The sequence below is a fragment of the Canis lupus genome, chromosome 29 (genome assembly GCF_011100685.1).
Source record: "Canis lupus familiaris isolate Mischka breed German Shepherd chromosome 29, alternate assembly UU_Cfam_GSD_1.0, whole genome shotgun sequence".
NCBI classification, from domain to species: Eukaryota; Metazoa; Chordata; class Mammalia; order Carnivora; family Canidae; genus Canis; species Canis lupus.
The window spans coordinates 39,464,317-39,535,315 of record NC_049250.1 but is presented as its reverse complement, the minus strand read 5'-3'; the positions used below and the strand labels follow the sequence as shown (position 1 = coordinate 39,535,315).

Genomic DNA, 70,999 nt, shown 5'->3' with positions numbered 1-70,999 from the left:
GAGGGCGGATGGAGCTCCTGGATGGGAGCCCGGGCAAGCAGGGTGCCTGATCGCCGACCCACACCATCGCGGTCACCTCTCACGGAAAGCCTGGGTTCTTTGTGCCAGGGCTCTTCTCAACCTCAATCCCCAGGTGAGAAGGCGATGGCCAGGTTTCAATCAATCTCCACAAACCTCCAGGATCTGCCGTCACCGCCTCGCGCTGTCCCCAAGACTGGTCAGCACTTGTTAGGTTGGCTGTCCTCAAGGTCGGCGCTCTTCCCTCTTGCCACAGGACCTTTGCACATGCTGTTTGCATTATCTGGAACGCTCCTGGTGACTCCTCACCCTCCAGCCTTTTAAGTCACTCAGTATTTAGATCTGTGCTCACATCATCCGCACCAGAAGAGCCTTATGTTACTCTGAGGCGTAGATCACGTCTTTTAGTTTCGGGTGGCATTTCTTCTCTTCACACCACAGTTTGTGATCACATGTTCATTGGTGGTAAGTAGGTAGTTAATGTAGTGTTTTATCCCTAACATTAGCCTAGTTCCTGGCTCATAGCTGAACTGCTAGGACTGATTTTTTTTAATTAATTATTTATTTATAGTAGTCAGAGAGAGAGAGAGAGAGAGAGAGAGAGGCAGAGACACAGGCAGAGGGAGAAGCAGGCTCCATACACCGGGAGCCCGATGTGGGATTCGATCCCGGGTCTCCAGGATCGCGCCCTGGGCCAAAGGCAGGCGCTAAACCACTGCGCCACCCAGGCATCCCCTGATTATTTTTTTAAAGGTTTTATTTATTTATTCATGGGAGATGCAGAGACACAGGTAGAGACACAGCAGGCTCCATGTGGGGAGCCCCATGTGGGGCTCGATCCTAGGACCCCGGGGTCACAACCTGGGCCAAAGGCAGACACTCAACTGCTGAGCCAGCCAGGGATCCCTGAACTACTAGGATTTAAGCCCTACCTGGAGCACCTACCACCGCATGACCCGGTGAATCACCGCATCCCTGTAAGCCTGCGTCTGCAAAGCAAGTGTTGGGCTGGTACCAGTGCCAGAGCTGTCGGGGTGATTAAGGAACCCTTAGGAGGGGTTCCTGCCATTGCTTCTCCTCGCTGCTGGCCCTTGCGTGGATCCCCGCGTCCCCAGTGGGGCCGGGGCCTCGGCTTTAACTGCTGCTGACTTCCTGCTGTGAGCAACTGACTTGCCGCCAGTTGCTTCACGGTGGCCTGGTCAGCCCACGATGTTTTTATTTTCCACCCCTGACCCCGTTTCCAGTCCCAAAGCTCAAGTGAGCTAGCCCTGGCCCGAGTCCAGATTGTGAGCACTGCTCCAGAGGAAAGGGGGGGGAGGGAGGTGATGGTCAGGCCGCCTGGACTGACTCAAGCTAAGACCCGAGACTCACCCGCCGTGGGCTGCAGTCAGTGCAGGCCGGACAGCTGACAGGCAGGTCACCACGTGGAGGCCCCCCAACCCTGCCCTCCTGGCATCGCCCACCTTTTCTCTCACTGCCCTCCCCGCCCCCCACAAGGCAGTGTTCCTCGCTGCTCTTGGTCGATGGCGTGAGCCCTTTGGACCTGAAAACAGCACCCACAAGAATTATGCTAGTGGAGGGTTTTCTGCTGGGATCATTCTTCTACTACCATGTGATGGTTACATATTTACATGAGATGATTATTTCACTTTCAATTAGTTTTTGATTATAAGAGCGACATAAACATACATGATCTAAAGTTCACACTGATCAGATGCACAGAAAAGTTATTGAAAAACTCTCCTCCAACTTACGAATATATGCATAGCCTGTCCTTCCGGGGAGCTGACCATGTTCTATTGTGTGTCCTTCTAGAGAAAAGTTTGCCGAACATGCAATTTATGCAAAAATATGTATTATACATCCCTTTTTACACGTATTACCCTGCATAAGGGCAATTCTTTTTCTTTCTTTCTTTCTTTCTTTCTTTCTTTCTTTCTTTCTTTCTTTCTTTCTTTCTTTTCTTTCTTTCTTTCTTTCTTTCTCTTTTTCTTTCTTCTTTCTCTTCTTAGAGCAATTGAGGAAGCGAGAGCATGAGGCAGGGGGTGGGAGGCGAGGAGGGAGAGGGAGAACCCCAAGCAGACTCCACACCTAGCTCAGAGCCTGCCACGGGGCTTGATCTCACGACCCTTGAGCCAAAATTAAGAGTCAGACGCTTAACAGACTGAGCTACCCAGGTCCCCCAAAGGCACTTTTTAAAATGAGGTTGTAACTTTGTTTCATTTTATTTTATTTTTTTTTTGTTTCATTTTAGAAGATGAATGCAGATTGAAGGAGAAACAGACATTCAAAATACCACTTGTCAACCTGTGCTGATTCCTGAAATATTATTGATATATAACTCACTCTTCACAAGGTGATAAAATTCTGTCCAGCAAATTCAGAAGAAGTCATCACTTTAAAACCAAAGGAAGTTTTGGTCTTCAATAGATATTCGGTGGAACCTGTACAAGGGTAGGCATTTACCAAATGTTAGGCATTGCCACTGCCACTGTTGTTATCGTTGTTAGTGTATTTGAGAAGGGAAAGCTGCCTGAGACAGGCGGATTACTCCTTCCTTTGTGCAACTACTAATCCTTGTATATATACTGTAGTTACATCAGCAGTTCTCAATTTATCATTGTGTGTTTGTATTTATTTCCTTTTGGGGTTTTATTGCCCTTTCAAGCCCCACAGGCTCCATAGCTCCTGGGATAAGATACATGATCAGTCTTTTCACTGTCAATCCTTTTGTAAACATTCGGCTTCTACTCTTGAATATAAATAGGCAGCCAAGGATCATCAGACTAGAGGAGAGCTAAGTCATGGGCTCCAGGCTTTCCTCCAACACAGGAAAGAAATGAAGGAAATAGCCAGCATGATGGTAGCAGTTAGTTCCAGGACAACAGCTCTGCCTAAAAGAAACTGGAGGAGATGCAGCAAAAGAACAGGGCTCATCTCCAAAGGAAAAGTGTAATTAATAGGTCAAGATGTGTTTGGCCATATCGAGGGGATTTTACAGTTTTGTTAGTGGATCTGGTTATAAATGAATGATAAGTACTTTTTTAAAAGATTTTATTTATTTATTCATGAGAGACACAGAGAGAGAGGCAGAGACACAGGCAGAGGGGAAGCAGGCTCCATGCAGGGAGCTCGATGTGGGACTTGATCCTAGATTCCTGGGATCACGACCTGAGCTGAAGGCAGGCGCCCAACCGCTGAGCCGCGCAGGCATCCCTGATAAGTACTTTTAAAAAAGCCCTAAGGGAATAAAAAAATAGCACGATTGTCAACTCCAGGAAAAACAAGAAGTTCTATAAGAAATTAAATAAACAACGCTTGCATAGTCATAAAAAGTATAAACACAAAATAATAACTTAACCAAAACGTAGGATATAAATATACTTGGAAGACAGTAGTTAAGGGAAATTGAGATGGGAGAGAAGTATAATAAAGTTTATTTTCCAGAGTATGAAGTCAGTAGATAAGGTCTATAAAATTGGAAGAAGAAAAAATAAGAAATATTTGTAAAAGCATGTTATTTGACATTATGAAGGTTCCTCAAAAATAAAAATAGAGTTAGCATATGACCCAGCAAATCCATTTCTGGGTATATATTCAAAAGAATTGAAAGCAGGATCTCGAAAAGATATTTGCACACCCACGTTCACTGCAGCGTTATTCACAATAGCCAAGACATGGAAACAAACCGAATGTCTCTCAATGAATGGATGGATAAAGGAAAGGTGGCGTGTACATACAGTGGAATGTGACGTGGCCTTAAAAAAGGAAGGAAATTGCCATTTGCATCAACACGGATGAGCCTGGAGGACATTATGCTAAGTGAGATAAACCGGTTACAAAAAGACAAATCTTTATGATTCTACTTTTTAAGATATTAGTCAAAGTCATAGAAACAGAAGTAGAATTGTGGTTGCCAGGGGCTGATGGGGGAGAGGGAGAGATGGAGGCTTATTCAAGGGGTACACAGTTAAAGTTTTGCAAGATGAAAAAGTTCTAGAGATCCGTCGCACAGCATGTAAATGTAGTTAACACCACTGAACTGTGCTTAAAAATGGTTAAGAAGGTGATGCCTGGGGGGTTCAGCGGTTGAGTGTCTGCATTTGGCTCAGGGCGTGACCCCGGGGTCCTGGGATCGAGTCCCCCGCACCCGGCTCCCTGCATGGAGCCTGCTTCTCCCTCTGCCTGTGTCTCTGCCTCTCTCTGTGTGTATCTCATGAATAAATAAATAACATCTTTTAAAAAAAATGGTTAAGATGGTAAATTTTATATATTTTTTTGCTCCAGTAAAAAAACCTCATTGAACAGTTAAAATTTAACAGTACAGTTAAAATATATGCATTTTATTGTGTTTAAATTATAGCTTTATGAATTTGAAAGAGGCAGAAAAAAAGCATGGTACTTAGAGAAAACTAGAAGAAATGGCTCTTTAAAGAAATCTCTTAAAGAGGCATTCTGTGGTTATGATTGGGGGGGTGGGCAGGAAGTAGGAGTTCATATTACAATCAACTATTAAATGTTAATTTATGGTTATATATTACCCAGAAAAAATAAACTAAATTTAAAATATTCATTCAAAAATAAAATAAAATAAAATATTCATTCAAGAACATGAGTCAACATTAAGCTTTCCTTTTTTTTTAACATTAAGCTTTCAATGGAAAAAGAGGTCAAGGTTATGATTCAAGAAAGAACTACAAAAAGCTAACTCACCAAAGAAATCCAACGAGATGCTGTTTTTTTTCTATGAAAATAGTAGATGTTAATAAAAATTCATATAATTTGAGGATGGCATGAATAGTTTCACGCATTGTTGGTGCAACCCTCCAAGATGGCAGCTTGAGAATGTGTCGTGGGTCCTTAAAGATATTTACGACTTTGGATCCAATGGCTTGATTTTAAAAACTCATCGGAAACACAAAAAATCAAAGGATTAGATCAGAGAAATGCTCAAAAAGAAAATCACATATGAGAGTTTTCATCACCGCACTATTGTTGACAATGTTTTCTTATGAAAAATTCCAAACACAGAAAAGTTGAAAGAAAAGTACAACGCACTCCCATACGCCGTCTACCTGGACTCAACTACTGGTAGCATTTTGCCCTGTTTGGAAGTGAGTTGCCGACATCCTGACACATCACCCTCCATGTCTTATGCCAGCGATATGTGTAATAGCAAAGTTTTAGAAAGAACCAAAAGTACAGCAGCAAAGGATTGCTGTAGAGGTCATAGGATATTATTAGACGTGAAAATGGTTTTCGCGACGCATTTGCAATTACCCTGCAGATGGTTATGGCGCGTTGCTACACAAGTAAAGCAGAAGTCAGATCGTACGACCTCAATGATAAAACACCAACAGGTAACGGTAGGTATGTCTGGGTATTGGGATCATAGGTCATTTTGACTTTTTCGATTATCTTTTTTTTTTTTAAGTTTTTAGCAAAAATGAACAACAAAAATTCCCAAATGACATTTTAGCAAAAAAAAAAAAAAAAAAAAAAAAAAGGAATTCTGGAGAAGTGATTTGTCTGTTCAATGAACATGACGTGGTGAGATCTTCCCTACAGGTAGTGCTATGTGAACTGCGCGGCCATCCTCACCAAGGACCCTGTTTCTGAAATCAGAACACAGTCTGCAGAAGCTGGAGTTCCGTCTGCGGTGAGTTCCTCTAGCCTTTGGTGGTCGGCTCACTCTGAGAGAAGCGTGTAGGCTTGCACACCCTGTATCAGAAGCTAAGAGTAGGTTCCTATCTGGGCCAATCCAAGACTGTGTTTATTACTCTTTTTCCAATTTCCGATGACCTTGGAAATTGTCCGGAATTCCAACTGGTTGCGTGTCTTTGCTGGTCTGAATTGCTCTCCCCTCCTCCTGCCTGTCCAGCTCACACAGGCCCCCTGGAAGCTGCTGCCTGAATCCAGAGCACCTGATGCCCTTGGGGAATAAGAAAGGTGCCTTCCCCCCGGGGGCCCCGAAGTGCTGTGCGTGTTCTCCCAGGCAGAGTGTCACCGTCTCCTTTCTTGCCTCCCACACTAGACTCAGCTCTTTCTTCATTTTTTTTTAATGAGTTTATTTATTTATTTGAGAGTGACAGCAAGAGAGAGAGAGAAAGAGCAAGAGGAGGGGCAAAGGGAGAGGGAGAAGCAGACTCCCTGCTGAGCAGGGAACTGGAAGGCAGGGGGCTCGATCCCAAGACCCTGGATCATGACCTGAGCCGAAGGCAGATGCCTAACCAACTGAGCCACCCAGACACCCCTAGACTAGACTCTTTGCTTTTAAGAATAGGGCCTGCTTAAAAAAAATAAATAAAATAAATAAAAAATAAAATAAAATAAAATAAAATAAAATAAAATAAAAAAGAATAGGGCCTGCTTGACCTCACCTTCCCCAGGACTTAGAAGGGAGTGGGTTCACCAGGACATCGAATTCCTACTCTGTGGCTTACAAGGTCATTCCTTTTTCCTGGAAACTGACTCCAGAACATCCCCTGGCCTATTGGGGTCTCTTAGCCTCACTGAGAGAAATTTGGGGAAAAGTTGTGGATTCCCATCTGACCGTCGAGCGAGTGCTGGGGACTTTTGTCCTGGCCACGTGCCTCGGTAGAAGCAACTTTATCTCTTCCAGAGGGAAACAGGCTGAGATGACATGAAAGGTCTTCTAGAAGCTTCTGGGGGAGGGACGCAGCAGGAGAGACATCTGAGCTAGAAGTTCCTTCTGAGCCAACAGTCAGCTGAATCTACTGTCAGCAGGTTCTCCTCCTCTCTGGGCTTGTCTTCATCTGTGAAATGTTCAGTCTGCACTTGGTGACCTCTCAGGTCCCTTCAGCGTGAGTCAGAGCTGGCGACCATCACTGGAGCCCAGTGGGAGGATGCCTCTGCCCAAATACCCAGGGAACTCGAGCTGATCCAGAATGCCTGCGTGGGACGGCTCAGGGCTAGGCCTCTGTTAGTGGGACTTCCTGCTCTCTGGCCTTTGTCCCCAGAGCCCGTGGCACCTGCCAGGGGCCTTCATCACTGGTGAGACTAGTGTGAGGGTTGGTGCTTTGGATTCCTTTCTAAAAACAGAAAATGGGGGTGCCTGGGTGGCTCCGTGGGTGCAGTGTCTGCCTCAGGCCCAGGCCGTGATCTCGGGGTCCTGGGATCAAGTCCTGCCTCCGGGCTCCCGGCTCAGCACGGAGCCTGCTTCTCCCTCTGCCTCTGCTGCTCCCCCTGTGTGCTCAATCTCTCTCTCTCTCTCTCTGTTAAATAAGTAAATAAATAAATAAATAAATAAATAAATAAATAAATAAACAAACAAACAAAATCCTAAAAAAAAAAAAAGGCCCCAAACCAGAAGGCAGACACTGCCCCGCCCCGCTCCAGCCCGGCACGTTCCTGGGGCTCAGCCCCCCTCACTGAGCCACCACGAGCCAGTGGGCGTCAAATCCAGCAGGAAGATGGGGCATGATTTACAAGAAGCACATGTTCTTAAAGGTCCCTCAAAATGTAGCTAGTTTGCAGCACTCAGGCTGCCGCGGGGTTGGAGGACGTCGTGTAGGAACAGGCACGTCCTGTGACAAAACGGGGGGGCTCCCGGCCTGCGGTTCCCTGGCCCAGGGCCCTGTGTGGCCTCTCACTAATGCCGCCTGCATTTTAAAGGGCAGAGTTTTGCTCCCCTCACCCCCCTCAAAACGACACGAATAATATTCACCGCTCTCTTAGACGACGCAGGTGGCTTTCGGCTCGTGCACTCACGATGGCTTTGCCTACGGAGGCGCAGGGCGCAGGGCCTCCGGCCACTGGGGAGACAGAGCTAAATATCCCAAACCTGGGATATTCCCGGTTTGTGAAAGAAAATGAGGGCCGGGGAAAGAACATGAGACAGGGAGGGTCCTTACTGGTGGATTTTCCAAAAATCTGGGGGTGCAGGCCCCCAGCGCGGCCTGTACCACTGCTGGAGGCCCGGGCGCCAGGCCAGCCCCGACCTGCCTGTGCTGCTGCCTCCGAACTGTCCTCCACCCGGTTTCCTCCGACCTCTAGAGTAATCTGAAAACAGATGAAGCTTTGCTCTGGAAAGTTCTGCTCTTGGAAATACACCCAAGGGGCGCCTGGGGGGCTCAGCAGTTGAGCATCTGCCTTCAGCCCAGGGTGTGACCCTGGGGTCCTGGGATCGAGTCCGCATCAGGTCCCCCCAAAGAGCCTGCTCCTCCCTCTGCCTGTGTCTCTGTGTTTCTCATGAAAGAAATAAAATCTCTAAAAAAAATACACCCAAGTTTTGATATGGAAAAATGTTTACATCTATGGGTCAGGAGTTCCCAGCACACATCATACCCAGCCCCCCACACAACTTAGGGTGCTTCAGTTCACCCTACCAAAAATAAATAAACTAACTAAAAACAACCAATGGACTTGGTAAAGTGACAGGGGGAGAAAGCAGCGAGCGCTGGTTCCCCGGAAGGGCAGGGCCGGGTGGCGCATCCTGCCCCGTTGGGGAAGCCCTTCCATTGGCTCCCCCTCCCTCGCTCCCTGGGAGGTGCTCCTCAGGCTGCTCAGGTCCCAGGACACGGACCATGGGGTCACCCAGAGACGAGGGTGCAGGGAGTCAGTGTCCCCCTCCCCGTGTGAAGCAGTCGGCCTGCCCATCCGTCCTTGGGGCAGAGAGCCCTGGGGTCGTGGCCAGCTCAGGGGGGACTGGGCACCTCTCTCCCCCGCCCTCCCCTAGGGGCCGTGGGGGCGTGCAGCCAGCTAGGAGGAGGGGAGACCTGAGATGTGGGCTTGCACTTCCGAGGAAACGAAGGGACTCCCCCAGGACTCGGGTGTTGGCCGCTCTCTCCAAGCCTTTCTCTGTCACCCTGCACACGGTGCTTCCCTCCCTCCAACGGCATCAGAATCGCCAAGGGCCTTGTCGAAACACAGATTGTGTGCTTGGGGCGGTGGGGGGGGGGGAACAGAGTGATTCAATGGGTCGGGAGGAGGGGGACCTGAGAATCTGCATTTCTGGGCCCCTGGGGACTCAGCGGTTGAGCACGTGCCTTTGGCTCAAGGCGTGACCCCGGGGTCCCGGGATCGAGTCCCGCATCCGGCTCCCTGCATGGAGCCTGCTTCTCCCTCTGCCTGGGTCTCTGTCCCTCTCGCTGTGTCCCTCATGGATAAATAAATAAAATGTTAAAAAAAAAAGAATCTGCATTTCTAATGAGTTCCCAGGGGATGCTGACACTGCTGGGCCTGCAACCCTGTATCACTGGAAATCACTGGCCTAGCGTTTCACAGACAGAAGCCCAGCTTGTGATGCAGCCGTATTTTGCTTTCTTTTACAAATTGTGTGTTTTGGGGACGCCTGGGGGGCTCAGTCGGTGAAGTGTCTGCCTTCGACTCAGGTCATGATCCCGGGGTCCTGGGGTGGAGCCTCCCTGGGCCCCTGCTCAGCGGGGAGCCTGCTTCTCCCTCTTCCTCTGCTGCTCCCCCCACTTGTGCTTGTGCTCTCCCTCCCTCCCTCCCTCTCTCTCTCCCTCTCTCTCCCTCCCTCCCTCCCTCCCTCCCTCCCTCTCTCTCTCCCTCTCTCTCTCCTTCCCTCTCTCCCTTTCTCTCTCCCTTTCTGTCTCTCAAATGAATACATAAAATCCTAAAAAACAAACGAAAGAACCAAATTGTGTGTTTCCGAGCACCCAGCTGAGTACCTCCGAAGCCTTACTGTGACTCCTCAAAAGAGAAATTACTAAATAATCACAGAAATAGATGAGGGGTCTCACGGTATAACCATAAGGAGCTCGAAGCTTCTTACCTGCAGAGGACGAGGTCAAAGAATCGCCAAGATGAAGCCGACCACGTGTCCTCACGGCTGATGGCCGAGGCCCGGTGGCCCCGGAGCAGGCTCTGTGGGCAGAAGGAAACGTGTGCAAGCTCACAGCGTGGGAGCCCGTGGAAATCGCATCCCCGCAGGTCTCGAAAAGAAGGATCCACGACCAGCTCCCCCGGACGGCTTGCACCTGGATGAAAATACAGCTTTCTGGAAGCAATGCTAGTGATTTGACCTTCACTCTCCTCCAGGAACTGCGCTAAATGCTATGTTCTATCTTGATTTATTTATTTATTTATTTATTTATTTATGATTTTATTTATTTATGATTTATTTATTTATGATTTATTTATTCATGAGAGACGCACAGAGAGAGAGGCAGACCCAGGCAGAGGGAGAGCAGGCCCTGCAGGGAGCCTGAGGCAGGACTCGATCCCGGGACCCGGGGTCACGCCCTGGGCTGATGGCAGCCGCTCCACCGCTGAGCCCCCGGGCGCCCCTATCTTATTTTATGCTTACAAGCATCCTGGGAAAGCCAGTGCGAGGTCTGTTGCCATCTGATGAATGGGGCTGAGGCCAGGAGGTCGCACCCAGGCAATAGCATCCCCCACCACCCCCGTTCAGCCGCCGCCTGACTCGTCCTCGGGCTGTAGCTCCCCGATGGAGGTGGAATTAGCCATTGGCATTTCGGGGTTGCGGTTAAGGTCCTCCGGCCCCGGAGGCTGGGAGGCAGGAAGGCCGGGGGTGCGGGTGATCACGGCCGGCCTCGGTGAGGGGGTGACGGGGCCGGGGACAGGGGCCGGGGACCCGGGCCAAGCTACAGGCAACCGGGGGGCACTGGGGGGATCCTGGCGACCCCGGGGCCGGGTCTCACCATTGTGGGGGTGGGAGAGGGAGAGGCAGCTCCCGGGTTGTCCCTGTCGCGGCCGGGGGGGGCTGACGGGTCTGCTGCAGGAGTCAGGGGGACCAGGCTGCTCGGATGGCCCTCACCACCCCCTGCGCCAAGCCCGAGCCGAGGGCCTCGTCCCCGGTGGAGCTGTCCCGCCCAGGCCCTGCCCCGGGCCCTGCCCGCTGTCGCTCTTGGGACCAGCCCCAGAGTGGCACCTGTCGTTCGCACCTGTCGCTCGCACCTACACACCTCTGGCTGGAACCTGCTCAAGGAGCCACAGCCGGCGTCCAGGCGAGTCTGGACCCTCCCTAGTGTCCTCTGCTGCTTCTCGGGGCAGCGGTGCCGGCTGAGGGGCAGAGGGCCTGCTCTTCTGGGAGAATGGGGAATCGGGCCCCGGGGGCCCTCCCAAGGTAGCTCGCGAGCCTTCCCTTTAGTAAAAGCACAACACTGTCCTTAAAAATGTGTTTCACAAATGTATTTCCTCTTCCCTTGTTCCCCACAACGACAAGACGTCACCGCCGGCCACCCGGGCTCCTGCCTGGGGAAGCGGGGTGCCACCTTTGCCGCCCCCCCCACCTGCCCCCTCTCCGATAGAAGGCGAGCTCCGTGGGGGTGAAAGCGCTCTGGGTGCTTGGTCGTCCAGCCAGGGCCTAGCAGGTTGCTGGGGTGTCGCCCTCTGCTTACACCCGCTCAGGTCCCCGTGGTTCTCAGAAGGAAGCCAGGGCTCCTCTGGCAGCACCCAGGTCCTCTGTGGCTGCCTGCCTGCTCTCCCCAGCCTCCCGTTGGGCTCCCCGAAGCCACGCCTGCTGCTCTGAGTGCTCCCATCGAGGGGCTCCCCCACCTGCAGCCTGCATCTGCCTGTGCCCGCCTCACCCAAGCCCTCTCCTCAACCGGCCCTTGTCTCAGGACTCAGCTTTGATGTTGCATCCTCTGGGAAGTGTCTTGGAGCCTCATCTGGTTGTGAACCTCGAGGGTCTTGGAGCCTCGTCTAGTTGTGAACCTCGAGGGTCTTGGGGCCTCGTCTAGTTGTGAACCTCGAGGGTCTTGGGGCCTTGTCTCGTTGTGAACCTCGAGGGTCTTGGAGCTTCATCTTATTGTGAACCTCAAGAGTCTTGGAGCCTCGTCTAGTTGTGAACCTTGAGGGTCTTGGGGCCTTGTCTCGTTGTGAACCTCGAGGGTCTTGGGGCCTCGTCTAGTTGTGAACCTCGAGGGTCTTGGGGCCTCGTCTAGTTGTGAACCTCAAGGGTCTTGGGGCCTCGTCTTGTTGTGAACCTTGAGGGTCTTGGATCCTTGTCTAGTTGTGAACCTCTAGGGCTCTAGGCCCCCCTTCTGTCCTCCTCTATCTCCTCAGCTGTCCTCCCTTACGACACTCACCATTTCTCTTGTTTGCTTGAAGCCAGAGACTATCCTCATGCTGATTCTACCTCTGGGCCTGGACCATAACACAGCGCCTAAGACGTAGATGTTGCATCCACTTAAAACTCCCAGAATTCAATTGTACTCAACATTTCTATTGTGATGCACCTCACAGACTAGGACTGAACAGACTATAGTCAGGTCAAGGCCAGAGTCAATCCCCAAGGGTTTATGGAGCACCTGCTTTGAGACTGGGGATGACTCAGGTACGGGAGAGCAGGCCACATGGCAAGCTAAGAATTCTCACCAACACGTGTGCTCTGACCACCTCCTCCCCCCTGCAGGGAGTCCTTCCCCTGCTGAGGCCCTGGAAGGAGAGCTTGTGCAAACCTAATGCCCGCATTTCTCCGCGCTCCCTCCTAGGTCCGTGTGGAGGACAGAAGGTGGACCGGGGAGCTGGCTTTGGAGAACACTCAGGTCTCTGCACTTCTCACCCCTGGTTCAGATTTTCACCCCCATCTCCTGAGACCAGCGTTTGGGTTCTGCCTCCGGGCCCCGTGCCTTTACTTCTCTTGAGTCCTTCATGAGGGCGTTCAAGGGCAGCCAAGCCCAGCCCCACCCCGCCATCCGCAGGTGAAGACGATGTCCTGAGCCATTTAGATTGAAGTCTGAGGACAGCAGAGGTGATTTCTATGCATGTATGTATGTATGTATTTATTCACCCTTTAGTATTTTTCAGGCACAGAATGAAAAGGAATCTCTGTTCTGGTGGGAGATCCAAATCTGAGTCCCTGCACATCTGGGTTCCAAAAAAAGGGTCACATTATTAGCTCTATGTCATGTGTCTAATCCAAGAACCAGGCCTCCTTGGTTGGGAAAGAGCCGTGGAGAGAAGACCCTCCCACCCCCCACCGGAGGGGACAAAGGGCGGGCCGTGGCTCATCCAGAGGGGCAGCGGTCCCCTGAGCACTGGTTCCAGCGGGGTCCCAGGGGGGGCGGGCCACAGCCCAGGCGTGACTCGGGCACCCGGAGGTGGGCTGCGGCCCAGCTCCCGTAGGAAGGGTGGTAGACGACTCAGGTGTGCATCGCCATTGAGCCCCTTGGGTAAATCCTGTGGAGCGTCAGGCAGCTATTGAAGAGAATGTGCCAACACACAGCGGTCTCCGTGTTCCGGGGAGAGCAGAGGGTACAGCCCAGTGTCCATGGCTTCGATCAGCTCGGAGACGAGGACGGATCTCTGGGCCTACCTGTGTCCCCGTGCATGCCCGGGACCAGCGATCCTTCGTCTTAGATCTTCCTACAGAGGGATGGATCTTGATAGGACAATAGGTTGACTCACTATTACTATCATCATCACCATTATTAGTGCTGCTGCTCCCAGTCTCCTGCACCCTGGCCCCTCAGCAGCTTGTCGCCATAGACAGGATCCATACGTTGGTGCTACCACGTTCCTAGGGACCACCAGGCAGGAAAGTAGCCACGTGGGTATTTCCTAACAACTAGAGAGGGAAGGCTGTTGATAAGTGTAAGAATTGGCCCCAAGTTCCCGAACGGTCTCTGGGCCTCCGATCAGCCAACAGACAGGCCAGAGCGAGGCTCTGAAGCCAGCTCCAAAAGGGACAGAAAAATGGCTTTTAATTAGCTAACCAGGAGGCCAGTGATAGGTAGCACAGTGGTAGAGGGCTTGGGTTTAGGGGGCCAGGAAGATTGGATATGAATTTTCGCTCCTCTACTTGCTAGCTATGTAACTGTGGGTATGTTATCTTTTTTCTTTCCATTTTTTTTGGGGGGGAAGGGGGGTTCAAAATGAGGATAATAATAAATCCTTCTCCTTTCCATATAATGTTGTTGAGAGGATTAAATAAGACAAATACGGAAACTGTGTGGCTCATGGTCAGGCACCAAGTAGTCTGAAGACGGGCATTTATTCTCACAGCCATTTTCTTTATATGGCATCTGACCACGTACAACCCATATGTTATCCCTCCCTGCAGACAGACATATCCTTGCTCTCAGGGCACGAAGCACAGCATGACTATCCCCGACAAGTTCTTAGAAATTCCTCTCCTAATCACTGCCCATGAGCAACCGAGAAAAATACACGTTAAGTTCGAATTAAACGTAGAATGCGTCACATGGGCTCAGGGAACTAATTCATCAGTTGAAATAGGCTGACAGGAGATGAGATAAGAAGCTCTTGAGAGAAAAGACAAAGGATACTATAAAAATAGGCAGCGTGGTTTATTGCCGTGGGGTGGTTTTGTAGTGAGCTGGCTGGCAAGGCAATACTCGTGCAAGCAAGAAGAAATGAGCTCCAATTCTTGGATAAGTAGAACACTTGTCTTCATTACCTTCAGCAGCTCAGACACCATTCCCGAGGCTGAAGCAATGAAGTATTGTTCTAGAATGTGAGCGAGGCGGTTAAAGAATGAAATAGTCCCCGACGGGCTGGCAGAACGGAGTGCTCTTTCACTCCCTTGGACTCCATTCCTCTCCCCACGAGCAACTGGACTGAGCCAATGTCTTCTGACTCTTTTTGGTGGCATTCTCCATGGAATCAAGCAAAAAAACTTTTACCCATTTTTTTTATTATTATTTTTCAAATGGTAACAGACCAGATGCCTTGTTCTTCGCTCTGGCATTGCATTCAGCGCCGTGGCCTGGTGATCACGGTGGCACCAGCGCGGGAGGGGGTCCTCGTCCCCTTCCTGGTTGTACAGCCACCTGTCACCCGCATACACCATAACTCGCTTAGGGCATGGCCTACTGGTGGGGGTTCGGGTTGTTTCTAGTCTTTCACTATCCTGAAGAGTGCTGCAGGGAATAACTTCAGACCCCTAGCACCTCTTACCTGTAGAGAGAGCATTGAAAAAAGTATATCAGCATTTCTTTTTTCTTATCTTTTCTTTTTTCTTTTTTCTTTTTCTTTTCTTTTTTTTTTGGAGGCGGGAGTTACAGACACTGAGAGTCTTGAGGAAACGATGCTTCTACACGGGTGCCCTCTGCGATCCCCTCCACCAGAGCCAGTGCCCCAAGCCTCCAGCTACGTGAACGTGGGCTGCTGATGGCTCATGGTGGCCCTTTTTCCAGAGTGCCACCCTACCCAGAAGGCTTGACATTCCCCCCTACCCCCAGCAGCCCTGGCTGACACGGGGTACAAGACAAAGACCAACTCTGTGGTGCTGTTGAGTGTCCACAAGGCCAGCAGAAAGCTGGACCTCAGCTGAGACCACTGCTTCTCTTGGGTCTTTCCTGTGCTCTATCCTGCTTTCCTTAGTCCTTTTTTCCTGGAGATAATTCCCTCATACACTCGAATCTCTGTTTTAGGTTCTACTTCGAAGGAAGTCAACCTAAGGCAGCTTTTCTCCCCAGAAAAACGTCTGCACAGACACCAAAGAAAACTTTCCAGACAATTTCAGGGAATTTTATCATCTGAGTTCCAGCTTGAAAAACTTTGTGTGGAATAACACAGGACTTTACTTCCAAAATCCTAAAATGCCCCTGGCCTCACAAAGAGACATAGCCCCTCGCATGTGGGATGACATCATATCCAAACAACTCTTCGGCACTTTAATTTCTCTATTTCCTTTTCAGTGGAAGATGTCAACTTGATTAATTTCCTTCAGAGCATCAAAAATCTTGATCAATAATTGGACTGTTCACAATCTGTGGGTTAAGAAGTGGAAATTTTTACTCCAAAATAGGCTCCAGTTTGCAAACGCACGTCCAGGGCAAAAGCGTTTTTACCTCTGGGAAACTGGTGGAAATAAGAAATCTTCCAAGTTGTTCAAATACCTGATATCTTTTTTGGGGGGAGGAGGGAGGTAGTTAGCTGCATCTTTGGAAGACAGATCTCCAGTTTCCTTAGAGGACCATAGAATTACAGGGGACGCATTCTTCTGGAATTCATCAGTTTCTGTTACCCAGTTTTCCAAAGTTATAGGAAGCTCTCTTCCTTAATCATTGGTAAACCCAAATGGCACAGATTCTTCCAGCTGGCTTAATGAATCCAATAGATAGGTTATGAAAAATGACTTTTTTAAAAAAATATTTTATTTATTTGACACAGAAAGAGAGCATAAGCAGGGGGAGTGGCAAGCAGAAGGAGAGGGAGAAGCAGACTCCCCACTGAGCAGGGAGCCCGATGCGGGGCTCGATCCAGGACCTGAGCTGAAGGCAGACACTTAACCGACTGAGCCACCCAGGCCCCCCATGAAGAATGACTTTAACTAAAAATATGGCACCTAAATTCAGCAGTCTAAGTCTCCACAGACAATGATCAGAGCCTTGGTTTTTTAGTGCTGCTACCTATGGAGAAAGGCGACAGATAGGAGGCTAACTAATAATAATAACAACAATAACAGCAGCAACATGAATAGCAGCTATTAATCACTGAGCATCCGCTGCTAGCACTGTGCTAGGTCATCATTGTGCCAGTCAGCTTGCATGCGATATCTGATTTCAATCTCATGACCATCCCATAAGATGTGGCTTCCATGTGACAAGAATGAGGTACCCAGAGGTGCTCTTTTTCAACCTCAGGAAGACATATTTATATTAAACAAGGAATCTCCAAGAATTTCCTGATAAAAAGCCAGCTGAATCCTTGGGATTGCCTACCATAAGGATGGGGTAGAAAAGAACAGAAATAAGAAGATATGGGGTAGTAAGGACCCCAGCTAAAAATTAAAGCTGCCCATAAGTGTGCCACTGACTATGGAGAGGGCCTTGTGGTGGTGGCCAACAGAGGACCATCCAGGTCTGTTGAATGGGATTTCTGAGGTTTGAATTCACCACAGCCTTCTCTCTTCTGCCCTCCAGATTCTGAATCCATTAAGAAGTAGATAGGAGTTCTAGAGAGAGCAAGATATCCGGTTATTGATGGCCACGCTGGGTGAAAAGATGATCTGGACCCTCAGACAACCTAGTGATTAAATCTGGGCAGGGGTGGGGGGCGGCGGGGGGTTGGGATGGGAAAGCCGCATGGAGGACCAGGCCTGGCCTCACAGATTGTGAGTCTAAGAGATTGAGAGACGGGAGCAAAAAGAAGGAGGCCTCTAACTCATTGACCTAACAGAGAATATGAACTTCCAGGGACCAATGGATCGTCAAACTCTAGTCATCTCTGCAAGCAGATGAATCATTCTCCCCACAGGAGGAGGACTGACAGGTGAGGAGGGGGACCAGAAACATTAGTCCAGAGCTCTTTCCTCTGGGGAATAGAACGGATGTTCCCTCTCCTCTAAAGAAATGTGAAAACAGGTGACTGAACCTCCTCTCTCAGGCCTCATGGTACCTCGATCCCCACGTGAATTTCTGCCACGAAGCCATATTTGTTCAATTTTAACTTGCTTTCCACTAAAGGGATGCCACGTGTCATAGAAATATCAAGACCTAGACTGTAATGAAAAATAGAGAAAACAAGAACAGAAGCATAAAGAAACAAACGCTTTAGGCAGATTTTTTACTAGTGATGAAAGAATAAACACACTTGGCATGAAATGATGCTATGATGGTTTCTCCTGTTCACTTCCTTCTTGCTCCCCTTTCCTCTGGATTTAAAAAATTTAAATCCCTGAAGGGGAAGAGCATTTTTGTAATGCTCTCTCACATCTTGGGCGCTATGGGAAAAGGTCCAAACGTCAGAGAGGAAAACCCTCGGGTTCTCTCTGGAATACAGTTGCTCTACTCATACATGGTAAAAAGTCTCCATTCCTTGATGAGATTTTCCTAGGTGGAAACTGGGAGGCAAGGAGCATTGTCTTTCCCACGTTGGTAAAGCAAAAAAACATAGAAGACAAAGCCTGAAGGTGCATTACTTCCCAAAACTGAAATTTGACCCTTTGGGGGAAAAGAATGTGCATGTTGCTGCTCAAATATGGAAAGTGAAACATATATGTAAGACTGTATAGATCATGTAGCCCTTTGGGGATGAAAGGAGAAAATCTAGATGACTTTGGGTATGGTGATGATGTTTTAGCTACAACACCAAAGGCACCATTCATGAAAGAAACAGTTGATAAGCTAGGCTTTATTAAAATTAAAAACTTCTGGGGATCCCTGGGTGGCTCAGTGGTTTAGCACCTGCCTTTGGCCCAAGGTGCGATCCTGGAGTCCTGGGATCGAGTCCCATGTCGGGCTCCCTGCATGGAGCCTGCTTCTCCCTCCTCCTGTGTCTCTGCCTCATTCTCTCTCTCTCTATGTCTATCATGAATAAATAAATAAATAAATCTTTAAATAAATAAATAAAATTAAAAACTTCTGCTCTGTGAGAGACACTATCAATAAAATGAAAAGACAAAACCATAGACTTGGAGTCAGTACTTGCAAAAGACATATCTGATAAAGGACTATCATGCAAAATATCCTAAGGACGCTTAAAAACTCAACAGTAAGGAAACAAGCAACCTGATTTAAAAATGGGCAAGAGAGGGGTATTATCTGGGGGGTTCAGTCAGTTGAGTGTCTGACTCTTGACTTCAGCTCAGGTCATGATCCTAGGGTCCTGAGATTGAGCTTCCTGTCGGGCTCCATGCTGGGGGTGGCACCTGTTTGGGATCTTGTCTCTCCCTCTCTCTCTGTGCAACCACCCCATCACCCCACTCACTCTCTTGCTCTCTCTTTGACTCTATTTTTAAAAAATGGGCCAAAGATCTGAACAGACATTTTATGAAAGAAGATACACAGGTGGCAAGTGAGCATATGAAAAGATGCTCAACATCCTTTGTCATTAGGGAAATTAAAACAATGAGATAGCGCTACATGTCTTCCAAGATAGCCAAACCCAAGACACTGACAACACGAACTGCTGGTGAGGATGTGGAGCAACACGAGCGCTCGGTCATTATGATGGGAATGCAAAATGGCGCAGCCACTCTGGATGGTTTCTTTAAAAACTAAACATACTCTTTCCATATGATCCGACAACCACGCTCCTTGATATTCACTCAAAGGAGTTGAACATTTATGTTCACACACAAATCTGCACATAGATATTTATAATAGCTTTGTTTTTAATTGCCAGAACTTGGGAGCAACCAAGATGCCCTTCAGTAAGGGAATGGTGTGTAAATAAAAGGAAGCCAAGCAAAGGAGGAAAGCAGAGACTATTTATTCCGAACTTGCTATAGCAAGGGAAATGGCCACCATCATTCATATTCTGACAGAGACTCAAAGGCAAGCAGCGGTAAAAAGTGGGGGGAGAAAGGGTGAAAAAAAAGGCTCCAGTACGCTGCTGTAGGAGGCTGTTGGCGTGAGGAAGCCAGAGGTGGGCTACCGAGAAGCGGGGCATCCTACGTGATTGGTTATGGGTGCATATTTGGCACTTTCTGCCTGGCCTGACATTGGAAGCAGAGACAAAAATTAGGGAAACTGTCATTTTAAACCCCAGCCACTTTGGGCAGATTGTTATAGAGCTGATTATTTAGTTTTGTGGGTAGTCTCTGAAGATAGCGTCCCCAATTCTGACAGAGCCGGCTGGCCTCCTGGGTTGTTTGTTGTACATGAAGAGGTTGGTTTCCCAAGGCGGTTAGATGGTGACTCAAAATCTTTTATATATGGTCTGGTGTGGTGGAAGGTGAAATATTACTCAGCATTAAAAAGAAATGGGCTCTCAAGCCATGCAAAGACATGGAGGAGCCTTCAAGGCCCATAACTAAGGGAAGCGGCCAATCTGAGAAGGCCGCATACTGTAGGATGTCAACTGTATGACATTCTGAAAAAGCCAAATCTATGGCGACGGTGGTTGTCAGGAGGGAGGGGTGTTAATTAAACTAGGAGGCCACTAGACAAAGGGGCTCTAATGCTGTGGTGGCATAAGGAAGCAACCAAAAATCTGAGTCTGTAAATGCCCCAAGTTTACGAAATCAAAGCTGAAGGACAACCGATCACTAACAGCCAGCTAGTCTTTGAGCCATAGCTGATCAAATAATTTCCTTTCATCACTTGGCACCGTCTCTGTCTACATCTACCCCCCAAGCTCCTGCCCACTTTGCAGTTTGGCAAGAGAGAACCCCGATGTAAACCATGGGCTCTGGGTGACAACCATGTGGCCGTGGTGGTTCATGGGTGGAAGCAAATGTACCAGTCTGCGGGGGGGATGTTGGTCGTGGGGGGAGCTGGGCATGTCGGGGGCAGGGGGTGCAGGGGGACTCTCTGATTTCTGCCCACGTGCGATGTGAACCTAAAGCTGCATTGAATATAAAATCTATTAGAAATGAAAAAAAAAAGTCTTAGAACTAGACAGTGATGATGGTTGCATAACACCATGGAGGTACTAAATGCTACTGAATCACATGCTTCAAAATGGCTAATTTTGTGTTCTGTGGATCCTGCTCAATTTTGTTTTGTTTTGTTTTCTTTTTTTTTTTTAAGGAACATATACTTAAAGTAAAGCCTGTGGTGAGTATTCTACTTCTGCCTATGCTGGTTCATTGCTGGGTCTCAGAACATGTGTAGGCCTGCCCGGGGGGAAACTGAGGCCCCACTGGGCGAAGGATCTGCTCCTATGGGAAGACAAAGAAGGCATGCTTTGTCCAGTAGGTCACGGGGAAGGGCGATTCAAAGAAGAAATCTGTTTCTGAATCCTGCTTTTCCCCCATGGAACCTTGACTTTGAGGCCAACTGGGGTGCCCTATCTGTGCACATCAGGCCCCAACTCCACCGTGACAGTTAGATGTCCTGTACACCCCCCGAGACTGCTGACAGTCCCAAGGAGTAGGGCTGTGACACATCCCGGGGGGCCTCTCCCCACTTACACCAGTATTATGCTCTGGTTCTTCCCCATACCGCCTCCGGCCAGCCCGCTCCCTCTCCTCGCCTCACTACTTCTCCCCAGCCTACATTCATAGAGCTTGGATGATAACAGAATTACATCCCTGAGCAAGGGACACGGTCAGACACCGGGCATCACTTTCCCTAAAGTCCTAGACCAACTCCGCCCAAGCCAGTCTCCTGGCAGAGGCCTTCCTCTGACCCTTGCCCATCGCCATGCTGCTCCGGCCTGTTCCCTCAGAATGGAAGCCAGTTGCCAATTATCTCTCTCTCTCTCTCTCTCTGAAGTCTAGAAATTTCTCCCTTCCCTTTTTCCCCCTGGACTGGCTGGAGAAAACCAAAATCAGTGATCACCAAATACGGGATAAACTGGTAGTAAAAACATAACATTCATCCAGAGAAGGAAATGCTGAAAACAAAACAAAACCAAAAAAAAAAAAAAAAAAAAAAAAAAAAAAAAAACTAGCAACAGCTTCCACCAAACTCTAGAAAGAGTTCACTTCATTAGCAATGGGAGAAATACCAAACACAGCCTCTATTTCATACCCGTCAGACCGGCAGACCCGAATCTCAAAATACCAGCTGTTGGCAAGGATGTGGAACAACAGGTGCCTGTCACAGGCATGTTGGGAACACTCAGTGAAACAATGGGGCTAATTGCTTGGCGCAGAGCAAATACTCAGTGTTACTGGCCTTTAATATCCCTCCGTTTCTTTTACTTTGTAAAATGGAGCTAATTAGCTTCTCTTTGTAGCAACAGGAAAAGGAAGGTCTGGCATCGCTTTCATATATTCTCTTTGACAAAGCAAAATCTCCTCAGGATGGTTCTGCCCCTAAGGTGGAAGGGTCCCTGGCATGAGAGGCAAACCTGTAGCTCCTCCTGCCTCTGTGCTCCCTCATGGATCCTGGCTCTCCTACTCTGGGTCAGAATAACTGAGGTGGGGAAAGGGATTTCCAGGTCCTCCTGCAGAACTGCCTTCAGACACCATGGAGGCTGCACTGAGCTTTGCCAGCTCCAGGGCTGGCCTTCTTCATGCCGGGGGTCAGCAGGAGCACTTTGGCCCTGGGCACGGCAGGGATAACAGTGAGCACTGGAAGAGTTAGCGGTTCTCCAACATCAAAGGTGGTTCAGAGTCAGTGTGGGAGGCAGGTAGCAATCTGCGCTTTGGCACCGGGCCTGTGATGGCCTACGGGTGGCTCCCAGGGTTGTGTTCCTACAGGGAGCAGAGTAGGAATGAGGACGTGTGCACCTCACGTGGGTCAGGTCGATCATCTCAGGTAGATGAGGACGCCCTCCCCAGGGCTCAGAAAGCTTGGGGAAAGGCCTCACCATGGAGGGAAATAAATGCCAGAACCAGAGACCTTGATGGTGAGGGAGATGGTGATGGTATCCATGTTGATTCTCCAATTTTATACCCTGCTGGTGTGACCTGGGGCATGACCGACAACATGCTGATAAATCAGGTAATCCTCTGTTTAGAGCCAGTCTTATAGAACTCACGTAAAATAGTGCTTCTCAACAGGAAGTCTTTCAGCCATGAGCAGCAGTATCAGTGGGAAGTTTCTTTAAATGTGGGTGCAAGTCCTAGCACAGGCCTCCTGAATCAGGGTCTTTGAGGCAGGGACCCAAGAACCTACATTTCAAGGAATTCTTTTTTTTAAAATATTTTATTAATTCATGAGAGATACACAGACACAGGCAAAGGGAGGAGCAGGCTCCCTGCGGGGAGCCCAATGTGGGACTTGATCTCGGGACCCTGGGGTCATGCCCTGGGCTGAAGGCAGACGCTCAACCACTGAGCCACTCAGGTGTCCCCATTTTAAGGAATTTCTAGGTGTTTCCCCACCGTCCTGAGGGGCAGGGGCTGTGCCTCTGACGACAGAGGGCTCAGTGACCCCAGCTCAGCCTTCTCACTGACTCTCAGGGAGTCTCATGCATCAAAGTGGCTCAAGAATTGTTTTCAGGTTCACTCGTTCCCCTCATCAGAATGCAAGCTCCTTGTGACAAAATTCCTGTTAAGAGGCTTTGCTTGTAGAATGTCTCTGAGCAGTCCATCAAGGGGATGTTACATCCCTAAAGGGGTGGCGACACCACTTTTTGCTTTAATTGCGATTTTGTGAAACATGAGATTTAGGAATTAGCACAGTTTAGTCTGTTTTATCCTGGAAGCCACACTCGTGATTTGTCCCCTGAACATATGCATCCTCTAGAGGAAGGAAGAGACCGGGGTCGGCCCAGAGGCGCCTGCTCCTTTGCCACTTGCCCCCCAACTTCTATGAGGCCCTCACAGAGGCAGGCTCAGGGCCAACTTGGCTTGTAGAGTTTAGAGTGTTACCTGGATTTTTTTCCAGGGGTTTTCTGTGTATCTTGGTCCCTCGTGTTCCTCCCCCAGCTTCTCCATAGTGTCTCCAAGGTAAGTAATGCAGAAGAAAGACCCCCACCGGGATTCGACATGTTGGCTCGTATCCCTTGTGACCTGTGGTTTGGATGTGTTACTTAGTCACCAGGGAAGTCTGGCTTGGGCTCCAATAAAATCAGTTTGACACTAAAAACTTAAAAGTGCCAGATGCACTTAAATGTTTAGACGGGCCCGGCAGATGAAAGGTCCCACAATCGGAAAATGGTACAAGCAGGAAAGCCGCCCAAACGCACAGGCCTCTGCATTTATACTTTCTCTCAACTGTCCCGTCTGCTTCCCCAAGCCCTTCACTTGCCTGTGGGTGGGCAACACATCTGTCTCCCGCCAAACCTTCCTTTACCTGTTGTCAGTGATGAAGCATGTCTGTTCCCAGTGCAAAAGACGGAGGGGGACTCTGGAAAAATAGGGAGTCCCCCCATTTTTCTATTTATAGGAAAGCATAGGCAAGGAGATGTCGCAGTTTGGAAATACATATGGCGCGTCTCCCCTGCTAAACACGTTTTCCACCACAGATCCAAGTTTGATCACAAAGGGCTGTTTTGGTGATAAAAGGGGAGAGAAAAAAGAAAAAAATGAGGAAAAGCATCTGTTCTGGGATGCCCGGGTGGCTCAGTGGTTGAGCGTCTGCCTTCGGTTCAGGGGTCCCGGGGTCCTGGGATCGAGTCCCACATCGGGATCCCCGCAGGGAGCCCGCTTCTCCCTCTGCCTGTGCCTCTGCCTCTGTGTGTGTGTCTCTCATTAATAAATAAATAAAATCTTAACAAAACAAAGCAAACAAAAAAGCCCCACCAAAAAGAAGGAGGAGGAGGAGGAGGAACTTCATGCTTCCCACACATCAGATTTACAGATAAAGTGCACCTGTAATTCCTTCTAGAATAATGGGTAGAGCGCCGATCCCTACCCTATTTCTGGTTCCAGTTGAGGACCTCACTTGATCTGATATCTTTCCTTTCTTTTGGGGTCGCTTGGATGGGAAGAGCGGCATTGGGAAGACCTAATGTTACTGTTTCGAGACTATATATCAACGCGCCCCCTCGAGTTTCAATCATTCCCCCTGCTGGGCTATTTCAGGGCCTGTGTCATGGGTGTCTATCCTCTACAAGGCAAAATTGGATCCTCAGAAATGTAGCTGTTGTCCTTTTTCGGCTTCTGGACAGTTTGTTTAAGATAAGAGGATGACAAATGGGCTGATGTAGAGTCGCTGAAGGAGAGGCTGCAAGAGCCACCACGCAGCCTACACCTCTGCTGGCACAGGGACGTCACCCCTCCCCCCGGAGAGCCCTGGTCACTGCCATTCTAAAGAGAAATATCCCTTCAAATATCCCTTGTTTTCTTTCTTCCTCTGGATGACCCCATATGGCTGATCCTTGGCCCAGCAGTTGTGGGATTAGAGGGTGGGGTGGAGTGAGAGGTGGTAAGAGAATAGGGGCTAAGAGCTCAAACTCTGAGTCAAAGACCACTCCAGCCCTGAGTGACCTTGTGATCTTGTCTTCATAGTCTGATCTTTTTTTTATTTTATTTTTTAAGATTTATTCATTTATTTTAGAGAGAGAACCCTCATGCTGCGGGGGCCGGGGGGGTGGGGGCAGAAGGAAAGGTAGAGAAAGAGAGAGAATCCCAAGCAGGCTCTGCACTCAGTGCAGAGCCCAACACAGGGCTTAACTTCATGACTCTGAGATCATGACCTGAGCCGAAATCAAGAGTCCAGTGCTTAACCGACCACGTGCCCTCATATCCTGATCTTTAAATTGGGTGAGAACAACGCCTCCTTCATATCACAAATATGACAGTTAAGATAATGCAACGCTTTTAGAAAGAGTTTCTACAGTCCTGGTTCAACGTCTGGGTCCTCAACCCTCTTTATCCAGTTTTCTGTCCCCGAACTCTGCGTGGCCAGTCTCTGCCTTTGTCCAGGTCACCCGTGATCCACACACAGCATAATCCAGGGGCCACTTGTCCAGGACCATCTTCCTTGGCCCTTGTGCGTGCTCAACACGGCTGTCTCTGCTCCTCCTTGGAACGTTCTCCTCTCTTGGAGTCCCTGACACCCCGTCCCCTCCTTCCTCCTCCTTGGCCTCTCCTCAGCTGGCTTTGTCAGATCCTCCAGCTCCGCACCCCCTGACCCTGCTCCTTCTTCTTCCCTCCCCCAGTCTCCTCTAAGGTGATCTGGTATCTCACCCTAAGGCTTTGAGTGCCATCTGGAAGCCAGTGATGTCCAAATCTTTATCAGCGGTCTTGACTTCAGGAATCCTGCACTTAGATAGCCAGCTGCCTGCAGGACATGGCCACTTAGGTGCCCAGGGGTCGTCACTCCATACTTAATATGCCCAAAACAAGACTCTTAGTTCGTGCTCTCCCAGCCCTTCCTCCTAAAAGGCCTGCTTCCCAGACTTGCCTTTAGGAGTTATCTTAGATTATTCTTTCTTTGTAACCCCCCTACCACCACCAGCAGTTGATCCATGGCCTGGCCTGTCAACGGCATCTCAAAACCTACCCCAAATCCCCCCCCTCCCTCCATTCCTGCCTCCCTAGGCCGAGCCCCCTTGTCTTGTTTTGGAACTGCCATCACCGCCTTACTGTTCTCTTGCTCTTTCTCTTCCCCTCTATAACCAATCCCCTCCCCTGGCAGGAGCACACCCTTGCCTACTCCCTCTGCACCCTCGTCTCATCCTTTCTCCTTCCATCCATCCTGCCGAGGCCACACTGACCCTGCTACCATTTCTCGTACGTGCTGAGTTCACCCTCCCTCTAGAGCATTTGCTCTAGAGATTTATTTCCTCTGTCTGAATGCTCTTTGGTCGAACAGGGCAAGCGGTCTCTCAGCCTCACCCAGAAATGCACTCAGTAGCTGAAAGCAAAGGGAACAGAAGTTTTTAAATTATTTGCCACTTTAGACCATCTATAGCATGGCTGCATTTCTTCATCCGGGATGATTGGCAGCTGGACATGATCTCTGTCAAGAGAGACACAGACACTCAGGCAAACACCTCTCCTGTTGACAAGTCAAGGTGATCCCAACCTGAGGAATTCTAGGAGGTTATGTGGTTCATGACTCATAGTGACTCATAGCCCAGCCCGGCTTTGGTGCAAATCCCTTCCTGGTACCAGGGGCAGACTCCGAGGGCAATTTACTCAATTGCACCCTGTTACTATATTGCGGTCACATCACCTCTTGTTAAAATTTATTTCCCTTCCCTCCGAAAGTTTATTTCCCCTCCCATGCGCTCTCCTAAGCCCTGGAGCTGACCTCGGACAGTACCTGGAGAACAGACATTGTAAGGAAGAGCACGAGGGTCACAAGGGCCGGACGCAATTCTTTTTCCTAAAAATGAGACACAAAGGAAATGACACAAAGCCGTGACAGGACAGGCCCCGTCGTTCTTCCGAAAGGGCCTCAGTGCACAGTCCATGGTACCAGACGGGATGGGTGAAGCCAGAGGCCTGTAAACGCTCTCATCACCATTAGACCCCTCTGCCATTTGCCAGTGACGTTGGAAGCTCCCTTTCCTTGGGCCCTAGAGTTCGGGGCTGCACTGCGGGTGGCCTTGTTAGCCGCTGGGATCCTGCCCCCCCACGTTGGGCGTTTTCAGAGAGCTGGGTGTCTGCCCCGGGGCATGAGAGCACAGATCATTCATCTGCTGCCCGCAGGCTGGGTGACCAGCGAACTCCCCAGCCCGTGGGGAGCTCAGAGACCAACAAAGAATAGGGAACACTTGGATGGAAGGCACATGACCTCCCTATTAACCAGGACACTTTGAACCCCGGCCCCGTGTTTGAGCCGTGCCCCATAGGCCACCCTACATCGTCTCTGCTCTACTTTATGGACCAAGGCATCAGAGGCAAAACCTGTACTCTTGGCGGCAAACAACACCCTGCGCCCAGGGCGGGAGGGTGTTCTGAGAATAAGCCGAAGCTCTAAAACGGCCACAGGAATGATTTGGATTTGAGCACAACACTAGGGTCACGCTGTAGTCACCACAGGTACGAATCTGGATTTGCAAGGACTGCGCGAAACCCTCAAATGTGTATTGTTACCCTTTTATTCTGCATTCTTCTGAAGAACAGAGGTGGTATAGGGGAAACGGATAAGAGTAAAATGAGACTGAGGCCCACAAGAGTCTTCATCTCAGCACCAGGGTGTCAGTGACCTGTCACCTGAGAGCAGCCCGAACTGGGCAACTGGGCTCCGAGAGGAGCTCTGGGGGGAGGACAGCCCAGCCCTGGACATTGCCTTCCACATCCTGAGGACCCTGGTCCAGGGACTGTCGGCAGCGACAGCCCAGTTCATCTGCACCTACGAGAGGGCCTGGCATGGCACGGCCCACGCGACCCACGTTCTCTGGAGTCTAATGCTCAAACCAGCCCAGCAGATAGGGGTCATCCCCCCACTTGACTGATGTCAAACAGGCAAGAACGGGGGACTAGCGCCCTCCACGTCTGCCCACCGCCCAGCTCCTTCCCTGGGTTTACTTCCTCCTTCCAGGCCCCCTACCGACCCTGCCCTTCATATCCTGCAGGGCCAAGCGTCCCTGTCCCAGAAGAGGCAAAGGGGAGGCCCCAGCGTCAGCCTGATGGTTCCTTTGCTTCTAGTCACTATCCCATCGCCCTCCCTCCTGTCATTTCATTTTTCCAGAATTCTTTAATGAGATAGATTTTAATATGTGCCCACGTTTGGGGGCTGACTTTGTGATCGGGAGCGTGAGGCTCGGTTGCTATGTCGTTGGGAGGAAGTGATGATTCCCAGATTAATCCAGCAAACAGACTCCTCATATGGAGGGATGTTTAAAAATCCACATTCAGGACCCCATTTCACACCTGAATCAGAATTCCTGCAGCCTGTGTGTGCAGTGAGGACACTTAAGAGCTACATTTCTCGCAAATGCCCAGTGTATGCACAATACGACGTCCATCGGATCTCCAGGACTTACTTAGGTTCCAACTGCAATTTTGCGCCCCTTGACCAACATCTCCCTATTCCCCACTCCGGCCCCTGTTCTACTCTCTGTTTCCATGAGTCTGACTTGTTCATTAATTTTTAAAAATTTTTTAAAGATTTTATTTATTTATTTAGAGAATGGGGGTGGGGTGGGGGCTGCAGAGGACAAAGGAGAGGGGAATCCTCAGGCTGCGCTGAGCGCGGAGCCCGACTCGGGGCTGCCTCCCATGGCCCTGAGATCACGACCTGAGCCGAAATCAAGACTTAGACGACGGACCACTGAGCCTCCCAGGCGCCCCTCCGTGAGTCTGTTTTAGATTCCACGTGGAAGCGCGACCGTGCAGTATTTGTCTCTCTGCCCCTGGCTCATCTCACTCAGCATGTCTGCCAGGGTCATCCGCGTTGTCACAAATAACAGGGTTTCCTTGTTTTTCGAGGCTGACTAGTTGTGTATGTGCTCTATTCGTTCACTTATCAATGGTCATTTAGCCTTTTTTCATAACTTGACTACGGTGAACAATGCTGCGATCACTGTAAGAGTGCAGATGTCGCCTCAACAGGCTGATTTCATGTCCTTAGGGTATGAGGGAGGGAAGTAGGGTGGTTGCATCCTTAGGGAGGTATGTGTGTCATTTTTTGAGGAACTCCCACAGTTTTGCATCAACTCCCCTTTAGAATCAATCTTCAAAGCCCAGCATGGTGTGCAAAGTACGCAATTGTGTTAAAAGGGAGGGGGATCTTTTTTACTTGTTTATGTACAGAATACCTGTCCTGTGGAAGGACACCCAAGAAACTGGGAACTCTGATTCCCACGGGGAGAAGAGGAGGGTCAGGGGCCGCCTCACACGGAGCAGGGCTGCCGGCTGAGCTCAGCTGAGGTCAGCCAACCCTCAGCAGATCCACTGATGTATGAACAATAATCAATAATTATTACGTAAAACTAATAGAAATGAATAAATTATACGGGTGCTGTATATCTCACCATTACACTGTAATAATTCTCTATTTAAATACGTATTCAAGGAGACTAAAGTGGTTAAGGGAACAGGCTCTGTAGCCTAACTGCCTAGTTCGAATTGGTTGAACTCTGGCACTGTCCAGCTGGGTAACCTGGGGCATGTCACCCGACCTTTCTGTGTCTGAGCTTTCTCAGTTGTAAAGTGAGAATTACAATAGAGCCAACCTCAAAGGCTGAATTAAAAAAAAAAAAAAGGATTTTATTTATTCCTCAGAGATCCAGAGAAAGAGGCAGGGACACAGGCAGAGGGAGAAGCAGGCTCCCTGCGGGGAGCCCGATGCAGGACTCGATCCCAGGACCCCGGGGTCATGCCCTGATTGATGCTCAATCACTGAGCCAGCCAGGTGCCCCATGGCTAAACACTTTCTAATACACATTTTACAGTATGTAGCTATTCATAAAAAGTGTTTATTCACATACCACCTAAAATTATCTTCTAAAATGCCAATTGTCCTTACATCTTTTTTGGGATATGCTATTATATAAAATAAAGAAAAAGAAGTAAGTGTGCTTAGAGTCCTCCCTGAGCCCAAGAGGAAGGCAGGGTGATGCTCACGTGACCCCCCCCCCCCCCCCCAGGGACTCCAAGCAGAGCAGCTAGGCCCCAGGCTGGCAGAAACTCCCATGACGCTTCCACGAGCCCACAATGTCTTCCAGGGCATGCGTGGCACCTGCCCCTTCCAGTCCATCGGGTCCTTCCCAAATTCATTTAAAATGGCTTTGCCAAAAGAGTAGGCTAGAGCCCCCCTCCCCCACGTGGATAAGATGGATTCTGAGGAATCTGTTTGTTTCCCTAGCCCAATTCCATGTTTTTACCCCAAACTCCTTCAAATCTGAAAAGCTGTTGGTCAAGTTTTCAGGCTTTGCTAATATCCTCTAGGTGAGACAGCGTCAGCAAGCTTCTGGAAATCTAAGCACGAAGTGGTAAAGGGAAAGCCCGACTGTCAATCACAGGGATAAACACCTTGTAGCTTCCAAATGTAAGCGTCTTAAAAGTACTAAAGATGTTACATGTCCTACAGCTGCAAGCCCCTTTGTGCCTCCATCACGTGTGTGTGAAAGGGAAGAGAACACTTGAGCTGTTTTTGCAAGGAACACAGAAATCTGAGTCAAAAAATGACCGAAAGCATCCTCGAGAGCCGGGAAGGTGGGGGCACACCTTGCCCCGCGGCCCTCCAGCGTGTCCTCAGGCCCGGTGACGTCTTTAGTAGGATGTTAGGGTCCCATGGGTCAGTGAGGGTAGTATCTGGGCTAAACCAGCGGCAGAAGGCTGCAGAAGGCCAAGGTCCGTGCTCCCCAGTTCTGTCTCTGCCGTTAGCCTCCTGCAGAATTCTGGGCTTCTCTCATAGGAAACAGAAAGGTTTTTAACCGAGCTAATCACCAAATGGTTTAAAATAATAGCAATAGCACGATGGAAAGGTCATGTTCACATACACCCGCGCAGATAGAGAGCCTGCAAGCATAGGCTCTCAGAGCTCAAGGAGGTGTTAGCTCAATCCTCTTGTTTAATCAGTGAAGACGCAGGCACAGAAAGGTCGAGTCCGCAGGTCACCCGGTATCACTCCAGGATGCTTTGCTCTTTAGTACTTGGATGGCAACGTACGTGGCACAGTTAGGTCAATGGTCAAGTCTAAAACTGGAAGATAAATAGATATGATGGAAGTATAATTATCCTTCTAAGCTCTTCTTACGAAAACTGAACACTGATAATTTTTCGCTCTCCTTGATAGGGATCGAATGGCAAGGAAATCAGTATAGATTTTAAAGCATAAGTAATAGTACAAATGATAACAGCCACGAAACGGTCTATCAGTAATCACAGTAGTAGTTGACACGGAGCACAGAATGTCACGGGCCAGGCCCTGTGCTTATGGCCTCAGTTTATCGTCATGACATCCCCATGCCCGTGAGATTGAAACCATTCTCGTCACCGTTTTAGCAAAGAGAAAAACCGAGTTTGATGAGGCTCTGCCACGAATGGCCTGCTCTGTGGATGGTCGGAGGCCTTGGCTGCGCCGCCTCTCTTTCACCAACGGCTCCCCGACAGCTCAGTCCCAGAAGCCCGGGGTCTAAAACTCGTCACAGCAGAGGGAGCGGAGGGGCCCCTTCCTGGACGCTCCTGGCCCAGGTGAACACATACCAACTCATTTGCTCCCTCTCCGCGACCATGAGGCCTAGTTACTGGGATCTCCCTGGGTCCGGTCTACGGATGTGGGCACTGAGCAAAGAGAGATCAAGGAAGTTAGCGGAGGTGGGGGGGCTAGGATTGGGTCCCGCCTGCTGCCCGCCAGGCTCTCCTCCGGACCCTAGTTCTTCCGTCTGTGAGGGGCCTTACACACCGGTCCTAAGCGTGGGGAGGATTCCATCTGCGTGCTGCTGGCCTCGGCAGCTGCTAGGTGCTGTGGGGACCCCAATATTTCATGACAGGAGATGGAAAGGGCAGCTTTGTTCATAGAATTGAAAGCTTGGTTTTCCTTGGAACACTTTCTACTCTTTTTTTTTTTTTTTTCCTAGATTCTGGGCGCTAAACTTCTAGATGCCTCCTTGCAGTTTCCCGGCTGCATACATTGCTAAAATATGCATGAAACCCCAAGATGCGAATTCAGCTTTCTTATGAAAGCCATCACCAGTTAAAACGCTTTGTGAGATTGATGAGCAGAGTTAAAAATCAGAATAGCAGGCGAGCTCCCCAAGGGTTGTTCCTGTTGACCTTGGGATTCTGAAAGGCCGTAATTAAAGCAGGGCCTGCGCAAGGTTCCCGCCAGATTTATGGACAGAAACAGGTACCTCAGCAATTCTGCTTGTTTCTGGCTCCCTTGTCAGTGACCTCCACCGGGGAGGGCCTGGGGCTCAAGGGCTGGGGATGGGGGGGGGAGTGGGAGTGGGATTGGAGGGGTGGGGTGCGGGTGGGGGATTGGAGAGAGAGTGGGGTGGGAGTGAGGGTGGGGGTGGGGGTTGGAGAGGTGAGACTGAAGGTGAAGTGGGGGTGGGGTGGAGGGTGAGGGTGGGAGCAGGGATGGAGAGGTGAGACTGAGGGTGAAGTGCGGTGGGGTGGGGTGGGGGTGAGGGTGGGAGTGGGGGTTGAAGGTGGGGGTGGGGTGAGCATGGGGGTGGGGCCTTGTGGTCCCAGCAGCCGGAGGCTCCCGCCGCAGACCGAGCAGTGTGTGTCGCCCGCGGAGCGCGACCAGCTGTGCTCCTGGAGGTCACCGCTCGTGGACCAAAGTCAAAGGTCCCACCGTGTCTTGTAGCGCGTGCCGGGCCCCACGCGTCGCTTCAAGTTAGTGTTTCAGGTCCGGGTTGGAGCCGGGCAGCCCTGTCCCAACGCAGGGGTGCGGCCCCCGCCGTGACGCAGGGGTGCGGCCCTGTCCTGACACAGGAGTGCGGTCCCCGCCCCAACGCAGGGGTGCGGCCCCCGCCCCGGCGCAGGGGTGCGGTCCCCCCACCCGACGCAGGGGTGTGGACGCAGCCCTGATGCAGGGGTGCAGCCCCCCACCCGACGCAGAGGTGCGGCCCCCGCCTCAACGCAGGGGTGCGGCCCTTGTCCCGACGCAGGGGTGCGACCCTCGTCCCTCATCCGGACGCAGGGGTGCGGCCCCCCACCCGACGCAGGGGTGCGGCCCCAGTCCCGACGCAAGGGTGCGGCCCTCGTCCCGATGCAGGGGTGCGGCCCCCGCCCCGACGCAGGGGTGCAGCCCCCGTCCCCCGTCCCGACGCAGAGGTGCGGCCCTCCTCCCTCATCCCGACGCAGGGGTGCGGCCCCCGCCCCGGCGCAGGGGTGCGGTCCCCCCACCCGACGCAGGGGTGTGGACGCAGCCCTGATGCAGGGGTGCAGCCCCCCACCCGACGAAGGCGTGCGGCCCCCGTCCCGACGCAGAGGTGCGGCCCTCCTCCCTCATCCCGACGCAGGGGTGCGGCCCCCGCCCCGACGCAGGGGTGCAGCCCCCGTCCCTCGTCCCGATGCAGGGGTGTAGTCCCCCACCCGACGAAGGCGTGCGGCCCCCGTCCCGACGCAGAGGTGCGGCCCTCCTCCCTCATCCGGACGCAGGGGTGTGGCCTCCGTCCCGACGCAGGGGTGCGGCCCCCGTCCCTCGTCCCGACGCAGGGATGCAGCCCCCCACCCGACGAAGGCGTGCGGCTCCCGTCCCGACGCAGAGGTGCGGCCCTCCTCCCTCATCCGGACGCAGGGGTGCGGCCCCCGTCCCGACGCAGGGGTGCGGCCCCCGCCCTGACGCAGGCTGCGGGCCTCCTCCGTTTAGAAACGCCCCCGCACCCTGGGATGCGCGCTCTCGGGGCCCCGGGTGGGTCCGCGGGCCGCCGTGGGGTGACTCCCGCCCTGGCAGCAGGCCCCGGGCCCCCGCCCCCCCAGCCCCGAGCTACCGCGGCCTGTTTTTTTCTGAGCTTCCAGGCTCCCCGAGGACGAGGACGAGGACGAGGACGCTTCCGCGATGAGCCGCGCAAACGGCCGCACGCAGCCCGGGGAGCCGGGAACACCACCGGCTGGGCTCGTGCCCCCCCCCCCCCCCGGGCCCCGCGGCCTCGCACTCGCGCCCCCCCGGCCACGCCCCCCAGCGGCCCCCAGGAGGCTGCACCGGACCCGCTGCCGGCCGTGGCTTCGGGCGGTCTCCATCCTCCACGGATCTTTATTTTACATATTTTACTTTAAAGATGTGATTTGTGTACTCACGGGGCCCCCAGAGAGAGGCAGACACCCGGGGAGGGGGCAGCGGGCTCCCCGCGGGGAGGGCGGGGCGGGACTCGATCCCGGGACCCGGGGTCGCCCTGGGCCGAGGGCTGCTCAGGCCGCACAGCCTTAGCCCCCAGGGCTCTGCCCCCCACCCCAACCAGGCGGTCGGGGCCCGGGCAGGTGCGCACGCACAGGTGGGCGGCCGGCCTTCCCCCCTCCCCCCGGGACCCAAGCACACACTCGTGTGCAAGCGGTCACGGCGGAATCGGGCGGCCCAACGCCCCCCTCCCGGGAGGAGAAGGGCGCAGCACAGGTGAGCCAGGCAGGTGAGCCCAGGCCCCAACTGCCGCTCAACCTTCCGCTGTTGAGGGAGCATCGTCTGGTGACCGTGGGACTCTGGGAGGGGCCTAGGCTGCAGGGACAGACCAGGACCGAGCATCGTCTGGTGACCGTGGGACTCCGGGAGGGGCCTAGGCCGCAGGGACAGACCAGGACCGAGCATCGTCTGGTGATCCTGGGACTCCGGGACAGGACCTAGGCTGCAGGGACTAAGACCAGGACCGAGCATCGTCTGGTGAGCATGGGACTCCAGGAGCGGGGACCTAGGATGCTAAGACCTATCCTAAGACCAGGATAGGGCATCGTCTGGTGACCGTGGGACTCCAGGAGCGGGGACCTAGGCCGCAGGGACTAAGACCAGGATAGGGCATCGTCTGGTGACCATGGGACTCCGGGAGGGGACCTAGGCCGCAGGGACTAAGACCAGGAGGGAGACGGCCGCCCCAACGCTCACGCTAAAGCAGTAAGCAGCCCATCCGAGGGGTAAGGGCAGGAAATTGAAATAAGGAGGCAGGCGGGGCTTGAACGGGGACAGCCTGGCCTGTGGCCTCGGAAGGCTGGGCCAGCGGGTGGTGTGGCTTCTGGTTGCTTGTCCCCAGTAGCTCCGTGACCCGGTCACATTTCTTTGAAATCCGTTAAAATTGCTTAGTCAGACACGATGGCCTGATTTGAAGGGCTAACGTCCTGAAAACAATTTCCTAAGATTCTGTGACCCGTACCACTATCCGTGGCGTCTGCTTTGGCAAAATGGGAGAGGCGCTCTCTGGTCACTGCTGGCCCTTGTGTATCCCACAGGCGCATCACGAGCCAGCTGGACTTCCTGCTGTTTCTCCGAACCCACTCCCCTGCCCATCTTCTCTGACCCCATAGCACATGTGCTCCAGGCCTGCACCACCTCTTGTCCAGGCTCCGTAGCAGCCTTCCGGTGACTGCCCAAGTTTTGCTTTGCTCGGCAGCCTCATGTCCTGGGGTCTAGAAAAATTTTCCTCCTTGTAATTCTCACCCCAGATGGTTCTGGTTATGCCCCCTAGAGACTCCGTGGGTAACGCAGGCTTTCTACCGCACAGCTGTCCTTCCGAGGACGACGTGGGACAGCACTCCTTCTCTGTCCTCTCTCTAGTCGGCCCCGACCCCATTCCTTGGCCTTTCTTACTGCATCATGGCTTCCAGACCCTTCTTCATCCCAGTTACCCATAATTTGATTTATCGTTTTGTAAGATGTGTCCAAAACTGAACACGGTATCTCAGGTGCTACCTGAACAAAGCACCGCCGTTCTATCCCTTTCTTTGAACTAAAACTCTTTTTCAAAGTAGGTTTTTAAGAGTGCAGTTCTGAGTTTTGACAGATAAATACCCCTGTGTAGCCCCCAGCCTGATGGAGATATGGATGGAATACTGTCGCCACTCCAGGCAGGTTCCTCATACCCTTCCTCAGCCCAAACCTGCCACCGATAGTTATTCTGATTTTGATTACCATAAATTCGTGTTGCCCAAATCAGATTTTCACGTAGATAGCGTCACATAGAACGTACTCTTTTGTGATTGGCTTCTTTCAGTCAAAATAATGTTTTTGAGAATCATTCACGTGGCACGTGTCAGCAGCCTGTTCTTTTCTTACTGCCAAGTACTATCCCCTTGAATGGACGTACCACTATTTAGCTCCACTCTTATTGATGGACACTTGAGTGTTTTCAGTTGGAGCTATAATGAATAAAGCTTCTAGAAACAAATAGCTTTATAGACCTTTGCTTTTATTTATCTGGGGTAAACACCCAGGAGTGGAATTTCTGGGTCACAATACAAGCATCTAAATTTATAAGAAATTGACAAGTTTCCAAAATGTCTGTGCCAGCCGTGCACGAGTTCCAGGTCTTTGCTCCACGTTCTTGCCAACATTTAGAATTAGCAGTTTTATTTGTTTTCATTTCAGCCATTCTTCTGGGTGTGAAGTCATTGTGGTTGTAATTTGAATTCATTTAATGAACTCAATCATTTTTCATGTACTTATTGCCTTTTTCCTATCTTCCCCTGTGAAGTGCCTGCTAAGTCTTTTGCCCATTTTTATTGGGTTGCGTACCTTTTTATTACTGAATTATAGGAATTATTTACTGTTAAAGATTTAAAAATTTTTTATATTTAAGTAATCTCTACACTCAACATGGGGCTCAAATTCATGACCCCCAGGTCAAGAGTCATGCACTCCACCGACTGAGCCAACCCTGCCACCCCAGGAATTCTCCAAATTATCTGGATACAGATCTTTTATCAGATAGATGTATTGTGAATATTTCTCTCAGTGTGTGGCTTATCTTTTCCTTTTCTTAACGGTATCATTTGATGAGTAGAAATGATTAATTTTTCCTAAGTTTACTGTAACTCCTTTTATAGCTTAGTGCCTTTTTTGTCCTAGGATTCTCATTGGACTGCTCTGGCCTTCAGCTGACATCAGGTAAGTTCTCATGAGTTTACTCAAGAGTCCTGAGCCTGAGACTAAAACAGCCAAACTGGGACTTTTGGCCAGATGGATAAATTCTATCAAGCCCTCTCCACCACAGGTTCAGAAGGTAGTTTTGTGCGAAGCATTCACAGACATTACGCGGAAATTCTTATTAGTGATGACATGGTAAGGTAGATATATCCTTGGTATTTCCGACATTACACGTATTTGTGTAATAGCAGAAAAAGGATGGACATAGCTCAAGAACAGAAACACAGCTGATGAGGGGCACCAGGGTGGCTCAGTCAGTTAAGCGTCTGCCTTCAGCTCGGGTCATGATCTCAGGGTCCTGGATCGAGCCCCACGCTGGGCTCCCTGCTCAGTGGGGATTCTGCCTGTCCCACTCTCTCTGCCCCTCCCCGCCCTGTTTATGTTCTCTCTCTCTCTCTCTCTCTCTCCAATAAATAAATGAAATATTTTTTAAAAAAAGAAATGATGAAATAAAAAGCCTTTAATCTTTATTCATTCGCTCCCCAATCATTTCTCTGTCACCTGTTATGTGCCAGGAACTATTGCTTGCTAAAGACAGGAAGGGGAAAAAAAAAAAAGATAAACATGCTCCCTTCTTTTCAGGGGGCTCTTATCTTAAGGGAGGAGTAAACATAAGTGCAAATAATTAGTCATGATTATGCAGAAGGTGCTTTGGGAGCATTGGAGGAAGAATGGATTCGCTGGGAGGCCAGGGGCGAGCATCACAGAGGAGGCTGCACTTGAACTCAGTCTGGAGAAAGGCATATAAGAGCCTGTCAGACAGAAATTAAGGTGGGCTCCCCAGCAGAGGAAATTCCACATATAGAGGCAAGGACAGAGAAGAGGAATGAGAAGTTTGGGAAAATTACTCTAGTACCTCAATTTTGAGCAATTAAAATGAAAAAAAAAACTGCAAATTACATATAGGTGCTCTGATGCTAAAATGATCGATCTGAAGTGGATCTAGACAGAAGAGCATGGATCAGGGAACTAGGGCCCCAGATAGACTAGGAATAACAACAAGAACAACAACAACAAAAGGACTATCTGAACTCAAAGAGTATGACACCCGGTTTCAGTGACTTCCAGTTTCCCCTAAATCCTGGTGGGGAATAAGTGGACATTAGTCATTACATGTAGCATCTGTAAATAAGAGGACTGTTAGGCTGCATATATAATTCCAAAATGCATGTTCAGCTACTCTCAGCAAATCGTTTTGTTGTAATTGCCTAAAGTAAGCGTGCCCTTCAGGTAGTGATAAGGAGAGATGCAAGAAATGGGTGGAACCCACTGACGTTGGCCCAGTGGGTAGAGTAGAGAGGTCCTTGCAGAATGGTGCTGCAGAAGCTCTGGCACACAGTAAGCACTCAATAAATGGTAGCTCAATGGTGACAAGAGGGCATAGAAAAATAACAGGTGAAAATCCACAAGGCAGCCTAGGACAGTCCGGAGATTGCTGTCTCTCTGGGGTTTCAAGTAGGCAAAAAGTCAATTAAGGAAGGAAAATGACGTCTGCATACACACACATCTTAGTCCAAATCTATACTATCTGTGTGGCACCAGAACCCCAAACTGAGAAATTAAATTGAGAAGCGGTATAGGAACATTGAAAACTCTAGGGCTTCGGTGGATGAAAATGTCAAATTGCTCCATAAAGAGAATTCACAACCACTCGTTCACACAACCTCTCAGGAGGGGGGAAAAACCCACTTTTCGAGGGATGAGCTCATAATCAAAGATTGCAAACCACATGAAGAGACAAGCCACCATAAAGGGGAGTTAGGAGGCATAAGAGCTGGAAATAATAGGATGCTCCAAAAATGATTGGAGGACGATTTGAGGACAACAAACACTTGTATAACTTCTACCCACGTACTCAATTTAATTGAAAACGGTTATAAACAATAAAAGGTAACTCCATCTGCAGATTCTTAATGGCCTCTTTTATGCTTCACTCTTGATTTGTGGATTGACTCAGATATCAAAGTCAAAATATAATTTGATACCAATCTGGTCAAAACCTACCCAAGCTGGTTGAAACCAGTCTTTAAAAGGTAATCTTGGAAAAGGCAGAGAAGTGGAAAATGCCAGAGCAGTCCAGTTAAAACAGGCATCTCATTTTGCCCAGGCAATTATACCCACACGGAAATGGTCATAAATAATTTTATCTATTCATATTTCAGCTACTGCTTCCATTTGGCTGAAGCGTATACTTCTTAGTCATTTATTTTGTTAATAAGAGATGTCAAAGCCTCAACGAAAACTCCACAACCTTTTTTTTTTTTTTTTTTTTTTTTTGGATCCTACTCACTGTTTCATTAGGACAACATTCCAAAAAAGCTTTACAGGGTTTATTTTTACCTATTGGATTTTTAACTCTATGACTGCCAGATTTTCATGGGTTAAAGGACCAGAAAATGGCACTGAGGCAAGAACTCCAAGTTCCTGTGTGTCCTTCCAGAACTCTCTTCGGGTAGTAGTTGCTGAACATAAGGGTTTTATAAATGAACAAAGTTTCAGGGACTGAAATGAATGAAATATGGAGGCAGTGACATAGAACGTCCATCTCATTATTTGCTAGATAAAGACATTCAGAGTAAGTATCTACTACAGCCAGAATCTAATTTTTAAAAATATTTTATTTATTTATTAACGAGAGAGGAGAATGAGCTCGGGGGCGGGGGGGTGGGCAGAGGGAGAGGGAGAAGCAGATGTAGGGCTGAACACTGGGCTCCATGTGGGGCCTGATCTTGGACCACAAGATCATGCCCTGAGCTGAAGCCAGAAGCTTAACCAACCGAGCCACCCACGTATCCCCTTAATCTCATTTTCGAAAGCCTATTTTGACACCAAAATAAGGAAGAACATAATCTCAGAAAAAAAAGAGGGTATTCTTCAAATTTGTATGTAAGTAGCTTTATTAAAAATACATTATAGCATCCCTGTTTTCCCATTCTGCCATGAACTATTAAAATATTTTTTCTGAACTACTAAAATATTGAACATGGTTTCAGGTTGTGAGATAATAGAGTTCCTAAACCTTGGTAATCTCCTCAGTGATAAAAACTCTAGGAGCATCTCTTGTTCTAATATTTGGCCTCACCCTTGGTCTCTGACACAGAGCCCCTGAAACCCCTGTAATTTCCCAGGTGACAGGAGTGCTTTGTGCTCTTGGGTGACTTGGGCTGGCCTCCTGAATGGGGGCGGGTCACCAGAAGGACCAAGCCATGATTAGAAGCTGGGAATGTTCAGCTTCGCCCTCCATTGTTTCTAGAGGGAAGAGGGCCTGAAGGTGGTGGCAATGGTTGATCTTGCCCATGCGATGAAGCCTCCATAAAAATTCAACTGGTCTGGGGTTTGGAGAGCTTCTAGATTGGTGAACCACATACTGGGGGAGTGACATACCCCAACTGCATAGGAACAGAAGCTCCCAGACTGCCCTTTATATATCCCCCCATCTGGCTGTTCCTCTGTATCCTTTATCATACCCTTTAATCAACTGGTGAATATAAGTGTTTCTCTAAGTTCTGTGAGCTGCTCCAGCAAATGCGTTGAACCTGATGAGGGCTCATGGGAACCTCTCATTTGCAGCTAATTGGTCAGAAGCACAGGTGACAATCTGGACTTGAGATTGGCATCTGAATCGGTGGTGGGGAGGGGGGCGATCTTTTGGGGACTGAGCCCTTAGGCTGCAGGATCTGACACTATCTCCAGGTAGATAGGGTCAGAATTGAGTTAAATTGGTGCTGTGGGGAGTTGCGCGGCATGGAGAAGACCCCACTCCTGTGGAGTCCAGATGTGTCAGAAGTGAAGTGTTCTGTGTGAGGAGTTAAAGAGAAAGACTTGCAGGAGGTAGACTGAACTATAGGATCCTCCCGGACATAGACTCAGTGTTCCCCAGCTTTGGGGATGCAGGGCACGTGTCCTTGTCACTCTGACTTCAAAGCAGGGGTTTCAAAGCTCTAGAGTCCCTATCAACTTCGATACCCTTCAATAGTGACAATGGGCAGACTTTACAGCCCTTGACCTACCATTATAACTAGATTGCCTATAAAATCGTTGGAGTTTAGAGGATCCTTTCTGGTTTCCACAGCACTTACATATGCATTCTCTCCTTCAATCTACGGAAGAAAGAACCCTAATGTGAGAAATTTTATTTACCTCTATCTTGCAGTTAAAAAAAAATGAATGTCAGAGCTGTCATTCATTTATTCATTCATTTGCTCATATAGTCAACAAATATTTATGTGTCTCCAGACCCTGCAGCACTCACTCTTCTAACCCCCAATGACATGATGATGAATACAAAGTCATCCCCTTACTTAAGATTCTGTGGATAGTTCATGACAGAGCTCACCTGGAGCCCAGGTGTTCTGATGGCGAGCACTGTGCTCTCTGGGAAGCCATGATGCCCATGTATCTCTCCCTTCACCATGTTCGGTTCTCTCTGCCCCAGGCAATCCTTTCACTTCCCACAGACTGTCTGAGCTCCCTGACCTTGGCCAGGTTGAGACACGTGGCATTCTGGACAGGCTCTCATATTCACACCAACATCTAGACATTAGTTCAACATTTATTTAGGGTGGCTGAGCTCTGGAATGGGGTTGGATGGGTCTGAAGAACAAAGAAGGGACCACTAGAGGCCACACTCAATCAGCAGAATAAAGGCCCTGCGGCTAACAGGAAGTTTAAAGACTAGATATTGTTTCTTGAACATAAACATGCTGATAAGGCCCTTGATCTTTCCCTCCTACCCAAGTAGCTTATCAGAATATTTCTTCCAAGCATACATAGTTCTTTCCCTGAGAGGAGACCCAATAAATGCAATTTTCACCAGTTCCTAATATTCCAGTAACGCCTTCACTTAACTCGCTGGTCGCCCATCCCTTCATCTTCCTCTACGCTCACTTCTTGTTTGAAACAGCCTCGGCTTAGCGTTTGGCCAAGACATATTCTTATTAGGCTCCACCCAACTCACAGCCTGTTCTTTCCAAGGACCACTTTGGTGCACCTAGAACATTTCATTTTCCCAACTGGATCTCCACACATTTCACCACCTGGTGCCCATCCACCTGAACCTGCACCCACCAGTATGGGATTGGTGTGACGCGTCTCCTGGTCACACGGATGCCCCACGTTTGAATATCACTTTTACATGTATTGCTCATAGTCCTTTGCGCTTGTAAAATCTCGGTAGATACTCTTCTTTCATATATCTGCCAGACTGAGACACGTTGGACCTTGAAGGCCATTTCCAGATAGATATAGGTCTGATAAAGGACTTTTCAACTTTTCATGTCGGAGGGCTCTGCTCCCAGGCTCCCAGCGAAGCTATACTTTCACATCTACCAAGGTCAGAATGACTTGGCAAAACCTCAAAGCACAGGCTCTGGTTCTACCCTGAGCACACGTTGTACATCTGCTTTGTTAAAGAAAATAACAAAAAGGGGCCATTCTGAACAGAAAAGGTAAGAGGTTCCCATAAGATCAAAGTCATACACCCACACATACTAGAAACTTAACGTTGACAACTTTCTGAAATGTTCTTTGTTTGATAATTTGTAACTTTTATGTAAAAAATGTGTACAACCCGATACCAGATGTCCCTCTGCTCTTTGTGTGGATTGTATCTCCCGGGCACCTGCCCTAACTTGGGCTCCAATACAACTCTCTTTAGAATCCCTTTAGGGTTTCTGAAAAGTTTGGTCACTTTGTGTCAACAGATACATAAATATGCAGATTTGCAATATGTCCAATGCAATGTCATGTGATGGATCATTACGCATCTGCTTATGATGCTTTTAGAGTTAAGTGGAAAAGAAAAATAGCAGTTTCAATTCTTCACTAACAACTAGCCCCACACTCTCTTTAATGGGACTTTTAAACTCTCAATGTTTTAGAAAGTAATTGGTGCCCAACCTGAACACATTAGTGGCAAGATGATTGGTCTGCCTTGGAAGTGCCAGCTCAGCAGAGGATAGTTGACAAATCTGTTGCTAACTTCCCGCAAGATGGCCCTTCTATGAATAAACATGCTCAGTTGCAAATACTTGGCAGGCAAAAGCCTGTGTAAGACGATCGTGAACCCCACCCCCCCATTTTCAGTGGCAGTGCAAGCTTCTCTGTGAAGGAATCCTACTGCTTCCACAACCCACTGCATAGTGACCTCCACACCTTTGCTCAGAGGCAAAGAGAGACAGTATGTAGCAGTGATGCACCGCGAGCCCGGGAGTGCCTCTTGGATGCCCGACACATCAAGTGGGCACATCAAGTGGGCCATCAGGTACATGGGACTTGAGCTGATGTGAGCGGTCTGGTAAGTTCCTATGCTTCACTCTCCCAATAAAGAGATACATTCTCAAGCTAGCCCTAGCTTTGGGAAAGCTGCGGGCTTCATCATCAAAAAAATGGGCACTGGGTGTTATGCTATATGTTGGCAAATTGAACTCCAATTAAAAAAAATATGTAAAAATAAATAAGTATGGACCTGCTGCAAAAAAAAAAAAATGCTTTGCACAAATTCGGCAGCCGATAAATATTGGTTGAATAAAATCAAAGAATGGACTGAGAAAAAAAAAGAATAGATGAATGGAATTGGATTCTTTGCAGCCCAGAGATCGCTACAAACCTCAAATTTATTTTTTTTTTCATTTTTGAAAGGTATATTTTCTTTTGAACTGAAAGGTGTTTAAAAATCGTTTATTTCCTTGATACATTGTATTTAAAATTGATATTTGTAATGCTTCTGCTTTTGTCATAAATATATATATGTATTAGCTTTTCTTTCTCTGGATTACTTGTGCTTAAGGTTTTATAAGAAGCTTTAAATAGTGTGATTTGGAGAATAAAATTTCTAAGGAAAAATGGAAAAAAAAAGATGAGATGGATCGTCCTAGATTTACAGGGTGGGCTCTAAATCCAATGACTGGTGGTGTCTATAAGAGAAAGGACAGGGACATTTGCGACATAGAGACGAGGAGAGAAGGCCATGTGAAGACAGGGGCAGGGATTGGAGTGCTGTGTACAAGGCAAGAAATGCCAGGAACCACCAAATGCTGAGAGAGGGAAAGAAGGATTCTTCTCTAGAGTCACTGGACAAACCTCAAATTTAAATGATAATGAAATTTAACGCTGAGAATTGTACTTTCTAATCCTAACACTGATCTTGGGGAAAGAGATTTTATGCCATACATTTGGGTCCTTTGGATTGTCAGTAACCCATCTTCTCTTTGTCTTTCTACTTTCCTTATTTCAAGGTAGAATTAGAGCCTATCAATATGAGAATTCCAGGAAGAGGTTAATTTGGAGAAAAGTGTTCTCTAAAGCAGCCATTCTAAGAAGAGTATCAACTGTTTCTTGCTTATGAAGACTTAATCGCTTGGCCGGTACTTCCATCCCTTTATTTTTTAAAAAAGATTTTATTTATTTATTAACGAGACACAGAGAGAGACAGAGAAAGAGAGAGAGAGAGACCAAGCAGCAGAGACAGGAGCAGGCTCCATGCAGGGAGCCCGAAGTGGGACTCGATCCTGGGTTTCCAGGATCAGGCCCTGGGCTGAAGGTGGCGCTAAACTGCTGAGCCACCTGGGCTGCCCCCTCCATCCCTTTAATTCCCTCTCTTTTCCTACTTGAATAATAGTTAGCAGAAATTAAGGTATCAAAATCCCTTCTCCCCTGCCCCCCACTCAAATAGCAGGAATCCTGAGTCATAGCACTCCAAGACCCACAAGTAGAAGTGGATGCTTCCTGCAGAAAGAGTAGCTGGAAGAGGCAGGGGATTCTGAGTAAAACACTGTGTCTCCTAGGAAGTCCTCAAGGGCCAACTGAAACCATACACAGGGACAGCCAGTGTCCCACAGCTGCAGACAGCACCTTGTAATATTCATTTCTGTGCCTCGGGTGAACAGGAAGGAGACGCAAGACAGGGTTGCAGAAGGGTGCGTGAAAGAGCATTAGACCTGAGCTTGACCTTCCTCCTTGCTCCAAAGAATGAGAAGGCCCTAATGCTGCAGAGATTTGTTTGCACTAAGAAGCTCTTATTATAAAATGCAATTACCTGTGGGATGATTAGGCCTACAGTACTGGAGATTGCATTAAACTCAATTAAGTCTTAAGTCCTCTGCAATCAGAGTCATTATTTTGGGGCAGGGAATGAAAAAAAAAAAAGATGTATAGTCCAGTTAAAAGGGGATGAAAAGGAAAATGATCTAGGGCAGTGTTTCCCAAATCTGCTGCATAAGAATCAGAAGAGCTTGTTGAAAACACAGATTCTCTCCTCCTTCTCCCTACCTCATACCCATTCTGAATCAAGAAAGTCTGGGGTGAAGACCAGGAATCAATTTTTTAAAAATATTTTATTTATTTATTTGACAGAGAGCTGGAGAGGGCCAGAGAGTACAAGTAGGAGGAGTGGAAGAGGAGAAGCAGGCTCCCCACTGAGCAGGGAGCCCAATGCCGATGCCGGGCTGGATCCTAGGACCATGGGATCACGACTTGAGCCAAAGGCAGATGCTTAACCAACTGAGCCACCCAGGTGCCCCCAGGAATCAATATTTTTAAAAAGCTCCCTGGGTCATCTGATATTGCCAAGCCAGGGATGAGCTCTGGGGAAGCGCAGGTCTTAGAGGCTGGTTTGGTGCCCTGACCAAGCTTCAGTGTGATCCTCACCTTGACAGACATTGAACTTGGGTTTGCAGTGGGTTGATCGTAATTGATCTGCTTACAAAGTTTGTAGGAAACTTACGTATGTCAGCTTTTACAATTACAAGGAGGGAGAGTCCTTCTCAGAGGTCAAAATGCCCACGTTTCCTATGCAGAACACAGGCAGAGCACCGGACACTTAATCAGATGGTTGCCTGCTATTGATTTGTGAAATCAGATCAAAGGGAGGCTCCCAATGGCATTTTTATTCAGGCCACAGGCGGTGTGGGAAATAATTCTTTTATGCCCCAGACCAAATCTCCTTAACCTTGGCCAGAGCTAGAGAAACACTGCCAAATTCTTGCTCTCAGACACTTTTTCTAAAGTCTATGCAGACAATCCCCTTTTTGTTTTTTCACATGTTTATTCTCTTTTTAAACAGGATACTATTTTACTAAATTTCTATTTTCTTCCTTGAAGTTGCATTCCATTCATGCATCTCTGGCCACCTATGTCGCACTGCATGTATCCACATCACCAGTATCTTGGTGACTGCTTAGATGTGTAACTTATTTTCTATCCTTATGCACTGACCTGATGGTCAACCTCATGAACTTACATTCCAGCAGGAAGAAATTTGTAATAAATATATCTTAAGAACAAAATAAATATATAAGATTGTGTGAGTACTTTGAAGAAACTGAAGTACAGCAAGAGGTAGACATGATTAGCACTGGGAGTTTGGCTGAGGAAGACTTCTTGTAGATGAGAGAGCTAGAACCTCATAAGTGCACTCTCAAACAGTGTGCGTTTCCAAGGTCATGTAGAGCTTTGCATCTCCACCAGAGATACTATCATCGTTAAACTAACAGAGTCAGTAGATGGTTTTGTAAAATTTGTTATGAGAAGCTAATGGAGAAAATACTCATCTAGATAGTCTGAAATCTCTTCCATCATTAAACACAAGGAACATTGGATAAATTGGAACAACTATTTATAAATATGCTATTTTCAAGTGAAATCTATTTTTAAGTGAAGATGTGAGCTTACAATAAAGTAAGAGAAATCACCAGTTAGCAAAAGTAATGAGGGAAATTAAAATCAGTGAGGTCAACATGAGACCTGAAGCTTCAGCTGCTGCCGGGAAGGGGTTTGGATACTAATCCCTGTGTAGGAACAGGAGATACAGCCTTAAAGCCCTAGAGACAGGAAATTGGAATTCAAAAGATAACAGGAAGCCAGGATGAAGCTGTGCCTGAATTTAAAAATATTTTTTAAAAAAATCCATTAGTTTTGGGTAGAGGTTTTTAAAAAGAAAAGATAATATCCCTGAGGATTTATAGCTACATAACTATCTGATGTTCAAATTCATTCCATGGGCAAGATCTAGGAAACTCCAAATTCAGATAATAGCATAAAAAGTAGCATTTAGCTAGTGATGCTCCTGGAGTAACTTACAAAAGCAAATGCAAAGCCTCTCTTGAAGAACGTCCCCTTAGCAAGGGCTCTGTAGGGATTTCCAGAGATTCAATTCCTATGAAGGCAAGCTCATAATCTAAAACTGTAAAACATATGCGGAAACAACACTATAAAAATGAGTCACCAGAAGTAATGTGTACAGTACAGAAGGTAGACTTAGAACTTTAAATGCTATAATTCTTGAATAGAAATAATTTTTAGAAAGAAGTTAAAGGATTAAATATATATTTTAAAAAAGGTCTTAAGGAAAAAGTACAAGAGTCTCTGAAAAAAAGCGGAGGCAGACCTTGAAAACTGAACCACATAGAACTTTTAGAAACAAAAAATATGGCAATAACAGCTAAAACTCGGTGGTGAAAGTATTTGCATATCACATATCAAATAAAGGACTTGTATCTGGAATATATAAAGAACTCTCTAAATCAATGATTGATGTACATAATGTGAATGGATCTTATTCATGATAGGCACACAGTGAGAGAGAGAGGCAGAGACACAGGCAGAGGGAGAAGCAGGCTCCATGCACCGGGAGCCTGATGTGGGATTCGATCCCGGGTCTCCAGGATCGCGCCCTGGGCCAAAGGCAGGCGCCAAACCGCTGCGCCATGTGAATGGATCTTAAAGGCATTATACTGAGTGAATTAAAGCCAATCTTAAAGGGTTACGAGCTGCATAAAATTCCCCAAATGAGAAAATTATATATAGAGAGAAGAGATCAGTGGTTGTCCAGAGTTAAGACAAGGTGCAAGGAGGCGGTGGCTATAAAGCTGCACTGGGGCTCCTGGGTGGCTCAGTCAGTGAAATGTCTGCCTTTGGTTCAGGTCATGATCCCAGGGTCCTGGAATCGAGTCCCGAATCAGGCTCCCCACTCAGCATGGAGCCTACTTCTCCCTCTTTCTCTGCCTGCTGCTCCCCCTGCTTGTGTACTGTCTCCATCTCTCTCTCTCAATCCCCCTGTCATATAAATAAATAAAATCTTTAAAGGGGCAGCATGAGGGTGTTCCACTGTGGTGAAAATTGTGATGATGGTGATATATGAATCTATATTTGTGATAAAAGTCATAAAATGGGATGCCTGGGTGGCTCAGCGGTTGAGCGTCTGCCTTTGGCTCACGGCATGATCCCAGTTCGGGGATCGAGTCCCACATCAGGCTCCCTGTGAGAAGTCTGCTTCTCCCTCTGCCTGTGTCTCTGCCTCTCTCTGTGTCTCTCATGAATAAATAAATAAAATCTTTTGTAAAAAATAAATAAAAGTCATAAAATAAAAACATGAAAATAAGAGTATATGCAAAGACTTATGAAATCTGTGATGTAGTTGATAATATTGTGCCAGTTAATTTCTTGGCTTCAATAATGTGCTATAATTATTAATAGATCACCACTGGGGGAAGCCAAACATGAACTCTCTGTGCTATTTTTGCAACATATTATGATTCTATATTTTACAATAAAAGTTATTTTAAAATTATAAAACTATGGAATACCTATTTTTTGGAAGACACATATTTTTAAAAACCAAATGGACATGTTAAAAATAGATAAGTCACAGACAAAAAGAGAATTAGTGAATGAGGAGACTGATCTGAGGAGATCATCCAAAGTCAGTCAGTCCAGGAAGACGAAGGGATGGCAAATATAAAAACATTAAAAGACATAAAGAACAAAAGGAGATGTCTGACATAAATGTAATAGGAGTGGTGGAAAGAAAACCCTGAGAAAATGGAGGAAAGAGAATATTTGAATAGATAAAGGCTGAGAATTTTACAAAACTGATGAAAGATACAAATCTGCAGATTCAAGAAACATAACCAGTTGCAAATGGTTATAAATAGTTATAAAAAACTACCCACCCTCAGACACATTTTAATGAAACTACAGAATAGCAAAGAAAGATTTTTCTTAAAATAACAGAAACGATTCTCTGTTGCTAATCACAATTTTCTTTTCATTGCAACACCAATTGCTTGATATTTCTTTTGCGCTTACATCTGAAATCTGCTATCCAAATACAGTGATCCCTAGAATGTCCACAGTTTATAGCTTTAGGGGAAAAAAGTACACCCTGTACTGTGTAAACTTCAGCGCAATCTCAGTAATACGAGCTGGATAAATACGACAGGCACATGACTGTGGCTGGCCAAGAACCCAGCAAACTGTACGTCTCCCTTAGTTTTGCTCAACTTGTTTTTGCTCTGTAAACAGTGAATAAATCAAACCTGCCAGTCCTCCCAGCCTGGTCGTGGTAATGGTTCCTGCTTGGCCTGAGGACAGCTCAGTGCAAACATCTTTCAGTTAACTGGTTGAGAGTTCAGAGGGTACACTCGGGATCAGCCCCACACATCCCTTCTCCCTCAGCTACCAGTCTCTGGCTTCAAACTGGGAAAAAACTGGACCAAGATAGAAAAGAAGAATCCTGTTCTTGTTGCTACTGCTTTATCTCATACCTTGTAGGCATCGGGTCCTTCTCTGTGAATCAGGCGATTTCAGTCACTATTTCAAACTTGGAGTTGATTTACAAAATAGACCAGTGGGCTGAGAATGTTTCTGACTCTCCTGGAAATCTCTGAGTCTTGTTTTTATCCATCTCTTAAATGGTGCAAAACAATAAAACACTGCCACTCTGCTTCTCTTAAAAGAAATATCATGTTACAGCCCAATGCCCCATGGACATATGTCTCACCATTCTATTCTACTGCTGCTTAAGCTGGAGAGGGGAAGGGAAATCATTTATTCGTGCATTTATCTCTCTATAAACATTTTAGTCATTTTTCAAGCTAGAAGATAAAAAAGATGATCTTTGAGGACTAACTGGGAAAAGGTGGAATGATCTTTCATCTCTTCCTGTTCAAATTCTTGGTGGATGAGTAAGGCATGAGGGGACATTTTCTCTGGAGTTCTCCAATACATGGGGCATGTATTCTTCTTCTCCAGAAGAACAGGAGTCATGAAAAAAGCCCATATATAATTTCCTCATTTGGGGGACTTCTGTGACTCTCCCCCATTGAACACCCTACCTGTCCGTCACACTGTCCATAGCTCGGCTGGACTGACAAGTGCATTTCTATTAACAGCATTTAGAAAGGGGTAGATTACAAGTGTCTCAGTCCAAGGAGTATGAATAACGAGAATGAACTACGTGGGGAGGCAGGTGGTATCATCTCTTTCCACATTGAGATTCTTAGGCACAGGGATGGGAACGATTCCCAGTCCGTCCTCTTGGATCTGGGATTCTCTGTTCCCTGAGAATCTGCATAAGTAGGTCATGCAGATGTCATGCGAAGATGATTCCATCTCTGGCCAGAGGTCATCTTGATGCCTTCTTGGGCAAATTTTTAGTATGGAAAGATTTCAGCTAAAATTCACGGTAGAGAAAGATGCAAGATTTTGCTTAATCTTTATAGTTCTTGGCCCCAACTCTACTGTTTTTTTCACCTCTTGCCTACTCTCTTCGTCTGTCTTCTCTCCCTCTTTGAGCTTGAGCTCTTTGTCCTCTCATCCTTTACTTGAAGTGCTGAAATCCTTTCAAAAATTGCTGTTAAATAAAAACAATGAGGAAATGGAAAATTGCTGCCATACTCAGGCTAGGAAATGACTGGAAATTCTGACCATATCAAATAAATATACATGTGTTTTACCATCACTGTGCATTATACCAGTAAACCACAGCTGGCTAACATCACACCTACCTTTGAAAAGTGAACATTGTGGCCATAAATGTTCCAGGATGACGTGGAAGTATTTGCATCCCTTCAATTTCCCATTCAAATGATATGCACGCAGCTGGTATTTCAGTTGTTCCAAATAATAAATTATTTCACCAGGTTACATCCTTCACTTACACAAACCTCGGGGCTCTGTTTGCTTCCATCCTCCCTGCAGCTGTTGCTTAGGTTTTTGCTACATAATTACTGTTTATTCAAAATCTCTCACTTGTTAGAGGAGTTACCACAGAGCTCTCACATTCAGCTTTCAAAATGTGATGACTCTTATGTTTTATTCTCTGTGCTAAATGTTGGAGGCAGCTTTGAGTCCTAACCAAAATATTTGCACGATGCTAATTACATTTCTGTGGACCATCAAAATCAAGTCTGTAGAAGAAGAAATGAAAAACGTGCATCGAACTTCGTAATTGCAATTTCAAAAATTTCAGAACAAAGGATCTTAACGTTGGACAAAGCACGGATCCAGGCCCCTTCTTGCGGATGAACACTAATAGAAAACCCAGCTGGGGAGTACTGAGTGCTTCGCCTGGGCCAGGCCTGTCCTGAGTGCCTTCCACACTTCGTCTTTAAATAACCTGAGTGCCAAAAAAATAAAAATAAAAATAAAAATAAAAATAAAAATAACCTGAGTGCCTTCCACACTTCGTCTTTAAACAATCGTATGAGATAGGAAGTATTATGAGCCCATTTGATAGGTGAAAAAAACCGAGGCACAGAGAGGTCAAGTCACTTGCACAGGGTCCCTTACACACCAAGTAGTAGGATCTGCGTTTAAATTCAGGCATTCTGACTCCAAAGCCCACGCCTGAACCACTGCTCCTTAGTCTACTTGTGAAGGCCACCTTCCCACATTACTGTATATTTTTAAAGAAGTTCCCTTACCCTGATCCAGGTCCCCCTCTCAATGCATCAACCCCGTCATCTCCTCCCCACTATGCCCTCCACCTTGGCCGTCAGTTGGGAGAAGCCCCGTAGGGCACCCAGCTCCCCAACAGCTGCCTTTCCTGTTAAAGTTTATTTAAAAGATCTGGTCTCTGTCTTCTTCCTTTTTTTTTTTTTTTTTTTTTTTTTGTTGTCTCCGTCTTCTAAGTTCATAATCCAAATCAAACAGTATACGGAGGCATATCATTTATAGTCCACGAACACAGTAGAAAGAGGCATACAGACATGGGCAGGGGGAGCCTGAAAAAAAAAAATAGAGTTTGTACCAAGTTTGGCCAGTGAAGCAATGAGATTTGAGATGTGTAGCTGATGAAGGGCCTCTGAAGGCCAAGTCCCAGCAAGGACTCTGCCAAGTAGCGGTGCAGCAGCGAGATGGCAGCTGCTCTTGGGATGCTCGTGTCCAAGTATCTCCTTATTTTACACCTGCACCTTGAATATCAAATGGCCTTCACGTCTCTCTGGTTGATTTAACTGGCTCTCCTTACCTCCCCTTCTTTTTGTCTCCCCTTCTTCCTTTATGTCTGCTTTCACCCCTTTTTCCAGGTGGTCCCCAAACAGCTCCTGATAAAGTGTTCATCTCCGAAAACCCTGTTCCAGGCACTCCGCGGGCGGTCACCAACAGCCAAACGCAAAGGCCTTCCTACTCGAGGAACTAATGGGCCACAGGACCAGCTTTTGGAAATACAAATTTGATCCTGCCTATGACATATGAGACCAGCCCACGGCTTTCCATTGCTCTTAAGATAAGGAGCAACTCCCTCAAAGCCCTGAGTGGACAGCCTTGCTTCCTCCCCCGCCACACCCCACAAACACACTACCCCTCTGTTTACGTCTCTCGGACATTTGTCACCTCCTCGAATGGACCAACCAGGATCTCAGTGTTTAAGCCTGATAGAGTCCTCTTTTGCCATTCAGAGTCCTTGTCCCGAGTCATAGGTACACTCCTGTGATGATGGATTAGTGCTGACCTCCCCCACCCGACTGTGAATTGCAGGAGTGTGGGGAGGAGGTTAGAGGTCCCTGGACAGGTAAGACAAATGGCAGCTGAAATCAGATTGTGAAGAGTTGTGAGGTGCCAGACATTGCCTTGCATGCTTTGGGGAGTGATTAATGGTTTTCGAGCAAAAAGGCAAGGTGATCAGAGGTGCGCTTTAGGAAAAAGAGGCGAGCCGAGCAGTAAGAAGTGAGATGGGATGGAGTGAGCTAGTGCAGGAGCCCGTTCGGGAGGCTGAAGCTACAGTCAGAGTAAGAGGTAAGAGGTTGCGCAAAGGTGATGGGGGAGAGGAGGACAGGACAGACTCAGGAGACTTGGCCAAAGCAACAACATTTGATCATCGTCCAGATGTGGGAACTGAGGGCCAGGGAGAGTCCACAAAGATTCCAAGTTTTCCAATCAGGGTGTCGGAGGATATAAGTGGTGTCACGATAGAAATAGAAAGTAAGACGAGGAGTTCCCTTCTGAGAAAATGACAGAATCAGTTTGGAATTTTTCAGCTGGAGGCCGGCTGGGTGTTGGACCCATGAGACTGGAGCCAGAAGAAAGGTCATGGCCAGTGAAGAAGAAAAGGTCATGGCCAGTGGATGCCCTGGGCTGATATGGTCCTCGTGAAGAGGAAGAGGGGAAGGAGAGAAAGGAGCCGGCAGGTAGGAAGAACACCCAGAGGGAGCACCTACACTTAGGAAAACGAGGGTGGTGGCGGGGGCGTGGGGGGGAGGGTGGAGTGGTTCAGTGGGAGCCACGGTCAGTAACCGGGAGAGGAGGACACACGAGAGAAGCCAGCTGAGAGTGCCGATTATGGGAGGCCTGAGAGCACAGCTTCAGTGAGGAGTATTTTGAGGATAAAACCCATATTTCAGGCATGTTATGGAGACTATGAGGTCATGAGGGATTCCACTGCTCTGAGCCGCTGGCCTTGACTCAATTAAGTGGAGCAAACACTAGGATTTCCCTGACCACTGGCCCTGAACCAGGTGCTTTATGCTATTCAAATTATTTCTCACCACAATCTTGTAAAGAGGGTATCTTCACTCATTTTAACATTTTAGTATCTGTCATCACATAATTTACAGTTTTAAATGGAGCTCAGAAAAGTACTGTAACCCTGTGCCTCAGGACGCGTGGTGAACAAAGCAGCAGGGCTGTACATTCTACGAGGACAAGGCACCACAAGTTTTACTCACCAGCATCTCTACCCAGATAGCAACGCTTGGCACATAGGATAGGATGATTTTTCAAATGAATGAATGAATGAACGGACTAGTGACATCTAGCATCAGAATTAGGTCGAAGCCTCCCAGACACACGCTGCCGCCTCTCACGCACGAGTAACCCAACAGAGGGAAGTATCCTGTTGCCAACGTCTTAAAAAATCCCTCGAGCAACCAAAGTGAGGAAGTTGACTTTGTGAGAGGTGTTATTTCTGAATAAAAGTGTGTGATCATAACTTGGCTTTGCAAATTACCCAGCTGAGAAGTCAATCAAATAATCAAGTCAATGAAAGCTAAATTCATCCCGTGTATTATGTCAAAGCGTACAAGCAAGTCAATATGTAGGAAATTTAAGAAACATATCTTGGAAAGGATGTGCCCCTCAACCATCCCAAGAGTCAATCATGGGCCAAATGGTTTCCAATGATAGGAGGCAACTTTTCATAGATTTCTTTAAAAATTTTGTTTTGATTAATTTATTTGAGAGAATCTGAGCGTGTGCGAGCAACCTGGTGGGGAAGGGCAGAGGAGAGGGCGAAGGAGAAAGCCGACTCCCCGCTGTGTCGGGAGACAGATGTGGGGCTCAAGATCATGACCTGAACCTAAATCAAGAGTCGAATGCTTCTTCGACTGAGCCACCCGGGTGCCCCTGACTTTTCATATACTTTTAAAACTTTGTTCCTAAAGTGCCATTCCTTCATATGTACTTTAGGAGGCAAATTCATGGAAAATAGTGATCACATATTTAAAACTAGTTATTGGAAGTTGGAAGGGAAGTGATTCCAATTTAACTTCTATAGGATATAATTTTTGAATTTTTTTTTTTTAATGAAAACATTTGGAAGAGGCATTTCCTAAGAATAAAGATTGGAAGCACAAGCATCTGTTTGTTTCTCTTCGGGGAGGCTGCCATCATACTGATTTTTAGCCTCTTCCACCAAGTCCAAACCCAGCTGGGAGCTGGGAGGCCGGGTGGTCCATTAAAAAGCATTACAGAAGGAAGCAAATTTCAGGTCTGCCTCTAATTAAATGCAAGTCTGGGTAATCAATGAGACCTTTTAACTATCAGTTTCCCCATCTGTAATACGGGTTTAGAAGTGCCCGGTCTACGTGCTTTACAGAATTGTTTTAAAGATCAAACCAAAATCGAGCAGAAATGTCAACACTACGCAGATGCAGCATTCTCACTCTTGCCTGTGCCCTAAGAGATGTTTCTAATCCATTCCCACTTAAAGAAGAACAATCTTCAAGTAGTTGTGCTGCTCCTGGGTTTTCTCTGTGTCATCAAACACAAAATCGAAATGGCTCTTTAAGAATTCTTCAGGCAAGGCTGTCTTTAAGGACTCTGGAGAGAAAATTGTCTTTGCTTATGTTACAAAGTTCTGGTGTTACAGATGTCTGCCCCTTAGAAGTTTCCAGCTCGTCCTGAGGTTTTGATTCCCATGAAGCGTCTAGAATAATATACCGTCTCTAGATTTGAGGTTATGATTGTCCAATCCTGAGGTGGAAACTCCCACTGGTATCCTTCCCAAAGGAAAACTCAAAGTAAACTTCAAGGAAACCAACGCCAGGATTAGCTTCGGGAGCATCGTTGGAACCAGGAAGCCCTCTGAAGCATGGAGTTTGATCCGGGGCTTCTTTCAGAGGGCTGGGCCTAGACCGCCCCGTTGTCTCTGTAGGACCCAATCTGGGCTCTGTTTGGAAAGAGGCCTGGTGCCTTCTTACCAACTGCACACTGAGCTTTCCATGGCTTCTGTTGCTGCAGCCAGACCTCCAGCCTTGAGGGCGAGTGGATAACGTTCTCTGATCGGGGCCTCTCCAATCCCGACACCCCTGCAATAGCTCTAAGTACAAGCTCAGATGCCGAGGAGGTGAGTAAGAGAGGGCGGGGGGCAGGCAGCACCCAGACAGCTCCTCCTTGGGGAAGCCCATAGGGTCGGGCCCCAGCTTCATGCCTGAGGATTACTTGGATTACGGGAATGCAGGGCAATGGGAATGTTGGCCAACAAAAATAATACTGACTGTAGATTTATCCAACACGTCTCGTGTGTCAGGAACTTCAAATACAGCATCTCATTGAGTCTTCATAACAGTTGATTCGACCAGGTAGGTATTTTGGTACCTGTGTTATAAAGAAGTCAACTGATACACAAAGTCCCATTCAGACAAAATATTTATTGAGCACCTACTGCTTCTCAGGCGTGGAGGATATAGCAGTGAGTACGGCGCATTATTGTTGAAGAACCAGCGGCCAAGTGGTGGTCAAATAACTTGCCCGGTACATGGTCACTGACAGGATTCTGGAGCCAGAATTTAAATATAGGCCTGTTGGGCTCAAAGTCTTGCTGCCTGGCTTCCAAGGCCACAGTGGCTTTAAGTCATTCATTTGTTCATTCGCCAGGGAAAGGTAAAGTACGAAGCACCTACTGGGTGCTGGGCACCATGCCAGGAAGACAGTGGACAAGATGAGTCAAAGGAGGTGGAGCTGGTTCCCATCTTCTAGGCCCTTCAGCCCTGTCCTGCGGCCCGGGGGGCCTCACCAGGGAAGAGGCTCCCCACGCTCCCCAGGAGCTGTGGCCCTCCCGCCCATCCTAGGCGGCTCTTCGAGGCCCCAGTCCACTCCACTTGGGTCAGGCGCCCCAATGGGGACAGGCCTAGCTGACGTTCCTTTCCATTTACGGACAGAAATATCTTCCTTGTTAGAGAAAAATGCTGATTTGGGGCAGATGAGATCATGTCTAAATGAGAGGAACATAAGCAAACAAATAACATAGAAGGAAGAGATTTCCTGTGTTTTCCAAAGCCGGTACCGTGGAGGGCCAGCCCCTGGCTCCCGGTGACCCGGATCCTCAGGAGCCGAGGCAGAAAACGCGCTGGCTTTGCGCTGGGGCTGCGTCAGAGCCTCCCGGGCAGGTGGCAGGTGGCGTCAGCTGCCCTCGAGTCTGTCCACCCCCCCCCCGGGGGGGGGGGCCTGCATTAAGGGGATGGAGGCACCGGTGACTGTGGCTGACGCAGGAATCCGGCTCACGCAGGGCAGAGGGGTTCGCAGCCCCCCAGCTCCATCTGTTGACTGTTCCAGGCAACTGTCCTCTGCTCTCCCACAGCCCTCTTGTGCGGCCCGGAGGCTCTAGTTCTTTCTGTTCCCTTTTCCTTTAGCTTTTCGACTTCAGCATTAATTTTAGGACTAAATTATGCATGACGAGCCTTTGCATCGCACACCATGTGATTGCCTACGTGTCCTGGGGGGGCGGGGGGGGGGGCAGGAAGCCATCCGTGCCATTACTGCTTATTCATACCAAAGAGGTTCAGGCTCCTGATGGGAAAGCTGCAGAACTGCAGTCGGCTCGTCTGGGTGCTTCTGGTAGGGTCTGGTGTCCGCTCTCCTGGTTTCACCCCTTTTCTGGGGTCCCAACAAGGCCCTACACACCTTCCCTCCCACCGCCCCTATGGCCAGAGGTGGTCTCTTTTTCTGGGGTTCCCCTGGGGGTGTCTCACCACAGTGAAATATTCTCTTTTCTTGTTTACCTAGCTCTTTCCTGTGCTTGTCTCAGTTCCCTGCTCATCGCATCTCAAGCCAGTTAAGTATGTTGATGCACAGGTGAACGGCTATCTGCCCACCTTTGGCATGGCTGTCCCACACCAGAGAGGTAGGAGTGAGGAGGATGAAAGTTTTCTTAAACTGCTTTCAGGTGGAATTTTGCCTTGATGGACTGGGCTGCCAGATTTAGGCTTGACAACATAAGGAAAAATTCATAGCCTATGTCCTGACGCAAAACAAAATTTAATCAATGTTTATTTCCTTCCTTCCTTGGAAGAAGTCGTCTAGTCTGTCTTAGAGACTGTCCATTCTTACATATGTGGGGAGCCTGTACCCGAAATTAGGGGAGTCAGAGCTCTGCTCAGGGACATTTCCACCTTTCCAAAGAACCGTTCTGATGGTCCAACACGCAGACTTTGTGAGATAATAGAATCTGGGGACTAACAGGGCCCTTAGAGATAATCTCTGCTGATGCTAAGGCAATTTGATAAGCTTTAAATAGATTAGTAAATTTAAAAATAAGCAGACAAAAAGATGATGGTCATTACTGGAAGAGCCCATCTTGGCTTCTTCTTGAGCACAGTCTCCAGGAAGCCAACTGTAGTGGTCCGCTGTGCTCCCTCTCCCAGGAAATGATCGACTTCCCCGGGGTTCATCTGCTTCCATATGTTTGTTGCTTCAAAAACGTAGCCATCGACTTAGGTTGATCCTTAAAGAGACACTGAAGGTCCCTTGTGAGATGCTACAGCTTTTAGGATTAGGATGACTTCCTCCAGAAGTGACGGGGCATCTCAACATGGGTGTCCGAGGAGGAAGTGGCTTGGCCCGGGGCAAAGAGCGTGGGCTTTGGAGTCAGGCACACCTGGGTTTGAGTTCAGAGGCTGGCACTTTCCGATTGTGGGATGTGGCGTCAGGGAAGTCAGTAACGTACTTCTCCGATGCCTCCCCTCCTCATCTGCAAGACAGGAAAATTAGTAACTCTCCCTGGAGATTGCTGGAGACGTGAAGGTACCTTATTACGTATACAACATGCCGGGCACATAATAAGCACCAAGTACCACTCGTTTATATTCCTTGTTGCCCATTTGAACGTCACTGTGTCAAATAGGATCAAAAGACGTGTCGCTGATGACCTATGACGTCACTGAGATTGAGAAAGGATTCAGCAGGAGGCTCTGCTAACATTTCAGCTGTGATGTTCGTTCACGATAGTCCGCATCCATTGGCAGAAATAGATTTCCTAATAAACATAATAACAAAGGCGAAGGAATGGCACTTTCCTATTGTCTTACGCAATTGAACCCACTTCTGTATAACCAGACATGCCCTGGCTTGCTGTACGATGTTTTCTCTTTTAATTTGCCATCATTTTTGGAGAACCTATCATGCATTTAATTAGGTGCTTGACATATATTTTTCTCATTTAACCCTCCTGATGATTCTGTAAAGGGACTGTCGTTATTCCAATATTATAGATGAAGCTCAGTGAAACTAAGTGACTTACCCGAGATGACATAGGCTCATCTGACACTCAGCCCCTTCCAGATTTTGGAGGTTGTGTGCGTGCACACCCTGATGAAGGTGACTGGTACTCAACAGTACTTGTTGGATGAATGAACCTTCCCTTTTTCTCAGACCTTACTTTTAATCAGCTGTGTGTCTTTGTGTGATAGTAGCAAGGTCCATGCAATGGATTTGCCTCCTCAGGGCAAAGAGATGACTTGCATTTTTGCTGAGCTAACCATGTGGGATGAAGGGAAGTGTCATGTACGTTCTTTCATAACTCACATGCTTTGTATGGTCTGACCCTTGTCTACTCCAGCTTCCACACTCACTACTCTCCCATAGGTTCCCTACATTCTGGCTACACCGGCCTGCTTCTGGCTCTTGGCAGCATCATGCTTCTCCAGCCTTGGGGTCTTCCACATGCTGCTCCACCTGCCTGAAATGCCAATCCCTTCCTAAAGTGTTGAACCCTATCCATTCTTCAAATCTTAGCTTAAATAGAACTTTCTCTGAGGGGGGCACTTGACCGGATGAGCACTGGGTGTTATTCTATATGTTGGCAAATTGAACACCAATAAAAAATAAATTTATAAAAAAAAAAATAGAACTTTCTCCAGAAGGCCTCCTTGACCCTCTGTTTCAGTTACCTATTGTTGTGTAAGAAACCTCCTCAAAGTGCAGTGACTTAGAACAACCATCATTTATCTGCTCACAGATGTGTGATGGAGTTGGGCTTAGTAGGGGAGCTCGTTTCTGCTCCGAGTGGCATTGGCTGGGCTCATCTGCTTGAGACTGGAGAATCCAAGATGGCCTCGGTCATACGTCTGGCATTTCAGCTGGGATGCCCACTCTCTCCCACGAGATTGCTCCAGCTGGACTTCTTTACACGGTGTTTGGCTTCCAAGTGGGTGAAAGTGAAAGCCGCAAGGCACCTTGAGGACTCTGCTTGGAAGTCCCCTGGTGTCTCTCCTGCCACATTCTATGGATCAAAGCAAATCTCAGGGCCAGGCCAGATCAAGAGGAGGAAAAGTAGACTCCATCTCTTGGAGTGGCAAGTGCTTGAGGGTGAGGAGGAAAAGCTGGTGGCCATCCTTACAGCGTCTCTACACACTCCCAAGCTAGATTAGCTCTGTTATATACAGCACCCCCTTCTCTGGACAGCTAAGAGCATTTGTAAGTACTTATTCACTATCTGACTACATTCTCCCATCACCTCCCACACTGTAAAATCTATTAGAACAGGAATCCTGTCTGCCATCTTCATAGCTAATTGTAAATATGGAGTGAATGAATGAAGGAATGAATGAGTAGGTGAGCATGCTATAGTCCAGGCACACAGTCCAAGGCAATGATTGCATATGTAATGAGTGTAGTTCTCTCTTCTTGGTGATCATAAGCTTGACATTTAAAGTCCTGTGGCACTTCCTCTCTCCTGGAAATAGTGACAAGCATCTCATGAGGGTTGGAATTTGACTATCCTTAAAGGCACAGAAAAGCCTATAGTCTTGAAAAATTCTGACTTACCTCTAGGAGGTAAAGGCAATGATCATGTTATCAATAGTCTTTCTTAAGGTTACTGCAACATGACTTGTGTTTTGGTGCCTGGAAAGCTGTTACTGTGGTACTAGAATATCTTGCCTTGTTGATGTTGACGTCTAGAAGTAGCTGTTTTGGAAACACGTTGGAAAACCCCTTCCCCTGTCCCCATCTGTGTTTTTTTTTTTCTTCTCTCTTAATATTAATGAAAACCAGAAGGGGATTTCAAGAGAACAGCAAAACCAAACATGGCTATGCAGCATTCATGGGAATTCGTTTTAGAAACTCACATTTCAAATGCTAAATTAACTGCAGGCTTGGGAGAGAGAAAAAGAGAAACTTCTTAGAACTAGAGAAAAAAAAAAACAGGGAAATCGATCAATGTTCATTTCTTTTGATGTTCTTTTGCATGAAAACAGAACAGGATGTGAGGCACAGGGAAATTGGGACTTGTTCAGCCAGAGCAGAGCTTGAAAAATCTGGTTTTGACCTATGAGTCATTTGATGCACAGATGCCAAATCTGGGGCCTTAGCTGGTCGCTGCCTATCTCCTTGGCCTTCAACAGCTGAGCTCGGCCAAGGCGGATGACAAGCAGAAATCGGCCTATCAGCCACCCCTGTGTTGTGTTTTCTTTGCTCCTCTCTAAACGAACCGTGCTTAGGTGCCGGTAGTGATTGCAAGCATTTCTAAGAGTAAATGAGTGCCCACTGGCAATAATTGTTTGTTGTGTTTTTTTAAAACAGCTTAGGAAGGAAGAACCCCAAGTTACTTCAAATTCCTATAAAAAATATAGTTGGATGGATGGATAAATGTCTATGTATGTTTGTGTATATACGTGTATGTCTGTGCATGAGTGTGAGTGTGTGTGTGTGTGTGCAACTTTTCCTTTTCAGCAGATTGCAAAGACAGAAATAGAAGCATGCAGGCAAACATGGTCTCTTAGCCTCCGAGCTCAAACACTCAGCATCTCAGAGCTGAGAGTGACATGTTTTTCATTTGGATGTCTAGGCCTGTGTTCAGTATTTATTTCTTTATAAATACATATAAACAAAGTCTCTAGGCAACCATCATGAAAGAAAGGCAACGAGTTCTGAAAGGCAGAATAATTACTTTCATTTTATTTTTCTCTTTTTGCTATTTAGAAAATATCTTCCACTCTCTACCCACCAACTAACCCCCTCGCCACACACACGTACACATTCCCCAATAAAAACAAAGTTGTTTATAGGTTTTTTTTCATCACCAAACAGGGGGAAATTTCTCAAGTCTTAACATATTAATTATCAGAGGCAAATGCCTTTGCAAAATTCCATCGGAGAGCGCCCTAAACTGGTGGATCTTCCCAACTGAAACAGAAATCACAGAATGCAGGAGCTCTCACTGGCCTCTGGCATCATCTGGCTCAGCTCGGGCTGCTTCCTCGGCTGCCTGGTTGCCTAGCAACCTGCCACCCGGCAGCCCCGCTCCTCGGGCTCTTTTCCTAACGTGGGTCCTCGCAGGTTTTTCTTTTTTGCGTTCGTTTACTGCCAGAGCAGCATCTGCACAACCTGCAAGGATGGCTCAGGAGCCCGGGTCAGGGGCTGCCTGGCTGGCTCAGTGGGCCGAGCATGTGACTCTTGATGTCAGAGTCATGAGTTCAGGCCCCATGTTGGGTGTGGACCCTACTTTAAAAAAAAAAAAAAAGTTGTTCAGGACCAGAGAGTGGAAGTCTTTGAACGTCAAGCTGCAAGGTGTCTCCATCCTTTGGGAGGTGGGAGGGAGCCCACTGTTATTCTGAAGCACAGCAGCAGCAAGATCAGTGCCTGCTGCTGCTTGGGAGACAACAGAGCATAGTGACGCCCGTGGGGATGGAAAGGAGGGTGCCCGGGTTAGCCACAGGGCCGCCCTGGAAGCAGGCCCAGCTCGCACAGGAGCACACAGTGGAGCACGAGGCACTGCGCCCGAGTTTGCCCGGACCCCACAAGGCCAGTGTTCTTTTTGTTCTTTTCCTCAGACCATCTCGTCTCCCAGCTAGTCCTGCAATGTGGCACTCGAGGGAAGAGGCAAAAAAAAAAAAAAAAAAACAGATGTGTTTGGATCTCTGCACGTTGTCCTCAATCATCTAGTGAAGCCATCTGTGACATTTTTTAATGCCCAATGTCATAGAAAACAGGAGCTATGCTCATTGTACAAATGTTCTCCATTCTTCTCCAGATGGTGACTCTCCTGCCTGCTTCAGCTTTACAAGCAAAACACCTACTTTCAGCTTGGAAAGAATCAATGGGCAGGCCACGCGCAGCCTGCCACGTCAGGGAGCCGGGGGGCGCTCTGCGCCAAGGCAGCAATCCTCACGAAGGACCAGGGGTAGGAATGGGGAGAGGCGCTCTGAATGGAGGCACCCACCCTCCAACTCCGAAGGAACAAGAGCTGACTCAGAAGTTGAGGAAGGTGTGGCTGGAGATGTGGCTGTTGGGTAAGCTCACGAAATCTTGACTTTAGAACATTCTTAGTACCATGCCTGGGCTCCCACAACAGACAACCCCTGAGCCTGTTTGGTCCTCTTTTCTGACTCACGGAAGACAGATGGATGTTTCTTGGCATTGCACAAGTCAAGGGACAATTCCTAAGTGACCCTCCCATGGAGGCGGCCAGGGCCACATAGGTCAGCTAAGAGCATGGGTGTTAGGGGAGAGAAGGTAGGGGTGAGTCAAGCCATCATTCCAAGAGAGGTCCCCTGCCACTCGATGATGGGCTCGGGAGGTGGTGACAAGGATACCGCAGGCAGGGCCACAGGAGAACCGAGATCACGGCGGGTGTTTGTGGGCAAATATGAGGTTCGACCTGGGGACCCAGAGGAACGAAGGATGGGAGAGCTAGTGTGGTGCAAAGGAAGAGCAGCAGTCATCAGTCACTCAGCCTGCCCGGGTGTAGCCCACCTGAAGCTCGTGCCAACCCACTGAATCCTCATGGGCGCCTACACAGCAGGCGCTGCTGCACCGTTCAGGTGAGGAAGCCAAGGATGGAGAGGGTGGGCGACTTTCCCAAGGCCACGCAGGGGAGAGAGGCCTCCTGGCCTGGAACCCAGACACTTGAACTCCAGAGGCCTTGTGCCCTGCCAGTGTTTCACTCAGCAAATGGGGCAATGAAACGTGAGTTCTTGCTCTGCCATGGGCCCCATATGCAGCCACAGGCTGCAGTCAGGCCTTGGGGGGTAGGGGGGGTGTTGGGTTTACGCTTGGTGGTCGTTTCAGATCAGCCTTATTCACCACTTGACCAAATGCCATCTACACGGACTAGTTTAATACTTAGAATTACTTAGAAATACTTCCGTCCTCAGGTTCCTCGTGTGCCCTTACGTATGAATCTGTCCACACCCTCGTGGCTGTGACAGCCTCTGCGTTCCAGCCCCGTAACGGTAACGGTAACGGTAACGCCAACTGTGTCACCTAACGCCATCTGTCCCCAGTACGGGCACTGGACTGTGTCATCCAGGCAGGGGGCTGGTCCCAATGCGTGCCCACGTCTGCATGTGGGTATTCACATAATCACCTATCCTTTCTAGAGGAGGGCGAGGTGTGTACCTGTTGGGGTTTCACGGTTAATGAGAAGTTGGTTGCCACCATTGTTGCTTTGAGTTCTTCCTGTGGCGCTCTTTTCCTTGTTCCGGACCTTGAGCTCTGCTCATGTGCGTCCTCCAGGGGCATTCCTAAGCCCACGACTCCGGATTTTTACATGTGCAGCCAGCATGTTGGGGGGTCGGGGGGCGGGGAATGGCTGGGTGGTGAAGCACCAGCTTGTCCACATGGATTTTTTTTATCAGACCAACCGTCAGAGGGCGCCCTACAGGAATGGCTTCAGGGAAGGGGGCCCTCTGGGCCCTTACAGTCCCCACAGGGGTCCAGAAATGCGGGCTTTGGCCCAAAAGAAATATGGTCTGGGGCGACGTTTCTGTCATGAAGAAGATTAGCCATCTACTTCCTGCCTGCTTGGCTAATTATATTTTCTCGGCTCTCCTTAATTACACAGACCAGATGCTTTATGACTAGAAATAAACACAAAAAAAGAGAAAGAGCATCAAAGATAAATCGTCTACGACGAAGAGTCATAAATTGAAAGAAACTAACGCATTAAGTAGTCTAGTCACTGCCACACTTCACTTAGCACAGTCCATCTTCTCAATTCGATTAGTTTTAGTGTTGAGTGTAATGGTAAGCATTTTTAAAAATTGGGGCCGGAGTCTTTTGGTTGTTTTCTTTTCTTTTCTTTCTTCTCTCTCTCTCTCTCTTTTTTTGAATAAGCAGTCAAGTAAAACATCAATGCTAATTTCCAGATCCTTTAATGGAAAAACTCATCAACTAGAGAATGTGGTACAGAAAATCCTTTGGTAGTGGTCATTTTTAAAAATTAATCTGAAACTGTACGAGTAATCCAGAAATACATTCTCCTTGTTAAAAAGAGAAACTATAGGTACTTTGTTCAAGGCCCCTTTGAACAACACCACAGTCCTCCTACCCCCTCCATCTTCCCAGAGATCATCATGATTTCCTATCAGTGTGTTTTCTTCTGGACTTTTCTTCAATCATTTCGGTGGGTGATGATACTCTGTGTGAAGGGCACGTTTCTCTTACACCCATGTGAGCATCCGGGCTACGTCAGGCCTTAGGGCACTGGCCTTGGATTTGGTAGGCCGACGTTTGAATGTCACCTCTGTTCGGCTATGCGGCGGACTTTGGACAGGCCGCCTAAGTGCTCTGCGCAAGGGGTTCGCAGGATCTCCTTCAGACATTTGTTCACTTATTTATTCTGCAAATATTGACTGAATTCCTTCTGAGTTCTGGGCACCTAGGCAAAGCTCTGGCTTAAGGTGGCTTGCAAAGGAGTAAACATGGTATGGTCAGGAGCATGTCACAGAAGTACCAGGTGCTCTGGGATTGTGGCACTGAGAAGTCAGGGACGGCTTCCTGGAGGAGGTATTGCTTAGCTGCAATCTGAGTGATTACAAGGAATTAATTGGGCAAATAGGAGCTTGGAAGAAGGTAAATGTGTGGGGTGTTTGGGAAGGAAGAAGCAGTTTTCAAGGCAGAGAAAATGTTATGTCCAAAGGCTCATTGGCTAAAACATATATATAAAACATATATATGTGTGTATATTTGTGTATATATATATATTTGTGGGGGTTTTTTAGTTCAAAAAGCTAAAGTATGGTTGAACAGAAATTTTGAAGTGGGTGTAACTAGAGATGAGGTGGGAGAGCTTGGCAAGAACCACAACACAGCTTGTAAAGGAGCGGGACTGGATCCCACGGACGAAGGGGGCCCCTCGATGTAGCCAGGGGCACGCCGTGCTCAGATCTGCCTTGGACACGGCCAAGTGCCCCAATATGAGCTACGGTTTACACTCTCTTCCTTCAGGCAACGTCGTCGGCACGGTCACCAGCAGCGACTGCCGTCTAAGAACCAAGTCCAAGAGAAGAAGGAAGAGAAGGCTGGCTGTGGTGGGCCTTGTGACGGCTGCCGGCTGCCGGCTGCCGGGGTCGTTAAAATCAAAGCTCCCTCCCGAGCCCTCCGTCCCAGCCCCATCTGTGTAGCTCAACCGTGACTTTCATCTGTTTTCTTCCCTGTGACCAGAGACCTGAGGAATGAGTCCAGGAGGAAAGACAGAGAAATCCATCCAGAAGCACAGAATCCGGAGACTCGGGGCCTCCCTGGTCACGTCCGACCGCACGCATTGCTGCTGTTCGGGGGGACCCCTGGCGCCCACGAATGGGGACACCAGGTGAGAGAGGCCGAACTCCGGGAAGCTTGCCCACGACCCAAGGCAGAGCGGGATCTGTTCCAGCACAGGAACAGCAACTAGAGGGGAAACGGGGGGAAGGGGGGGAGGGGGCTCTAGCTTTTGCCGCGTGTTCTCGATGAGGCTATTCCTAACTTTTCATCACCCTTTTCACCTCTTACCCCTTCGTTATGGAAGTGGAGGCGTGAAGAAGTCCCCGGCATCTTCCCCTAGTTCAGACACTCAAGGATTCCTGCATTTGGTGACCCTGGCCCCCCCTCAGCTCCCTAGGAGCCAGGGTCTCTTGGATCCCCTCTGGAAAAACCGCTGCCTCCATCGCCCGGGGCGGGGGTGGTGCACAGTCCCAGTTGGACGCCCACCTGGGGATGGGGCCAGCCAGGCAGCCAGCAGGAGCCGAGAGATCAAGCGAGAGGAGACCTGCTGAAATACTAGTTGAGGCCTTCTTCTCGTTGGTAAAATCAGACCAGGCTTCGGAGCTCGGGAGGCGAAGTCCCAAAGCTCCCCTCTGAGAACAGTTCTGTTCAGGACCTCGGGTTCCAAGTGTCTCGGCTTCAATGGCAAGAACAAAGCAAGAAGGGCAGGAGTTGGGGTAGATTTGTCTGGATTCACAAAGCCTCATTTGAGGATCCAGTGCCAAACCCCGAGGACTCCGAGCCTCGAGCGGGGGTGGCAAGCCTTCTCCAGAAAGGGCCAGATAGTCCTTGTCTCCACTCCTCAGCCCTGCCCTTGGGGGGCAAACAGGTGTGGTTGTGGCCCAATGCAACTTCATTTACAAAATAAACTGTCACCAGATTTGCCACACAAACCCTAGTTGCCAGCTCTGCCCTAGAGAGTATTTGGAACCCGGAGACCGGGAAGAAGAAGATCCTTTTGTGGTCTGGAAAGAAAGCCCTGGAAGGGATGGGAAAGTAAAAAGCAAGAGAATTGAAATGCTAGTGTTGCCTTCACGTCTTTGCCCTTGTCTCCACGTTGAATCTGAGTGGAAGAGGGAGTTAGGAATAAATCCCAGAGAGTCTTGGAGATCTGGGAGCGGAGGGTCGTGGGCCCAGAACATTCCACATAACTGTAGGAGGAACCAATCCCAAGGAATACCCCACATCAACACAGCATGGCCACCAGAAAGGAAGAAAGGCACTGTGGGTGGTTTAGCAGAGGAGGTCAGAGCCAGGCCTCTCACGTCTCCAGGTCTTCTTTGGCTCCCACAGGGCAAAGAGGAAACCTGAGCTTTGCACACACACAAGGCGGCTCTGGAGGGTCCCTGGTGAGAACCAAGATGAGCCGACCCCATAGCCCACAGCAGAGCCGGGCAGTGCGCTGCCCAGACGGAAGTCGCCCTTGGCTTGAGCCAAGTGAACACCTGGTGGGCAGAGAAAGCCCACCCAGAGCCCAGGCTGGTCCCCAAGACTAGCCTCGCCCAGAGGACGGACAAGTGACATCAATTTGGGGCCTCAGAGCAGGGGGGACGGGGCGAGACCTGAGCGTCGGGGCCCAGGGCTTCCGAGGGTTTCCCTCCACAGCCTCTTCGGCTGGGGGTGAGTGCTCCTCCAGCCTCCCTCCGAATAATTCATTACTTAGCTAAAGAATGACCTCGGCCATGTCCTCTTGCTCCAGGCCTTGCTTATCTCGTGGACATCCAAGCCTTGCGGGCTGGCTGAGATGGCTGGTGGAGCTGTCAGTCCCCCTTGAACCCGAGGCCGAGAGCACTGTACCTTTTTAATTGTCACAGCTTCAAATTCATGTAAATAGATGAAATGCAAACTGAATTTCGCGCAGCGGGGCGCAGGGAGAGGGCCTGGTTGGTGCGGGGCCGGGGACACTGGGTCCTGCCGCCCTGGAGCCCTAGGGTCCCGGCGTCTGCAAACAGTTTGCACCAAGTGCAATAGTTGGAAGCGGGGGAAGCGGTGGCTTAAGGTGAGGGCTCACCTGGATTAGCCTTCTCTGGCTGCTGCAACAAATCACCGCCAACCTAATGGCTTCAAACGACACGGATTTATTGTCTTACAGTCTGGACGTCGGAAGTCCTAAAATCGGGGTGCTGGCAGGGTTGTAGTTCTTCTGGGGGCTCTAGGGGAGAACCCATTTTGGCGACTTCTCGGGGCCACCTGCATTCTTTGTCTCACGTCCCCTTCCTTGATTTACACTAACCTCTGTTTCTGTCATCATGTCTCTCTGTCCCTCTGACCCTCCTGCCTCCCGCTTATAAAGGGCTTTGGGCACGATGTCGGGGCCACCCAAATAATCTAGGGCAACCTCCCTAGTCAACAGCAAGTCCCCTTTGGCACATGGTAACGTACTCGCAGGCTCCAGAGGTCAGGACGAGGTCGCGGGGACGGGGAGGAGGTGTTTATTTAGTCCACAACACCAGCCGTGGCGCGATGCCAAAACCAGAGCAAGCCTGCCCAGGAAGACTTCCCTTGACCTGCTTGACCCTGGGTGAGAAACTCTGGGTCTGGTCTGGGCTCCCCAAAATGGGCAGCTAGAGCCTGTGTGTCCTTTCCTCTCCCCTTGCCCCACCTTGGTCTAGGTTTGCTCACGGGCTGTTAGGAAGGAAGTGAGGCTGGGCCTGGGGGCCTGGGAGGGCACACCCCACGCTGGGAAATGTCCTTCCTACAGGGAAGGGCCCCGGGCTGGGCTCCTGACCCGAGGGCCTCCTGGAAGTGCGTTCTGGGAAGTGGAGCCCGGCGTCCAGCCCTGTGGGTACCTGAGAGCCACGGAGTGGAGATGGAGACGCCATCTGCCTGCGGCCTGGGGAACTGCTTGAGAGGCACGACAGCTGGAGGGAGACCCTGCACACCCCCTGCCATCCGGCTTCGTTCTCTCCTTCCTTGGTCTGGGAGCTCCCCTATACCGTTCAGACAGATCTTTTCATATCTGAGCCACAACAGAGCTGAATTCGAGTTCTATCCTTTGGCACTGTTAGGCCCAAGCAGAACAAGGAATAAAGATGACCACTTCTGGTATGAAAGCTGAGGTAATTAGGACCGATGTACCCGCTGAGGACAAGTCAAAGAACTGGGTGAAATAACAAAAAAAAAAAAATCATCAAAGAACAAACAAGGGAGTAATTGCTGAGGTTGAGTCAAGGTGAGGATCAGAACCCAGAAGCCCAGAACTCAAAGCTGTCTTTGTCCTGAGGGTACTTGCTGATACAAAAAAAAAGGGGGGAGGGGGCAGTTGAAAACCAAGCAGGTGGATTTCCAGGCTCAAGAAGACAAAAGTCAAAACCTAGAATCCACCAAAAATATGTACTGTGTTAAAACATCTTTTTTTAATGCTGGGACCCCAAAGGGCCTCAGAATAAGTTGAGTTGAAAGAAAATCTTGCAGGGACCCACAGCCCAGGTTTACCCTGCCCAGGTGGGTGAGGAAAACTCAAGACTTGAACTTGGATGAAGGGAGCACTGGACTAGTAATACCCCAGGCACCCAACAAAAATAAATGAAAATGCTCCCAGAATGCATATGTCCTCACCTAGGGGTCCTCGTTATTACTACAGCGCTCCCAATACAACGATCAGCACCCAGCGGAAGACAACCAGACACACTCAGAAACCAGAAACCGTAAGTTAAAAAGAGCAGAAAGGCCAGACAGCACAAATAGACACACAAAGACCTACCGATTATCATATGCAAACTATAAAACAGCTACACTGATTATATTTGTAGAAATAAAACACAGGCCTATAAGTTTTAACAGGGACCTGGAAATTACATTCGAAAAGTAAGGGCAGCCTGGGTGGCTCAGCGGTTTAGCACCGCCTTCAGCCCAGCCCTGGAGGCCCAGGATCGAGTCCCACGTCGGGCTCCCTACATGGAGCCTGCTTCTCCCTCTGCCCGTGTCTCTGCCCCCCTCTCTCTCTCTCTCTCTCTCTCTCTCTGCATGTCTCATGAATAAATAAATAAAATCTTTTTAAAAAAAAAAGAAAGAAAGAAAAGTAATAGGGCAGGGGCGCCTGGGTGGCTCAGTGGTTAAGCGTCCAACTCTTGATTTTGGCTCAGGTCACGATCTCAGGGTGGTGAGGTCGAGCCCCACACCAGGCTCTGCGCTCCTTGGGGAGTCGGCTTGAGATTCTCTCTCCCTCTGTCCCTCCCCTTGCTTGTGTCCCCCCCCCCCCGAAGTAAATGCATCTTTAAGAAAATAAAAATTAAAAATAAACGGTCATGGGGCAGAACTGAAAAAGAGCCAAATAAGATTTCTTTCATTAAAAACTGCAGTAAGCGACACGAGTAGCTCAGTACAGAGATGTAATAGTAAGTTATAGACGTGGCTGAAGAGGGAACTGGCAAACGGGCAGCTGGGCACGGTGGGAACGCAGCACGGAGAAACAAAGATGGAAAACACAAGAAAGACTAGGAGATCTGAGGACCCGGTGGGAAGGCCTCCGGGGTTTCTGAAGGCCACCAGAGAGGGGAAAGCGTGGGGCGGGGTAACATCTGAAGAAATGGCTGGGATATGGCTGGCATCAGGGTCCCTGAATGTGCCATCAATTAGGATCCCAAAAGCAGCCGGATTTAGGGGCCCGCTTGGCCCAGGGTGCAAGCAGGTCCTCTAGGGGATGGGGTCGTCTAAGGCCAGACACCCGTCTGAACCGCTCAGATGTGAAGAAGCCCAATGGCTCCCCACTGATGGGCGACAAGGCAGCTTGGCCGAGAGGGAGGGGGTGTCCCAACCCGATTCCATCACTTTGTGCGGAGACTGGAAGGCAGAGAGAGGGGGAAGCACAGAGATAGGGGAAGGGGTATGAATGACTCCGTCTAAAGGTGCAAATGAGCTCCCCATCTGAGGTCAGGGTGCATGGTGAGATGATAGAGAAGACCCCAAAGAGGTATGCGGGATGGGCAGGAAGGCCCTCTTAGGCCCTGGGGACATGCAAGCCCACTCTGTGGGCTGTGGGTGGCGGGACAGGGTTCTGAGAAGGGAGGGGGTGTGATGACACTCACGTGGCAGGAGAAGCCTGTGCGGCACAGAACGGGCAACTGACTGGA

At 48.7% G+C, this 70,999-nt stretch overlaps 3 long non-coding RNA genes across 6 annotated transcripts; 2 read left to right on the top strand and 1 right to left on the bottom strand.

Moving 5' to 3' along the window:
• Positions 1 to 29,771: 29,771 nt before the first annotated feature.
• LOC102152307 lies at positions 29,772 to 33,687 on the bottom strand. The gene is made up of 3 exons (XR_005381239.1): positions 33,559 to 33,687; positions 31,322 to 31,399; positions 29,772 to 30,817 (listed from the first exon to the last, which is right to left on the bottom strand). It is a non-coding gene; the product is annotated as an uncharacterized LOC102152307 (long non-coding RNA).
• Positions 33,688 to 34,129: 442 nt separating this feature from the next.
• LOC102152120 lies at positions 34,130 to 69,854 on the top strand. 4 transcript variants are annotated; one of them, XR_005381243.1, is made up of 6 exons: positions 34,130 to 34,439; positions 36,615 to 36,653; positions 52,949 to 53,098; positions 62,437 to 62,695; positions 65,634 to 65,997; positions 66,193 to 69,854. It is a non-coding gene; the product is annotated as an uncharacterized LOC102152120 (long non-coding RNA). The 4 variants fall into 4 exon arrangements; XR_005381241.1 differs by lacking the exons at positions 34,130 to 34,439; positions 36,615 to 36,653 and adding an exon at positions 51,806 to 52,482 and having other exon boundaries at positions 65,634 to 65,716; positions 65,850 to 65,997; XR_005381240.1 differs by lacking the exons at positions 34,130 to 34,439; positions 36,615 to 36,653 and adding an exon at positions 51,803 to 52,482.
• Positions 42,259 to 47,226, top strand: LOC119866744. The gene is made up of 3 exons (XR_005381244.1): positions 42,259 to 42,987; positions 43,932 to 44,056; positions 45,045 to 47,226. It is a non-coding gene; the product is annotated as an uncharacterized LOC119866744 (long non-coding RNA).
• Positions 69,855 to 70,999: the final 1,145 nt, after the last annotated feature.